Source organism: Sphaeramia orbicularis, chromosome 21 (assembly GCF_902148855.1).
Source record: "Sphaeramia orbicularis chromosome 21, fSphaOr1.1, whole genome shotgun sequence".
Classification (NCBI taxonomy): Eukaryota; Metazoa; Chordata; class Actinopteri; order Kurtiformes; family Apogonidae; genus Sphaeramia; species Sphaeramia orbicularis.
In genome coordinates this window covers 31006720-31078808 of record NC_043977.1, presented here as the reverse complement: position 1 = coordinate 31078808, position 72089 = coordinate 31006720, and the positions used below count along the sequence as shown (strand labels likewise).

General features: G+C 36.8%; 2 protein-coding genes and 1 long non-coding RNA gene across 7 annotated transcripts in view; all 3 read right to left on the bottom strand.

The window, feature by feature from the left end:
* Positions 1-14758: 14758 nt before the first annotated feature.
* Positions 14759-49385, bottom strand: impg2a (interphotoreceptor matrix proteoglycan 2a). The gene is made up of 23 exons (XM_030124298.1): positions 49074-49385; positions 48753-48983; positions 45384-45550; positions 45250-45275; positions 45119-45151; positions 43852-43898; positions 43465-43523; positions 42033-42188; positions 41168-41226; positions 41055-41075; positions 36777-36970; positions 35171-35214; positions 35002-35016; positions 33432-33609; positions 31595-32481; positions 29309-29596; positions 28421-28640; positions 25786-25996; positions 23459-23647; positions 21201-21402; positions 19861-19940; positions 17977-18043; positions 14759-15807 (listed from the first exon to the last, which is right to left on the bottom strand). Exons 1-22 carry the CDS (start codon positions 49150-49152, stop codon positions 18001-18003), a joined length of 3429 nt encoding a protein of 1142 aa, XP_029980158.1. The 5' UTR covers positions 49153-49385; the 3' UTR covers positions 14759-15807; positions 17977-18000.
* Positions 49386-51536: 2151 nt separating this feature from the next.
* Positions 51537-69047, bottom strand: LOC115412102 (uncharacterized). 5 transcript variants are annotated; one of them, XM_030124401.1, is made up of 24 exons: positions 68906-69047; positions 67327-67406; positions 66444-66509; positions 66224-66342; positions 62128-62367; positions 61359-61477; positions 60972-61087; positions 60569-60836; positions 59963-60075; positions 58358-58498; positions 58229-58262; positions 56832-57056; positions 55713-56051; positions 55342-55673; positions 55104-55231; positions 54751-54867; positions 54543-54659; positions 54362-54457; positions 54073-54275; positions 53898-53944; positions 53600-53643; positions 53344-53412; positions 53111-53261; positions 51537-53006 (listed from the first exon to the last, which is right to left on the bottom strand). In XM_030124401.1, the coding sequence occupies exons 2-24, from the start codon at positions 67381-67383 to the stop codon at positions 52869-52871; spliced, it is 3279 nt and encodes a 1092-aa protein (XP_029980261.1). In that variant the 5' UTR covers positions 67384-67406; positions 68906-69047; the 3' UTR covers positions 51537-52868. The 5 variants fall into 5 exon arrangements, with proteins under 5 accessions (XP_029980261.1, XP_029980259.1, XP_029980260.1 ...); XM_030124399.1 differs by having other exon boundaries at positions 55342-56051; XM_030124400.1 differs by lacking the exon at positions 68906-69047 and adding an exon at positions 68718-68847 and having other exon boundaries at positions 55342-56051.
* Positions 69048-71987: 2940 nt separating this feature from the next.
* Positions 71988-72089, bottom strand: part of LOC115412104 (uncharacterized) — a 3553-nt gene continuing 3451 nt past the window's right edge. The window contains exon 3 of the long non-coding RNA XR_003934293.1: positions 71988-72089. This exon is cut by the window's right edge and continues 320 nt beyond it. This is a non-coding gene — a long non-coding RNA (uncharacterized LOC115412104).

Here is a 72089-nt window from a genome sequence, read left to right as displayed (position 1 = left end):
CCACCCCCGATCACCACCAAAATTTAATCATTTCTTCCTTATCCCATTTCCAACAAACCCTGAAAATTTCATCCAAATCTGTCCATAACTTTTTGAGTTATGTTGCACACTAACGAACAGACAAACAAACAAACAAACAAACAAACAGACAAACAAACAAACAAACCCTGGCAAAAACATAACCTCCTTGGCGGAGGTAAACATACATATTACTAAGAAACAAAGCAATAAAAAAAAATTAAATACAATAAAGACAATCCACATCTCATACTTGGTTAAAAGCCAAAGAGAAAAAATAGCTCATATCCACTATATAACGAAGACTACAAACATGTCGGAGTAACTGTATTCTATTTACTTTGTTTAAGATTTTATATTTGGTAAAAACAGGAAAAACTGACCATTGTAAATTAAATAGTCTCAGTAGTGCACTGACATATTTACTCATGTCTTCATCATCTACTTACTTCTACAACTCTTAAGATTGTTAAATTAATCGACTCCAATCAAAGGTCAGTGTACGTTCAGACATGATATGAGGCTTTCCTCTGATCACTTTGTCGGCCTCTGTGCTCGAGCCAGATCTTTTCTCCAAAATACCAAAGAGCTCATCAAGTCTGGTCACAGATGTGGTTAGATGTCACCCTGCCAGTGGGACTCGAACAAAGGGCGTAAAGGGCAAGGCTACAAAATCCTTTAATATTTATAAGCCAGTGAAAACAGTAAAACTAAAGAGGTCCAGTAAAACGAAGACGGTAAAATAAGATACGCATTTAGAGGCAAGAGAGAAAACATGGAGAATGAAAAGAAAAATATGGACGGCAAGATTCTTTAAAAGGGACGGCATGATTGAAGGTGATTTAAGACATCCTCTCCTGTTGAGCTCAGAATGTTATTGGTCGGTAAACCACAGTTTCCTCCACACAGCTCCATGTCTCTAAAACATTATCACTGTGGGCCACAGATATGAGAAGAAAGACATCAACGACAGGGCCAAGCTAAACAAACTGATAGATTGAAGCACAGCAGGGCTGATAGTGGGTTTATCCAGTCATAACTCAGCTGTTTCACGGAATCATAGGATCATATCTAGCATTCAGCATTTTATACACTCAGTAATATTCTACAGTAATCTAATAGTTTCTATGCAACTGTAAATTTAGTAAGACCATCTGCATTCAGATTTTCTTTTTTTTTTTACACCAAAAGGTACAAAATGTTACAAAATGTGTTAATTTTATGTTTGTTTGTTTTTTAATATGTATGTGTTTTGTTTTGTTGTTGTTTTTTTAAAATGTATATGTTTTGTATTTTGTATTTAACTGAAATAAACATTCACTCATTCATTCATTCAAAGGCTTCATAATGAAACAGTTAAGTCAGTTTAGCAATGTGATCTTTTCATTTTCATGTGCTGTTTGACAGCTTTTTTATGGATGGATTTTACGACTGCTTTAAGGCTCAAAAGAGGACCATGTCCCAAAGGAAAGGAAAAGTGTATGATGTAACAGAGAGAACTCCATAGGATGCACAGCATATGTTAACACTAGGGATTACCCAGTGGTTCACTGCTGTCAGCTGGATAAAGTTGACTGGATATTTATAAATGGTAGAACTTCATTTTTGGTCAAATTTATTCTGATGCACAGGAATCCAGGTACAAAATGGGAAGAGTTTTCAAGATGTGCCTCCATGATGTATTCAAAGAAAATCCATCATCTAGGTTTTAAGTTTCAGCAGAGAAAACACTCATTTTTAGATACAAAAAGCAATGAAAACTTTCCTGTTGTCCATACTTGGTAATAGGATTTTATATAATGCAAATTAATTCTCCCAGTTCAAACAAAAGGAAAGTGTTGTCTGATGGCGTTTATACTTGAAATATATACATACAGCTCTGGAAAAAAATAACCACTGCAAAATTATCACTTTCTCTGATTTTACCATTTATAGGTATGTGTTTGAGTAAAATTAATTTTGTTTTATTCTCTAAACTACAGAAAACATTCATCCCAAATTCCAAATAAACATATTATTATTTAGAGCATGCATTTGCAGAACACGACAAGTGGTCAAATTAACAAAAAGATGCACTGTTTTCTGGCCTCAAGAAAACAAGTTCATATCCATTTCTTAACAACACAATGTTAATGTTATAACTTGGGAAAAGTTCAGACATCAGTATTTGGTGGAATAACAATGATTTTCAATGACAGCTTTCACATGTCTTGGCTCTCCACCATTGCTGTTGGATGACTTGATGCCGCTCCTGGCATGGAAATTCAAGAAGCTCAGTGATGTTTGATGGTTTGTGACCATCCATTTTTCTCTTGATTATATTCCAGAAGTTTTCAAAGTGGGTTCAGGTCTGGAGATTGGACTGGCCATGCAGGGTCTTCTTCTGGCGGTCCGTCATCCACACCTTTATTGACCTAGCTGAGGCCAGGAGCATTGTCCTGATAGAAAAACCAGTCCTCAGAGTTTGGAAACATTGTCAGAGCAGAAGTCAAATAGTTTTCAATAGATATTTTTTGATTCCAATTACTTTTGCGGGACTAATTGCACTGTTTTTATCACCCAGAAAGAGAGAGAGAGAGAGAGAGAGAGAGACCTTAGTTGTAAAAGAACGAAGACAGACATAACATGAAAGATGCAGCAAGACAAAAGAAATATAAACAACACCACAAAAAAAATATTTAAACAGTTGAAGAGCTGGTAAATACGTAGATCTATGGCAACATGACATTTGCAACTTTGAATCTGAAAAAAAAAAAAACTTAGTTTCTCTTTTGGGTCCTGAGTTTAGAAAGTTTGGGAAACACACTTAAACTACATTAGGTTTTTTATGTTTCATATATTTTAGTAGTTACTTTCTCAGTGGACATGTGTGTCTCTGGTGGTGAATGTGCTGTCATGTAGTGATATTCTAACTTTCTTTCAGCCAACCAAGTGAAAATGGTTAGCAGGAAGGGAAATCCAAATGTACCGAATCCAAAAGAGCTGTAAAATTAATAATGGTTGGCAGAGATAGAAATATTAAGAGGCAAAACAAGAAACCGTTCTCACCACTAGAAATGACAGACGAAAAATATGATGAGAAACGAGAAATTACATACAGACATCAAAGCTGCTTGACTGAGAGCGTCCAACAAGTAGCATAACTTAGACCTGCTTAGACTAAAGGAAGTAATGTTGAAACATATAAAATGAATGTTATGAAAAGCAACAGACGGTTTATTTAAATGCATTATTGTAGATTTAACTCAAAGGGCTGTGGTTTGGTTAAACATTTAGATCTTTCAGCTCCTCTCTGAGTTTCAGACAGCGATTGGGCCTCACTCTCACACTGTCTATGTCAGTCGTCCTTTTCCACTAAATAAACTTCAATCCACATGCTGCCTTGATGCTCTTGCCAGCAGGTCAGCAGTCACAAATACATGTGTGTGGGGTTAAGATGGAAAGTAGGAGCTGCAGCCAATCCCGAACACCAATTTTGACATTATTTGGGGACAAAAGAAGGGGCTACTTGAAATAGTTTTCCACAAACTGTCTAAGTCAATAGTCTGAAATGCGGGTCAACATGGTGAACATAGCCAGCCGTGCAGCAGCCCCAGTTTGGCGTGGATCATTTTAGTCACTTTGACTGATGTCACACTGACAGTGCACAGCAAGAAATCATTAGTGCTTACTTAAAGGCGACCAGAGCTTTCATAGCTTTGATCTGAATTTATTCAGTTGGCTTTAGTCTGTAACATAACCCTCATTAACAATCCAAATGAGACAGACTACTGTGCAGCCAAAAAGACTCCCAAACGATCGCTGTGTCAAGGAGCAAAAGCTGTGAAATATTCATTTTATTAACAGCAAGACATCAATTAATCACAAGTAGTAAAAGGAGGGTCTTTTTTCCTACATTTCTGAACATTTCAGCCTCTAAAAGCCGACTAATGACATCAGTTTGTGAGCTCAGAGGGTACGGTTGAGCAGATTCTTCCTAATTCAAAGACATACCGTCCAGTCCTACTCTGCAAGATGAGGTGTTAATGGGCCAGAGGAGGTTTCCCTGCAACATCTTTTCCCAATGAGGGGTTGTTTGTTCCCACCCGCCCATGCTGACAGGCAGTCTGGAACAAGACAACTGAGATCATGTTTTTCACACTTCTGATAAACCAGCTCCAGTGTTGCTATAAATAATGTCATGGCGCAAGTCCTCCATATTAGAGTGTAGGAACATGACTGGAAAAGTGATAAAGAAAAAACGTACTAATTGCATTTTTCTGTGTCAGTGGGGACAAATGCCTCATCAGGCCTCAAAGGGTTTCTGCAGAGACCATCCCAGCTTATTACTGTGAGTCAAGTGTTTGTACAACACAACAACAATCACCAAAACACAGGGATAACCAGTGCCAAACATCCCACTGATACATGCTGATAAATAGCCAAATGGTTAGTGTTTCTGCCAAAGAACCTGGTCTGAATCTTCTCTTGATTAAATCAGAATGAGGATAATGGCTGCTTTTGACTTAAATCATCATTCTGCGGTAAGGACACATAAGTCTAATCCTAAAACACGCCTTCCTGTTTTGCATTTTGCAGTATCAATCAGTTCGATAAAGAAGGAACATCATAACAAGAAATACATATCACGTTTGTCGCTGCTTGAAAAATAATTACCTTTTTCTGACTGAACCTCATTCACCAAAAGGGGAAAAAAATCTCTTTTCATTTCAGTGCTATAGGGCCTTAAGTGTTTCCCCTGCTCACTATTGTGTATCACCGCTAATCGCATTACAATTTTTACACAGACACGCACACACTGGGAAAGCTGCTCATCCTCAAACATCTGTGTGGTATAAATCACCGTCACAGAGGTTACCTCACAACCACCAGACCTCGCAGTGACAGAGAGAGAAGCCCTTAGCAGCGACCGCCAAGCAAGAGAAAGGAATTTAACCATCACAAAGTGCAATTCATCATTTTTAATTGCCAAAACACTGAAATTATGCTTCTTATGGGATTTTGGAGGATGAGAAGTAGAAGCAGGTTGAAAAATGGGGTAATGCACCGGCATGGTGAAATCAACACCCTATTATGTTAAATGTATCTCCAGAAGTCAGTATCAGAGTAGATGTGACCGCGTCTGCCTGAGGTATTATTTTAACCCTTTCATGCATGAATTATGATCACCTAAATCCATTTTGTTGTCCTGAATGTTTTTATTCCTCTTTAGGCATAAAAAAAAAAAAACAATGTGATTGAATTTTTTTATTGATCTATTTTTCATGGAGTTACAAAAATATCCACTCAGCTGGACAACATGCATTTAATTTTTGAAGCAAAGAAACATGTATATACTGACATACTGTGTGAAAACCATGAAATAAAATCATTTTTAATTCTGCGAATCTGATGTTTCGTCACATTTTAACATACTATAATACAAGTTATTACTCACTCAGATAATATGCACAAAAAAAAAAATTGTTTTAAAAGAAAATTTAAATTACAGTCTAATAACAATTAGCAGGTGATTTACACTGAAATACGTTACTGCGGATCAGGTTTATCAAGAACAGGAACAGTAATGGTATGAATTGTAATGTATGGGGTGTTGCATAAGTGTCCACTATGTTGGTTGATATGCAAGTAAACAACAAAATCCATGAGAACAGCTGTAGAATAGCTGTCCACTGTGGTGACCACTATGCATGAACGGGTTAATAATATGAACTGTATGAAAATAGTCCATATAATCTTCTATGCACAGTAAAATACTCCAGAAGTGCGACAGAATTATGTTCTGAGTGGTCACACTGTTGTGAGAGGAAAGTCTGTGTGGGCTCAGATATTATTACATTATCATCTTTCTTCTAAAGCAGTTGTAGTATTTCACTCAACAGAAGCAGAAGTAGAAGACACATTCAGACCCATTAAATAAGTGAGGAAATGCACCACTACAAATAAAAGTTCTATGTCCACATCCTTATCACCAAATCCATTATAATGTTTTCTTGGAAATGTTCCTGACTCTGATACAACTTGAGGAAGTCAATCTGATGCTACTAATGTTGGCAACTAAAGCTCTGAAGATAAAAGAGGATGGAGAAAAGCCTCCGTACTGTCTCATGTTTTAGGAAAATAGGACTTTAGTAAGACTAGGATACTTTATCGAAAAATTTAATGTAATAATTATAGAATTATTATTATTATTTTGTACAGAAATGGAAGAAGCCTTTGGAAACTCTGGGAGTGAAATGCATTTTGGACTCAAGTGGATCGTATTAAATGTGATTACGTGACTTAACTGAGAGAATAAATCCATGTAATCAAACATTATTTTGTTTTTACTACTAAGTACTGTGCTCTACTTTGTTTATTATGGACCATTTTTGTATAAACTTGTAAAAATGTAATAATGAAATGAAAATAATTCTGATAAAAACATGTAGGGGAGAAAAAGCAGTCAATTAGTCTCTGTCGGTCTTTTATTATTACATGTGATGTTTTTGGATCCATTTTACTGCAGCACTGATGCATGTGTTGCATTTTACTGCTGTAACGTTCACACATCCCTGTGTGATTAGATGGACTTTATGTTGGATCTCTGCTGTGGATCACTTGTTGACATTTGCAGGCTAAAGTTGGAAGTTAACAGCTAATGTTGCCACCGTAGAGGAGCAGAAAGGAGTAAACATAAACAGATAACACATTTAGGAATAGATGGCTGACTCTGTGGTACATTCAGACCGCTAAATCTGAATCTAAATCTGTTAAAAATGGATTTTTACCTTCTGTGCCTCAAAGGCGGAGTTAATTTCAAGTACATTCCTTTCAGGTAGTTTCACGGATTCAGCTTTGTTACAACACACTTTCAAGTTAATGTAAGAGGGTTTTTAAAGTGTTTATTTAGCTTTAGAAGTTATTTTTTTCTCAACCAGAAAAGAAACACTAATTATTCAGTTCATCACAAACATTAGACACACACATATTTATAGTTTTCAATGGTCAGGAACAGGATGAAATGTAATCTGAATAGTAAATAAATCTGTTCGACAAATGTAATGGAGTAAAAATGCAATATGCACATGTAGAGAAGAAGTAAGGTGCAAAAATGAAAGTGTTTGAAGGTTTAAGACAGAGGTCAGGCTTTAACCTCTGTACACCAGACCGGTGATGCAGTGCAGAAGGGCATGACTGTAGGTTTATTGGTTATGTAAAGGTAAAGAATATCATACATCAGACGCAGCATTGCCTCTGTTTGGAAAGTTGTGGGGAAGACCATTTCACACAAGATTTTATGATCAGATGTGTACTTTGGCTGAAGCACGTTGACTCCTGAAATCACATGCATGACTGTCTTGAATAAACTTCAGAAAATTACATTTTAAAAAGTTCAGTGAAAAAGGTAAAATTGCAAAAATAGCATCTAGTTATTAAGCAACTTAATCCTATTTGCAGAGTACACCACTCAATCAAATGCACGTGTGTGTTCCTATTTAGTGAAGGCTGTGACTATAATGTACTTTATATTACAAACAAGTGGCGCCAGGCACAACAAACCCCACCCCTCACACATATTTCACCCATTATAAGTAAATGGGAAGATTTCAAAAATTCATAAAAAATTTGAACTTTGACCTACTGTTCCCAAAGTGTCATGAGATCCATTCTGGGTCACTGGCACTCTATAAAGACAATTTGATATGAATTGAACCAATAGTTTTGCTGCTACAGACATGTGAAATTTCACCCATTATAAGTAAATGGGGGATTTTTTTTTTTTTAAATTCATAAAAAAATTTAAACGTTGACCTGCTTTTCTGAAAATGTAATGAGATCTATTCTGGGTCACTGGGAAATTATAAGCCAAATTTGGTGTGAATTCATCCAATAGTTTTGCTGTTACATACATGTGAAATTTCACTCATTATAAGTAAATGGGGGGAAAAAAAGAATTTAAAAATTCACAAAAAATGTTAACTTTGACCTACTTTTTCTAAAATGTAATGAGATCTATTCTGGGTCACTGGCAATCTATAAACCGCATTTCATATGACCAACCAATAGTTTTGCTACTAGAGTGTTAACAAACAAACCCAACCAAAAACAATAACCCTTGCTTCCCCTTTGGGGGGGCGGGGTAAAAAATACATACATACATACATACATGCATACATGCATACATGCATACATGCATACATACAGACATACAGACAGACAGACAGACAGACGTATATACATACATACATACATACATGCATACATACATACATACATATATACAAACAGACAGACAGACAGACATACATACATATATACAAACAGACAGACAGACAGACATACATACATACATACATACATGCATGCATGCATGCATGCATACATACATACATACATGCATGCATGCATACATACATACATACATACATATATACAAACAGACAGACAGACAGACAGACAGACATACATACATACATATATACAAACAGACAGACACACATACATACATACATACATACATACATACATACATACATGCATGCATGCATGCATACATACATACATACATACATGCATGCATGCATACATACATACATACATACATACATATATATATATATATACAAACAGACAGACAGACAGACAGACATACATACATACATACATATATACATATATACATATATACAGACATACAGACATAACTGAGTGAAGTATACTAAGAAAGTTAGCATGCATAAAAATACTTCATTTTTGAGTATGTTGTTTATAACCACTTGTGTACTGTTTTACACTGCACAGAGGAACAAGAGAACCAACCACAGCTGCAAAAAAAAGGAATTCTGGATGGTGTTGGTTTTAACAGCTTACAGCAAAAGTCTTGATTTTTTTTATTATTATAGCTAAAAACTTTGCTTAGAGGCAGACTTGATCTTGAGGCCTGGTCCATCAGGGCAGTAAGACTGGGAAATGTTAATGATAACTTGCACACTTCTATCTGCCAGTGAACTCTTGATCACCCATTACAAGCACAACAGTCCTGGTGAGGCACGTGAGCCCAAAAGAGAGCAGTAATCCAGCCACGTGCTTTCTGATTCTTACTCTGAATTTTACTCCTATTCGCTCTCCTCTACCGCGCTTTTCCCTCTGATATGTACTTCCAGAAAGCATACTGGAGACATTAATTGGTCGGCATGAGGCTGAGAAAGAAAACACATTACTGTCTTAAGATAAAAAAAAAAAGAAGTCATGAGACAAAAGACGGCGAGAAAGAATGTTGAAAGCTGAGCTGACTGTAATCATATCAGTATGAGATGTCCACAGGAAGTCACATCGCATATTTACACAGTATTAAATGAAAGTACGGTTTTTCAGTTAGTGGGTGCTGATTGTTTTCCACAGTGATGGGAAACTCTTCTTCACACTGCTCAGATACTGCAGATAACCGTCATGGTTTGTGTCTAGTGTTTCACAGCCATGCATGGTGAGGGCCAGGGTTGAACTTCCTGATCACTCTGTCATTTATCTGCTCATAAATCACACTTTTATAAGACACTTAACAAGAGTCTGCACAGATGAGAGAGAATGGCTTACAGACTTTATTGAGATGTCAGCTAACACCTCTACAGACTTATCAGTATAATTACATGCTGTTTCTGCATTTACTCACTATATCCTGAAAGTCATTATCTGTAAGATGTTGTGTCTGTCCAAACAGTGGGCAGGCCAGGTAATCACTTATTCATTCAGCTTATCTAAGTGTGCACCACCAGAAACATTACAAGGTTTACTCATATATTTACATACACTTTACATGGAGCTAAATGGTTCTAATGCTTCCCATGTACTGAAGTACCTGTCCGTTTTATATTAAATCCCAAAAACTGAATTTTATTGAGCTGATAAAGAGGCATCCATTTATAATGGACACAGACAGATAGATTGCCCCCTTGTGGCTGCACAAGAAAACCATCACACCTATTCCCCTCTTTTCTGTTCCCTCATAAACATCCTGTATCTCAGTTTGGAACTGAAACACACAGATGACCTGCAATTTTTACCTCCGAAAGGACACACGAGGGGTATAAATATACATATTTTTTGGGAGGGGTTATTTGTTTGTTTCTTTGTTTCTTTGCGCGTTAACACTCTAGCAGCAAAATTATCATTGAATTCATATCAAATTGGGTCTATAGATTGCCATTGACCCAGAATAGATCTGATTACATGTTGGGAAAAGTAGGTCAAAGTTATTTTTTTTAATGAATTTTTAAACTCTTTTTTTTCTCCATTTACTTATAATAGGTGAAATTTCACATGTCTGTAGCAGTAAAACTATCGGATGAATTCATACCAAACTGTGTTTATAGATTGCCAGTTACTCAGAATAAATGTAGATACATTTTGGGGAAAATACTTCAAAGTTCAAATTTTGTATAAATTTTTTTAAATCTTTTTTTTCTCCCATTTACTGATAATGGGCGAAATTTTAAGTGTCTATAAAAACATCAATTTTGTTTCAATTTCCTTCAAACTGGGCATATATATAGAGGCAGTTGATATGCTGACATCAACACATGCATAGACATGATGACATCAGCAGGATCGATGCCAAAATAAACTACAAGGGGTGGAGTTCTTTGTACCTGGCACCACTAGTCTACTCTATTTCGGTCAAACCACAAGAATGAATAATGGAACTCCACTGACATGCAGGTTAATAACAGGCTCAGTATTTTCTCTTGGTTGAAAAAAATATATAAATAGCTCAATATCAGCTGTATATTTTGTGGTTCTAAACAAGGAAAAACAGGATTAGTGTTTAGAATCAAAATAAAAGGGATGTAAAATTGTGGAATATGATCGTGGAAACTGTATCATTAACTGAGGATTATCGATGCAGATGTAAAATATGTGGACGTCAACGTTCTGTGACTGTTAATGTATAAAAGCTGAAGACGCCACCCAGATACATCCCTCTTTTATTAGTATTAAACACAGAGAAACACAAAGGGAGTCTGTATTCTGTTGAATCCGTTTTTCATCATCCAGTGTACTTTCCAGAGCCTGGCTCCACAGGGATTGCGTTGCCACAAATTATGTGGCAAGCAATTTGGCATGCAGCCTGTGGAAGTCTAAAACTGGAGGCAGATGCTCTTCTCAGTTGGAGAAACATCAGCCCACCTGGTCAGGAACATACTTCACTGTGGGACACCTCACCCGTTCCTCATTCTTCTGGCCAAATTGTCCTCCAGCATGAAAACATTACATGTCAGTCTGTCAGTATGCAGTAATAATTTCCTTTCCAAATTGGTGTTTTTCATTTTTCACCCACTGCCCTGAACTATAGTGACACTTTTCATAATAGGTAGAATATCCAAGCTGGGTCAGTGAAAAACACTTGTTGCTTTTGCCTGCAGTGATAAAAGAAGTATTCACAGCATTTACTGCACTTGAGTAATACTCAACTATAAGGAAAAGGTCTGGATTTAAAACCTTACTGACAATAAAAGTATGTATTATCAGTAAAATGTATGTGAAGTGTGAAAAACAGAAGGCCCTCGTAGTGTTTTACTATTATACGATGTTGTTTCATTCATATTCCTGCTGCATTAAGGTGTATTTTCCATTTTACTGTTGTACATGTTTAAGTCCAAACTCATTTTAACTACTTCCTTTACTGCTATGTGGGTTGTTCATATTCTGCAAGGTTATCACTTGCGTGAAATATCATTGCACCATGAATCTCCAAAAAGTGAACTTTTCATGAGTTCAGAAAAACAGCCCTATTTCATGATTTTTCCAGTTTGCTTTCACAACCCAAAAAGGAACACTTTATCTTCCAGTTTATTACAAACATTCAAATGAGACTTAAAAACTTGTAGATGTGGCAGGAAGAAAATGAAAAATGTCTGACAAAAGTACAACATTTGGCTCTCAGATGAAGTGCAGTAGAAGTATAAAGGTGCATAAAATGGAAATACTCCAATGAAGTACCTCATATTTGTAATTGCCACCACTCACCCTCATCATAAACTTCTAACAGTAACAATAAGACGCAAAGAAAACACAGCCTCGTGCCTTATTACTATGGTGATTTTGATAAACTAAGATAAAATGAAATTAAATGACGCATTCACTGGCCACCAATACAACTGGTGACCTCACCAAACCACACCAAATATGATACAAATTCTTTGGAACTAAGAAAACCTGTGTGAAAAACATAAGAAAAGAGCAGCTGGATCCAATTTTTTTCACACTCCAGTTTCGTCCTGTTTCACCATCACAGTGTTTACACGCCGCCTCCTGCTTGTTCACAGGCGTTTAACTACGCAGCCAAATCCTAGCACATGCAAAACGTGTGACGCAGGCTGATTACTGTTGCACGCTCTTTTAGAAACTGTCATGGACACAGACGAGTCTAATCCATACCTGCTGAGACTAATCTGCTCTTTGGATTATCCCGGAGCGGCCTAACACCTGGTCCAGCATAGTTGAAGATGCCAATATATCAGTCATTCAAAGAAAAAGACCTGAAGTTTCATATAAAACATTTTATTTTTGTACATGTTACAATTTGTCATTTACACAGCTGCATGATATTGTCAGTATAAAAAGGAAATGAGCATAATTGAAACATGAGACACATGTGATTTACATCCTACAATGCACCGCTTAATAATATCTTCACTGTTACGTACATGACAGATCACAGCATGGGATGATTGGCTGTTTGTTCAGCTGGCAGATGGAAGATAACAGCGGTATGCAGACACTAAAACACATGCATAGAAAATATGAAAGCACAGATTGCAAAAGGCATGACACTGTCGTCAGAGCCTGTTGCACCAGTGTTGCCTGTGGTGTAGATGTCTGAAGGATAAGAAGCGTGTGTTGTAAACAAGAGGCTATGACATGACCTGTGCGTCCGACTCTGACAACAAATGAAAGTCTACAGGTTGTAATCGGCTGCAGCTGTGAACGTCCACTCAAGGGACAGGAAGGGTCGAACACAAGATGTAGACGGATGGACATATGGGTGCGCTTCTATGAAACGGGTCCCTAAAAACAGGACTAAGGGCTAAAAATTCAAACAAGATGTAGACTAATGTTATGAAGCAAGTTTGGAAGCACTTTGGGTCTATTTTAAAAATAAATATTTGCTGAGATAAAAGAGAAACTATTTTTCAGATAGAACACATTTTTATATTATTTTACATTATATTTAATACAAAAATCTGTATGTAACATGGTCAAAAGGAACCGAAAATTACGTGCTACTAATTTTTTTATATATCTTTTTATTCTCTCACAGGTACATTTTGGGAATTCAACTACACTGAACAAAAATATAAATGCCACACTTTTGTTTTTGCTCCCATTTTTCATGAGCTGAACTCAAAGATCTAAAACTTTTTCTACGAACACAAAAGGCCTATTTCTCTCAAATATTGTTCATAAATTTGTTTAACTCTGTGTTAGTGAGCACTTCTCCTTTGTCCTTTGCTGAGATAATCCATCCACCTCACAGGTGTGGCATATCAAGATGCTGATTAGACAGCAGGATTATTGCACAGGTGTGCCTTAGGCTGGCCACAATAAAAGGCCACTCTAAAACGTGCAGTTCTACTGTATTGGGTGGTCCAGGGGGGTCAGAAAACCAGTCAGTATTTGGTGTGACCACCATTTTCCTCACGCAGTCTTCTTCATGAATTCTCTGAAACAGCTTTGGAGATGGCTTATGGTAGAGAAATGAACATTCAATTCACAGGCAAAAGCTCTGGTGGAGATTCCTGAAGTCAGCATGCCAATTTCATATTCCCTCAAAACTTGTGACATCTGTGGTATTGTGCTGTGTGATAAAACTGCACATTTTAGAGTGGCTTTTTATTGTGGCCAGCCTAAGGCACACCTGTGCAAAAATCCTGCTGTCTAATCAGCATCTTGATAGGCCACACCTGTGAGGGGAATGGATTATCTCAGCAAAGGAGAAGTGTTCACTAACACAAATTTAAACAGATTTGTGAACAATATTTGAGAGAAATAAACCTTATGTGCATACAGAAAAAGTTTTAGATCTTTGAGTTCAGCTCATGAAAAATGGGAGCAAAAACAAAAGTGTGGCATTTATATTTTTGTTCAGTGTAATTATGCAAGGCAAACTGTTTCACAAAAATAACAGCTGTTGCAAAATCATTCGCAATTTATATGCATTTAACTGGGCAGGTTCTGCATGTAATGCAAGTGGACACGATGGGTTACATACAAAACCTGGAATGAGACTGAGATTCATGAAAAACCTGCATGTCTGGATTAGAAAAACCACTAGGATCATCAAATTTAACATAGTGTCTTTATATATAGCACTATATAAGACCATTTCAAGCCATGTTTTTAAGATAAAATGAAATGACACCTAGGTAGCTTTTCCATGTCCCAATTTCGGTCGTATCTTTGGCCCAAATATTTGATAAAAAATTCATTAATTTTTGGATGGCTCAGAGCAAGAGTATATTTTTTTTGCATTTATCTGAGGTCATCATTAGGTATGTCCTGGGGGGAAATATGTCTAAATTTCTCTTTTATTAGTGGGTCTAAAAGCTGGCAAAATGCCAGGTACCAAAATGTACCCAGTTTCATAGAAGCACCTGTGGGAAAACTAAAGAAAACACTGGAAATGAGTCTGTCAGAAGGTTTCAGGTAGAGGAGCAGCGTCATGGCCAACCTGTAGTCAGAGGGAAGACATTTTTTCTACAAGTCCTGGTAACATAAAGGGTTTTTGCGACGGCAGACACAGTCTTTCCAAAGAGCACATGTTGTTTATCAGCGTCCTTTGTCTACTTTTCCTGTTCTTTCAGTTTTCAGTATTACATATGGCATCTGAACGCAGACTTTTTGATCAAATCCATGAGCTGCATGCCCTAAAGTATTTTTCCACTGGAATGTGTTTTCACTTATTTCTAAATCCCAGAGCTATAGAGGGTTCATGCTCTCCGCCTTTCTGCCATTGCCGCTTTTTTCACTCATTTGAGGCTACTAACATTTACAAATGTCCAATCAATTGAGCTCTTAAAAAGCAGAAATTGCCTGCTAATAGAAAACCAGCTGAAATTATCCTCTACTCACAGTCCAGATCGTGGAAGGCTGCATTCGTGAACCATATAACTCATACACTATGGCTATATTTGGCCACTTTAACGTACATTAGTACTCTAAAATACACAGCTGATGCATTGGTATCACTTTTACTTGTAAAATCATAACAGATCACTACATTTCAAAGATAGCACCATTGACTACAAGAAGCAGCCTCCACCAAAACCCTATAAGTACATTTGGAAAATATATAACTATAAAACACACTAACAGGTAACACTTAATACATTATGTACACATACACACAGTTTTATGTTCTTCCCTTTCAGACAGGACATATTTAGCATGTAGAAACAGATCCGTTATCTGACTAAACTAAACATAGTATTGTGATTGTGTCTGTTATCATTTCAAGTAATAGGATGCGGGCCAGTTTTTCCCCAAAAAAAGGGAAACGTCCAGTAGGTGAGCAGCAAACGTTTCCTTTTGATGTCCGAGCCAGCTCACCCCGTTACATGAAGGCACAGAGGAAGGAGGGAGAACAGTCGACACATCTGCCCACACAGGCAGGGACACATGCACACACAGAAACTGTCTTTGAGGAGATAAACAACTGCAGGAACAAAGAATGACCATCTTAAAGCGACCAGTCCAGGCTCTGAGTGCTGAGGCGAACAGAAAGAGAGTCTTGACAGTGATGATGGGTTTCTGTGCAACAAACAGAAGTGTCAGTGTTCAGACTTCAACTTTTACACTGTAAAAATCTAAATCTTACCAAGTGTATTTTTTTCATTTCTGGTCAAAATATCTCATCACACTTAAAATAAGACATAATCACCTAAAGAAGAACTTTTCAGTGAGATATAAGAACTTATTTTTAGGCAATAGATCTTGAAAATCTTTTTGCAAGAAATCTTACCAAGATAATTTTCACTTGTTCCATTGGCAGAATGTTTTGCTTAATTCAAGATTTTTTTTTTTGTTGCTTAATTCAAGATTTTTAATTTTTTTTTTTTTGCTTCATTTAAGCAAAAAAATCTGCCAATGGAACAAGTGAAAATTATCTTAAGTTTTCTTGAAATAAGATTTTCAAGATCTATTGTCTAAAAATCAGTTCTTATCTCTCACTGAAAAGTTAGTCTTTAGGTGATTATGTCTTATTATAAGTGTGATGAGATATTTTGACTTGAAATGAGAAAAATACACTTGGTAAGATTTTGATTTTTGCAGTGTGTTAACCCATAAAGACCCAAACAGCCACCGGTAATCAAAAGCATCTAATGTAAAATGTTTAATACCTGTTGATCCATTAATCCTATCAATGCATGTAAATAATTAAGGTAAAATGCAGTTTCTAAGCTTTAAATCATCATCAGATATGACCCATTTGGACGTTCAGAGGCTCTGTAGTGAACATGGAAACACCGTCATCTTCTACAACATTGATTCACCAGTAAAACCCATGGACTTTTATCAATGACAGTGAATGGAGACACTTGGTTTATTGATATCTTTGTTCAGTTTTTTCAGTTTCCTCTGTTTCTGATATAATAACCCTCAATTTTAATCTGTGCTTTTATGAACATCAACATGATCAGCAAATTAAATATAGGGAAATACCAGATTTTCACTAAAAAAATACAAAATACAGAGGATAATCCTACTATAATGGATGTTTCTGAGTCCAGCACGTGTTTGTCCGACGCATGTGTGTCCAACTGATGTCCCGATGTTGCAGCACGGGAGGACGTACGGGTGCAATGCTGCTATTGCCCCACGGGAGGGCGCTATCGTACACTGGCACCACAGGTACAGTGCCGCTAGTTACTTTTTCTCCATTTTTTTTCTGTTTTGATACAATAACCTTTGACTTTACTCTAAGCTTTTATGAACATCTATATGATCAGTCAATTAAACATAGGAAAGTAGATGATTTCACCAGAAAAAATGCAAATTACAGAGGATAATATTGTAATAAATCACTTAGGAAAGGCTAAATAGAAAAAAAAAAAAAAGAATTTAGGAGCTGCCACAAAAGTAGCACTGGGTCTTTATGGGTTAAAAACACAACTCAAGTAGAACCATTATTTTATCATATTGTATTTACACTTTGGCAAGATGATCTCTGATCTCTTTAACTTCATGGATATGTTATATTGTACCTTAAGGGTGAAATCAGCTGTAATCCTATGGGCCTAAGCCTAAATTTATTAGTAATACTAGGTACAGTACAGTGGAGTGGATAACCTTTAACGCTCTTTCATTAAACACCGTTCCAATGCACCGGTTCACATGAAATTTGACCAGACATTGGTATTAGCTCCAGAAATTCACACAGATAAAGAAATCATAACATTACAATCCATAAATCCTTTCAACAGGACAACAATCCAAAACACACTGCAAAGGAGACTTTCAATTGGATCCAGAGGAAGAAAAGAAAGATGTTGGCATGAAGATTTAAAGGCAGTCCATTTAGAAAAATGCACTGAAATCCCACCTGAGCGCCATGAGCGATGACTTTCTTCACACAGGAAGCATCTTGAAGCTGCCAAGTCTTCTCCGATAGGTATTAAATGGATTTCAAGGTGTTTAATACTTCTGTGTCATTCCACTTTATTAAATGTCACTTTATTTATGGATTGTAATGTTATCGTCTCTTCTTGTGAGTGTGAATTTCTGGAGTTGGAATTACTTTCATAAAAATGCAGACGTGTCTCAGCCAGATGTTATAAACTTCTAAATGTCAAAATGAATTGTTATTATTTCATTTAAGGACTCAGTAACAACTGCAGTAACCGGTGTTTCCACCCCATCCCACTGGGTTGTTATTAAAACTAAGAACCTTGAAAACACCCTTAAAAAATGAACAAATACCTTGTTGTGTATGGGAGGGTTGTTTCATGTCTGCACAGAGGAGCTTTCCCTGCGGGTATCCAGGACCCTGCAGCACACATAAAACACATTAACATTAGTTATTTTGTTTGATATACAAATAAGCAACCACAACTTGGCAATGGCTATTTCCTGACTCCCCCACAACAGAGGAACGGATAGATACAGTTAATGAAATATGCATGGCGGAAAAAATTACATTTTCACTCTGCTTACAAATGAGCAGAGTTACCGGGTCAGGTTTCTTATGTTCGATTAACAAATGAATAAATCCTTGGCTGTTATGCATTGGGATTTTTTTTATGACCCTTTTTTAATGGTCAAACAAAAGTTTTCTAAGAAAAGGGCTTCCTCAGATAGTACGAAAGGAGGACAAAAAGAACTGTAGTAAAAAGAAATCAGTCATTAGTGTTTAAAAAAATACAACAGCCAGAAACAAGTCTAAGGCAATCTGATAAAAACATAAATAAATAAATCCTGTTTTATTACATATAGGAAGACTATACTCTGTATTACTGTTGTTATTTGTGATCCACATTTGTGAAAATCTTGCCCATTATAGGTTTAAACAAAAAATTTGGCTGATAATCAAGGCTGATACTGATTTATCATGTTTTAGTTGTTATTTTTCCCCTTTTTGTGGAACAAAAAAACCCTAAATATTCATCTTAATTAAATAACTGAACTGTTTTCTAAAGTCATCCTTTCATCTGTGAATGACGACAAATTTAATTGATGACAACAACCATGAACATAAAATAAGATCATATGTGGAGATAATGTCAATCAACAAGGCAAATATTTGGTTAGTATATCTGTACATCCTGATATAGAATAGCATAGAATAGAATAGAATAGAATAGAATAGAATAGAATAGAATAGAATAGAATAGAATAGATCTTTATTGGCAATGTCACGGGAACAATGAAACTCAGTTTAGCAGCTCTGTTCTGTTTAGCTGCAAAAACACTTGTGCAAAAAAAAAAAAAAAAAAAATTATAAAAATATCACACAAAATATCACATAAATACTGAAAAATGTAGGCGTGTGCAAAAAGCTACAGGGTAAAATATTAAATATACATATGCTACTAAAGTACTACTAAAACTACTGAAACGTAAAAAAGCTAACTCTATGCTACAAATTAGGAAATATGTACAACTAATAAGGATATATACAGCCAATATATGATGTAAGATTAGGAAAACAAGGGGCATGTGCGGAGACTATTGCACTGAGGTAGAGTGAATACTATTTGTGTCTTTATTAATTTGATTTTCTCATTAGATAACTTACTGGATTGTCTGATCAGCATATTAATATACTGTATATCTCTATTGTTGCACACTTGACAGACTGTGGTTAATAAAAATGGATGCATATTTCTTAAAAGAATAAAAGGACCTTGAGTCCTTGGTTGCAGATTTCTAACACTTTCTGTAATTGTATGTTTTTATTGGTTTGCGATTGTTGAAATATCTTTAAAGCGCCTTTATCAAGCACCCAGAAGTTGTGATTTACGGCCACTTTAAAACAATCAGTGTCGTTCTGTATTGACACTCTGCAGATGCCAGACTGTTGGCAGAAACAGGGTGTCTGTGTTTGTAGCGGCTTCTGTCTCACTGTATCAGCTCTAGGTCTGGCTGGTGAACATTTAGGAATGATAAATGTGTTCCCAGACTAGTTTGGAGCGGCTTAAACTAAAGCTCCTGACCAGCATACTTTTTTTTTTTTTTTTGCTCCTCCCCTTCTTTTTTTTTGTTTTTTATCTTAGTCTGACTCTCCTTTTTCAACCTGTCTCAGTTTGTTTGGTACAAGCTCATGCATTTATCTGATCACTATCTACAGGACAAAATAACACTCACGCTTGATGCTGCCGTACAAAGTCTGCAAACTGCCGGTCCTTAGCGTACAGTTCAATGATGCGTATCCTGTCTTGGATTTCCTGCAGAAGCACATGATGTCAGTCAGGAGGGAACATTACATCAGGAGCAGATATCCAAAAAAAAGACATTTCAGTACAATGATTCACACAGGTTGGCAAAAGAGACAACTTTAAGAGTTCACAATTCATTCCTAACTCCTAATGAGGTAAATTTAAGATGCAGTATCATTCATGCCGACACAGAGGTGGAACTGCATGGATTTGTGAGGAAAATAGAGTAAGTAAATGTGGATAGCTCAGTAATCTACTCTGATCACTGCAAAAATCTAAGTCATACCAAGTGTATTTTTTTTCATTTCTTGTCAAAATATCTCATCACACTTAAAATAAGACATGATCACCGAAAGAGTAAGTTTTCAGTGAGATATAAGAACTTATTTTTAGACAATAGATCTTGAAAATCTTATTTCAAGAAATCTTACCAAGATAATTTTCACTTGTCGGCTTGTTTGCTTGAATTAAGCAAAAAACAACTTGAATTAAGCAAAAAAAAAAAAAAAAAAAAAAAACTGCCATTGGAACAAGTGAAAATTATCTTGGTAAGATTTCTTGAAACAGGACTTTCAAGATCTATTGTCTAAAAATAAGTTCTTATATCTCATTTATAAGTAACTCTTTAGGTGTTTGTCTTTTTTTAAGTGTGATGAGATATTTTGACTAGAAATGAAAAAAATACACTTGGTAAGATTTAGATTTTTGCAGTGATATTGTTGAATTAATATGAAATGAAAGTAGTTTAATTATCATTGATATGCATGGCCCTATAACACATACACACTGCAAAAACAGCCCCACTAAAAAGAAACCAAATATTCTTAAATGTAACCAGACTGTTTGTATTATGCAAAAAAAACGTATGCAAATTTAACTTGGCTAGATTTCATAAAATTAGAATAAAAGTCCAGCCACTGAAACATTTTACCAAAAACAAAGTAGAATAAGGCCCAATTTAATCAACTTCCATTTATTACAAGCAGTGAAATCATAATATTCCTAAAATGAGAACTTGTTCAATTGGTTTCAGATTAAAACAAGGAAAACAATATTGTTCTCTGCTGGCATGTTATGTAAACCATTATTTCAGCTTGTTAGTGGTTAAATCTAGCTCAATATTAGATATATTTTTGATGAAATTAGATTAGTTTGCTAATGAAAAAAATGCATGACAAGATTGGCCCTATTTTTTTGAGATACATTTCCCAAAATAAACCTGTTATCACTTTCTTGAAATTCCCTTTTTGCCATGCACACTCCACATACCTCCTTGGTTAGTTCACTGTTCTCGTAGATGTGTCGTATCTCCTCACTGCTGAAGTCAGTGGAGGCCTCTGCGCTGGCGCTGCTGTACACAGGGGCTTCTGGGTAACGGCGGTAGTAGTGGCTGTACCCTGTGGTGGCCTCGCTCTCATACATAGGGTTATACTTGGTCGCCCTCTCCAAAGATGGAAGACTCTCTGCTCGCCTGTAGAGGACAAATAGGAGTAGAAAAGTGATGTGCAGAAGCAGAGCCGTAGAAATCAGAAAAGCCTCTGAGCTGCAGTAAATAAAACTCATTCATTCAGAGCATGTCAGCACTGATTAACCCTGTGGTAATTCCTTTTGTTGTTACGCCAACGTCAGACTCCAGACGATGAGAAAGTCTATTGTGTTAGGTGTTTAAGAGTTTTTGGAAACAGGTCAGCACCACATCAGATTAGATAATTGGCAGAAGTCGGAGGAGTCTTTCCCTGCTGGCTACTTGGGAAGCACTGCCAGATGGAGGGAGAGAAACTTTATATGTGTTGAAAATAGAAAGAAAATGTGAAGAAATGAGGAGCAGAACATACAGGGACAAGAAGAAGAAGAGTGGCCGTCCTGAAGTATGAGGAATGGTGCATCAGATGAGGGTGCTACCATCAGATTTATAGACGTCTTCAGTCTCCATGAGAAAATAATCAGGCTTAACTTTATGCATCTGATCTAAAATCTAAACCTGATTATGTGGAATAGAGAAAGTCTAAATACACTTTCAAGTGTTTCTGTTCACCATCGAACAAACAGGAGAGTTTTGTTTTTGTGCAGTAACCGTGTTCAAAAAAAAAAAAAAGTTGTTACTTAATGTAATACAATTCATTTATTAAGCAGATCATTGTGGATTATACTGTATTTCTTTTGTAGATTTTAAACGCATAACTCAATGTGTCTTGTGTTATTTATTTTATCCACATTTTTCTTGACTGACATACTTTCTTTGACTCCATTTGGTGTCTGGTATTTTGGTAGAAATATGTGTGTAGTAAGCACACTACTGTTTCAGTCACCATTTTTATTTTAACTACAAGTGTAAAATCAAAATGTAACACCTGTTTGCAAAAGTATGACTACTACACAGCATGTGGTAAGTGCCAGCCTGGGAAACAGACGCATCTGCCAGAGCAAATGTTCATTTGCACATCAGTCTGGCACTGCTCCCATTCAATGTGATTTCCTCTGAGTTTAGATTGGGTAGAGGCGATCACCACCATTTAAGTGATAAGAGACAGATGTGGTTTGATGACAGTCTTCCACCTGTGGCTTCTGACTGTCCTGCATTATCTATAGGTGGGTGCTTCTATGAAACTAGGTTTATTTTGGTACCTGGCACTTTTCCAGCTTTTTAGACCAAATAATAAAAGAGAAATTTAATTTAAACATGTTTCAACCTATTATGTACCTAATGATGACCTCAGGTGAATACAAAAAAATATATACTCTTGCTCTGAGCCATCCCAAAATTAATGAATTTTTGATGAAATATCGGGGCTAAAATAGGACCAAAACTGGGACGGGAAAAGCTACCTAGGTGTCAGTACATGTGATCTGGAACACATTGCTTGAGATGGTCTTATATACCACTATAAAGACACTGTGTTAAATTTGAGGATCCTAGTGGTTTTTCTAATCCAGACATGTGGGTTGTTCATGAATTGGCGGTCTCATTCCAGGTCTCACGAGTAAACCATCATGTCCACTGGTGTTACATGCGGAACCTGCCCATTTAAACACAAAAAAATCGTGAGTGATTTTGCAACAACGCTCATTTTTTGTGAAACACTCTGCCTTGCATAACTGGTTCGAGTCCCAAAATGTACCTGTGAGAGACTAAAAAGATATTCGAAAAAAAAAGTAGTGTGTAATTTTCGTGTCCTTTTTATCATGTTACATGTATTAAAACAACATAAAAATGTGTTTTATGGGAAAAATCGTTTAAATATTCATTTTTAAGTCTATATCTGGTTTGAATTTTTAGTCCCCACATCCTGTTTTTAGGGACCAGTTTCATAGAAGCACCCAGGTCTATCTGGTTCCATCTGGACATTTCAGATCATAAATTAACTGAAAGGGCTCAGACTAATTCTTAAATGAAAATTAGTCAGGGTATATGCATTTTTTTGTACACAAATACAGCATATGAATTGGTATGAACTACCTATGAGTCAGTACTCTCCATCTCATCATAATCCACTATCCTTACATTCCATCTGAGGGGTATTTCTCACCGTATAGGATCCTCTGACTCGTCCTTGTCATACTGATCCCGTAACGTCCTGGCCAAGAAGAAAATAACCCCAGAGGCCACCAGTAGGAAACCAGCGACGGAGGCTATCGCTATGCCGACCACCAGAGGCTCAGATACATACTCCTCACAGTGTTCCCCTCGGTACCACCAGTTCTCTCCAACCCGACACCTGGGACAAGGAAGTTTTTCATAATTTCATGATTTAATCCTTTCATAGAGCTAGTCCAAGAACGAAAAACAAAACAAAGGCAGATGTATTCAATATTCAAAAACAACATGTCTTGAACCCCTTACTGTTCTTTTGTTTTTTTAATTAAATGATAGGGTTGAGTGAATCTTCACTGACAATTTGTTCATATTACTCATGGCATGTTTACAGTTATGAAGTTCAGTGTCTGCTATTAAATCATTCATATCTTGCCTTGTTTGTTTCCTGTCTCCATGGAACATAGTGATCCTTTTCATTGGAAAGGGTGAATTAAACAATCAAGCAGTGTTTGGAGCTGCCTGCATTTTTTTTTATTAAATATATGAAAACAGTTAGCACTCATCCTGGCACACTGTCTCTTCATCATGTATCTGCTCATAATCATTCAGGATCATTTGCACCCATTAAAACAGCCTGAGCAAAGGTAGAGGACACCTCATCTCGCACATAGGAACAAATTCCCCTGTAAGTAACTTTGGAAAAAAGCGTCTGCCAAATGCATAAATGTAAATGTAAATATAAATGTAAATGTAAATGTAAATGTAAATGTAAATGTAAATGTAAATGTAAATGTAAATGCTTGCGGGTCCGATCAAGCGGTAACACATGGACACATTTGGTGTTCAACAGTCTCTGTCATGTAATCAGAGTAATTTATATACATGTATTATACATATTTGAGTAAGTATTTATAAGCATTTTAACATTATGTGTAACAAAATTTGGGGAGATAAAATTTTTAGGTGAAAAATGTCAAATTACTGCTCAGTAAAATTTGGACTTGAAACAGACATCAATTTTTTTAAGCTTTACACAAACATTCAAAACAATCAGTTCTCGACAGAAATTAAAATCAGATATGACCAAACCTTTTAGATATTATGTTCAACTATGCTGAAAATAAATCTTGGAGTAAAATATTGAAAAGTCTATGCTTTATTGACATGAGAATGTGGTAACACGTGGACAGGTTGCCATAGCAACACATGGACGACTCTTTACTATTGTATGCATCACCAAAAATGTGTTAAAAGATCATTACTTTGTGAAAGTTTCACTCAAATATCTGAATTATAAGTAACTTGAAAATTTTAAATTGGTATTTTTGTGGTAACACATGGACAGGGCCTTTTAAGCAACTCACAAATATCAATAATATTCACATAAGAATCAAAATCTAATACTTGAAACTTAACAATCATCTATATAATCAGCAGAATGAAAGCATTTTCAAATTTTTTAGTTATAATTTTTAGCATCAAATTCAAGCTATGGCTATGGTGTAAAAAATACAATCAATAAAATCAGCTATAACTTCTTTTTTTTCTATATTTGGTATTTTAAAACGGATAACAGTTCCATAAAATAGAGATCTTAAGCAAAAAAAAAAATGAGCCCACTTGATAAATGATGTGTGCAAATTTACTTTTTCATGTTCTTCACTTTCACTTGATCAGACCCTTGTGCATGTAAACATCAGAATGATGGATATGGAGTAAGATAGTGTTTCAAATCACAACAGAAAATGAAAGTCTGCAGAAGTTGAGTAAGTTTGACTTAAGCACCACATGAAGTAGAAAACTACACATACCTTTGTAAAAACGTACCCCCTGGAAGTAACTTTCAATAGTAATACAACCTAAATAATTCTCAAAATTGCACATGATGTTGGTTAGGACTCAACCGGTAGGACATTGAATGCCACATGGACAAAAGTACATAGATATAGTAAACAGGTACAGTATATGTTTGCCGAATGTTGACATGTAGATATTGTTGATCTACAACATAAATTAATTGGGATATTTATAGCCAACTTTGATGTAAAATTAAATAAATAGTCAAATTAAAGCCTCTTGTAAGTAAAAAGAAAACTTTGGTTCGAATTTTTCAAGTGTGTTATTGTGAAGTAGTGTTCTGGAATGGATCCTCACAAAACTGGAAGTGGTTCCTCAAAATGTCAAAGCGTCTTTGAACACAACCCTGAACCTGAATTCTTAATAGGCTGCTACTTTGGTGCGTGAGTGGTACAAAAGTGCGACATAAACCCAGTCTGTTCACTATTTACATGGAAACTTACACACATCATCTCCACCCACCTGCAGATGGCACCCTGGCCGGGGATGATGTCACACTTCCCATCGTTGAGGCAAAAGTCAGTCTCCAGCTCACAGATGCTTTGACACGGCAGTCCGTCTACACTGAAGTAACCGGCATTACAGACACACTCCGCCTCCCCCGTCCACTTGTTCACCTTACACTCCGCATACTCATTACACGCCTGGAACTTACAGGGATCCGCCTGGTCACCTGGAAATCAACAAGTCAGGAAAGGTGCATAGAGGAAACTGTCAGTGTAAGTATCTTTAAAAGGAGAGACATTTGGCTTTTTTTATTGGAATTCTGCATTTTAAAACATTTCCCTGTGGTCTACATAAGCTGTAAATGCTATGCTTGGGTCTGAATTTTTCATTAATTCAACTCCACAGGTCCATCTTCAACCCTATTTCTGAGTAGTGACACCAGAAAGGTCATTTTGAACACTGGCCCTTTAAATGCAAATGAGCCACTTCATGCCCCACCCCCTCCAGGTTGTTAACTATACTGCCAGGTCCTGTTCAACCATGTGTGTTCATTAATACAACCAACAACTGAACTTTTTAGGTAATCAGCTCCAAGTTTGGACATATTTTCAGCAGGGACTACAACCAATGCCGCTGACAAACAACTATGGCGTATTTGGAGAAATGTTCATCAGAAGTCTTGACCTTATATGCCCAAATGTAACAAATTAGGCAAGAATTTAAAAGGGTTGCATAGAAATCTACTTGATTTTTGCTGGAATGAATATAAAGATTGCTTTGCAGTTTCTGGAGGGTTCAAATTCAAACTTTTGGAACTATTAGGGTCCAAATACACAAATAAAGGTACCAAAGACTAATAAAAGTGGGTTAAGTAAAATATGACCCCTTTAATGCCATTGTTTGGGGTTTTTAAGAGTTGTATTAAACAGGGGATATTAACTATTTCAAAATGGAAAGAAACTGCATCACTGTTTCTTTTTTTCTTTGCTATAGATACGAACCAATACAGTTATGACCAAAATCAACCCTAATGCATTCTGGGATTCAGCACTGTGCAGGGAGCGTGATTCAACAACAATTTTTTAATATGAAAATTTTTTTTTTTTTTTCAGAAATAATATTAATCACCTCACTGTTCAGTTTTTTCCCCATGAAACCTTCGAGAATACACACACAATTTCCCCAGTTTCTCATGCAATATCAGCCCTAATGCATGCTGGGATACAGTATTATACCCAGGGAGTGATTCAGACAGATTATGACAGCTCAGTTATTATTATAAACACAAGTATAATTCAGTGACATTACTGGCTGATTGCTGTCTGACTGATGTTCTCTCAAAATAGATTAAGGTTTGATTCCACAAGAGGAAATAAATAGATTTGTACAAAATACTGCATGTCCTGTTGGATCCATAACGGACATGTACTGTAAGAAATGAAAGCCATACAACATACAGTGACAGCTGCACACACAGTAATCAGTCAGTGAAAGTGTGGTTAGTGATGTTAACTTGAAAGCTGTCCAGGGAAGCTCTGATTATCTGATCCCAACTGATGTGACCTCAGCGTTCACCCCATGAGACCACGTAGAGTCACGGTACATATTTAACACCTGCTTTCCCAGGCTCTTTCCCACAGAAACACCAGACTGACTCAACATACTGCACTTATTTTACAAAACAATGCAATCATAAGCTTAAGACACTGTCCTATATGTGTATATCCACAGTTGTGGAAATAATTATTAGACCACCCCTTGTTTTTTTCAACTTCTTGTTCATTTTAATGCCTGGTACAACTAAAGGTACATTTGTTTGGACAAATATAATGATAACAACAAAAATAGCTCGTAAGAGTTTAATTTCAGAGCTGATATCTAGACATTTTCTATGTTTTCTTGATAATAACTAAAATCACTTCAGTTCTTACATCAGTAGTTGTGGCATTGTACTGACAAAAACAGTGCTTTTAGGCATTCCATGTTTTCTTTTCTGTCTGTTTTAGTCACATGATACACACAAGAGATAGTACTTCATTGCATAACCATTGTTTTTGATGACTTTTGATGGTCTAATAATTTTTTTCTGCGACTGTATATCTATATCTATACCGTGCAATAATCTTCGGTCCTACAATAACAATGCAAAATTTATTCAATATTTATCCAAAATCAATGCACTATTTGTATTTACACCTGGTTCATAGATATACATACTGTTATTATAGGAAATACATACTGTTAATAGAGACACATGCTGTTTCAGAGATATACAGACTGTTATTCATGGTAATACATACTGTTAATACTGTTCATAGACACACATATTGTTAATACTGTAACGCTAATAAACTCTATTCTTATGTTACTTTGTTAAATTGTGCATTTTTTGTATTATATTTTCTTTTCTTATTTTTTAGTTTTTGTAATTTTATATTCGCTCTATTTTTATTTTTGTAGCACTGGTATTTGTAAATAGACTGCACTGACTGGAATGGCACTCCTAATTTCATTGTACACACAATGACAATAAAGTCTGTTCTATTCTATTCTATTCTATTCTATTCTATTCTATTCTATTCTATCTGACACAACCTTCAGACTCTACAAGTGTTGTGATTTTTGCCGTGATCACACACCGAGCACCTACCTGACTCAACATCCAGTGAGTACTTATCAATAGCCAGGTTCATGGTCTGGTAGGCTGTGTTACAGAAATCCTCCAGGATCAGATAAACTGTGGAGGTGACTCCACGGGGCACAGGTTTGCCAAATTTCATTCGACTGTTGACGACGATGCTTCCGTTTCTGAAGTTCAGGATCTCCAGGTTCTCAAAGTTACTCAGGTTGGACTGCAGGTACGGTACAAGCTGGAGAAAAATAATTGTAATATTACTAATAGTATATAAACATTATAAATAGAGCAGGGGTTCCCAAAGTGGGGTACGTGTACTCCCAGGGGTACTTGAAATTACTGGGGAAAAATACATTAAATACATCATCATGTACCGAATACAAAATAAATAATGAGAATTAATCCTGAAACATAAAACATAATAAACATATTGATATAATAGTTTTATTGTCAATCATCTTGTTTAAGCTTTGGTAACTTTTTAAGAACACTTCTATTTTATATTATTCAAAATGAGTTTATTTGAGTAGCTAAGTAATTATTTTTTGCTGATGAAAGGTTCATTTATTGATGAATGACCAATTTATTTATTTTTCATATCAATGAAAGAGGGCACTTTTCAGTTTAGATTTTGCAGACAAAATTTACTTTTAAAAAATTGTTATTATATTACAGTTAAATATATGTGGCTTGTTTACAAAGTTTTGACACCTTTGGCACAGGTACAAATTTTGCTTAATTTTTTTCAATCAAAAATGCTGAAGTGAGAGTTGGGGGTACTTGGCTTAAAAAAAAGTATATTTCGGTGGTACTCCACTGTAAAAAGTTTGAGAACCACTGAAATAGAGTCATTTCACATAATGAATTTCATACAAGATGAGCATAATGATGGGTAATATTTACCAGTTCAAGGAAACGCTGCTCCAAAGCCTTGTATTCTGGGGAGCTTTTGTTGAACAGATCATCTGAGAAGATCATGTTAGTGACCCTCAGGCTGAAGAACACCATGAGGGCTCGACCCGGGTTCACGGGCATCGCGATACTGGCCTGATCTGTGCCATGTGACACACCGAATGGAAATCCAGTGCTGCCCTCTTCTGTGTGGTTAATAAGACCATAGCCATAATGAATCACATCATAGCCCTGGTCTCCAATAGTGGCCTCATCCAAGTCCTCACTGGTGGTCTGGATCTGGGGGATAAAAAAAAAAAAAAAGCTCTGCACTGAGATAATAAATAACAAATACAGTTACGTCTTATTTTTATGGATGCATCTTCAGTGTAAAGGTGTAAGAAAATATCCATGCAGTTGAATATGTTTTGTGTTACTGTATCAATTATAAAGAATACAAAATTATATTGTAACTAATAGTTTACAGGTAATGACTGTGGAAGAACTTTTTTTTTTTTACTAATGAAGGAAAATGCACTTTCTTTTTGCTGAATTTACACAAAAATGCAATGTTGAACTGCAATTAACAAAATGCTACTGGTTACTTTGTAGAAAAAGTTTGATTTCTTTACTCGGATTTTGTGCTTATGGTGTTGTATTCTCTATATATTGTGACAGTTTTCTTAAAATCAGGGTTTTCCCTTGTTTTGGGAAAGATGTAGGTACAATGATGGCTTCTCTATGGTTGTATTTGACTGAAAATGATGCTTTTTGCCATATCTTAGACCTAGAGTATTATAATAATTGAAAATAACCCACAGAAATACAAAACAAATATGGTGAAGTAACTGATGGAGTGAACTCAGGCCACAAATCCACTTCTACAAATCATTTCCAGAAAAAATACCGTCTAGTCTGCAATCATTAACCTCCATGGTAATAGAGAAATCTGATCTGAGTTGTGTGATTCTTCAGTTTGAGTGATGTGCAGAAACACCTAATGGTAGAGAATAGTAGGGAAAACACAGTCTAGAATAATATTTAACCCATAAAGACCCAGTGCTACTTTGTAACTTTTCTTAACTGATTTATCACTACTTATACTAATGTGATGCTCTGTATTTTGCATTTTTAAGTATAAATCAGGTATTTTCCTATATTTAATGTACTGATCATGTAGATGTCCATAAAAGCTCAGATTAAAGTTGAGGGTTATCATATCAAAAACAAAGAAAACTAAAGGAAACAGGACTTTTTTAAATAAAATCTCTCATTAACTGAACATAAACCAAGTGTGTCCATCTACTGTCATTGATCCAACTCCATGGGTTTTGCTGGTGAATCAGTGTTGTAGAAGATGACGGTGTTTCCACGGTAACTACAGAGCCTCTGAATGTCCAAATGGGCCATATCTGATGACCATGAAAAGATGACAAACTATATTTTACACCAATTATTTACATGTATTGATAGGATTAATGGATCAGAAGATATTAACGCACAGACCCAACCATACACTGGCGACCAAAATCAGTTACTGATATATAAAGTTAGATACCCGTTGATCCATTAATTCTATCAATGCGTGTAAATAATTGGTGTAAAATACAGTTTGTCATCTTTTCATGGTCATCAGATATGACCCATTTGGATGTTCAGAGGCTCTGTGGTTACCATGGAAACACTGTCATTTTCTACAACATTGATTCACCAGTAAAACCCATGAAGTTGCACCAATGACAGTGGATGGAGACAATTTTTTTTTAAGTTCAGTTAATGATATATTTCACTGAAGTAGTAACTTTTTCTTCAGTTTTCTCAGTTTTTGATATAATAACTCACAACTTTAATTCAAGCTTTTATGGACATCTACATGATCAGGAAATTAAATACAGGAAAATACCTGATTTATACTTAAGATTGCAAAACATTGAGCACAATATTAGAATAAAAGATGATAAATCACTTAAGAAAAGTTGAAAATAGAGAAAAACTCATTTAGGAACCGCCACAAAAGTAGTAATGGGTCTTTATGGGTTAAACATTTTACATCAGTAGATGATTTTGGTCTCCAATGGCTGTTTGGGTCTTTATGGGTTAAGAAAATTGCATTATGGTATCACAATACATAATATACTGACTCATGAGCCTGTATCTTGATATCAAATCAGCAGATTCTTGCTAAAATGCAAACCTACATACATAGTTATAAAAAAAGGAACAAAAAGTCTGGTTCCTTTACGGCTTTAAAACCTACACCCATGTTCCAGTGCTGAGTGTTTTATCCTTTTAATTTACCTCCACCACTGCAGGGATAATTATGTCAGGCTGCCCATCAGATACAGGGTTAACATCAGAGATACGGGTGAAAGGCGACTCCTTTTCTGGAGACAGAGAAGTTGTTTGGATAGGATTAGATGCATCTGGCACTGGTGATTCTGGTTCCTCCACATTGACCAGTATAATCTCATCCTCTGTTAGATCCTCTGTCGAGATCAGAGGAGCCTCGGGGATTTCCACAGCTACAACTACAGGCTCCTGGTTCTTCTCTTGTTCCTCCATCCCCGTCGTTTCCTTGGCACCTGCCTCTTCGAGTGAAGGTCCCTCAGGATTCATCAGCACCACATTGATGCCTGTGTTTTCCTCAGGCTGTTCAAGATTTGTATCTTCTGCAGGTAGAACATCCGTGAGGTTGAGATCTTCACCAACAGAAGGCTGATCTGGTTCTTCTGCCTCCGGCTCTGATGTTTCACTTTCTAAGTCAACCACCTCAGGAGATGGAATGAGGGAAACCAAACCTCCTCCTTGTTCTTCTTCTTCTGTGGTTTCAGGTGTAAGTGTTGATAAGTCTAGCTCCTCTGACTGAACCACCTCATCCAGATGTTCTTCTCCCACCACCTCAACCTCCCCTGCTTCCGTTACAAAGACAGCATCTGCTGTTATTAATCCATCTTCAGAAACAGCCCCCTCAGGTATTTCTTCTACTATGGATGGCTGGAGTAGGTCCTCAACATTGTCTGTGCCTAATCCAGAGGCCTCTCCACTCTCCACCGGTGGTTCGGGCAGTGAGATGACCTCTGGCAGCTCAGGGGAGGGAAGTTCAGACGGGAGCTCCTGTGGTGGGGGGGGTTCTACAGCTGGAGTCTGCACAGTGTCCTCAAACAGCAGACCTTCCTCCTCGATGCCTGGAAAAACAAAGACGAGATGAAACCCGACATGTCTTGCGGTTTCCCCCTTTAAAAACTGGCTACGTCTAGAGCTCACAGAGAAAATACTATTTTAGATCCGCAATACGAGAACTAAAAACTTAATTAAGATTGTAGTATAATTTACTCTGTAACTTAAACTGTTACACAGGTTCTGAGTAGTCTGTAAATATTTTTCCTCCTGAGACCCAGCAATGCATTTTTGTCCTCTGTAGGAGACTAAAGTTTCACAGTTTTACTTTAAAAAATTACATACTTAAACCTTTAATCAGAATACTTTATTAATCTAAGGGGGAAATTATTGGGTGTTACAGTCGCTTCATTCAAGTTTAATAAAAGTAGCAAGAATGAAATTAATACAACTGAAAAAGAGAAATATGTAAATATATACATATAAAGCTCTAAATGTACAAACATATATATATATATATATATATATATATATATATCTGAATGTATATACCAAATATACATATTAAAACACTCTGGTAGACATAAAGTTAGAACAGCAATTCGTACAATATGCACTAGACAATATTTTATCAATATGATAATTAAAGAAATGTTACTATATCATTAAGGAAGCAAAAGTAATGTGTTATGTTGTATAAATGTGAGATGGGGGTGGGATTTAATAAATTTTCTTCTTCCCACTCCTTCATATCCTCCTGAGACCTAGCACTGCATTTTTGTCCTTTGTAGGGGACAACTGTTTGACAGTTTTACTTAAAAAAATGCTGTTCATTGCAAAGGACATTCCATTAAAAATGTAAATAAATAAATAGAAATAGCTTGAAATGTACCTGTTGCATTCTGAAGTTTCCAATCAAGACAACTGTTTAATGCAAAAAAGCTAAAACTTTCTCTCTCATGGGTCTCAGGAGGTTAAGGGGGAAATCTCAATGTGAAGCTTCAGGATAAACTCTTACTGTCAGATTCAGAGGCTTCAGTGGTCAGAGGAGAATCAGGAGGAGCTACTTCACTCTCCTCCAGAACGATGATATCATTATCATTTTGTGTTGTTGCCACCGTGTTGACTTCTGATGTTTCAGGCAGCAAGTCCTCTTTGTTCACGTCCTCAGTCTCCCCTTCCAGAATCAAGATCTCCTGCATCACAAACAGGCTTTATTAGATTCAGTAGGTAAAGTATTCAGACCATGTACTCATATCACACTGTGAAAATACTCCACTACAAGTAAAGGTTCTGTATTATTATGCCATTCATATTGGATTAATATTACTGCTGCATTAACCCATAAAGACCCACTGCTATATTTGTGGCAATTCCCAAATGGATTTTTCTTTAGATTTAACTATTTTTAAAGTGATTTATCACCATTTATGATAATATTATTCTCTGTGTTTTGCATTTTTCAGTGTAACTCATGTATTTTCCTATATTTAATTCACTGATCATGTAGATGTTCATAAAAACTCAGAGGAAATTCAAAGGTTATTATATCAAAATAGAGAAAAACTGAAGAAAAAGTGACTTTTTCAACAAAATATATCATTAACTGAATGGAAAAACAAGTGTGTCCATCCTCTACAACTACAACATGGATTCACCAGTAAAACCCATGGAGTTGGATATATGACACTGGATTTATGTTCAATTAATGATAGATTTTGCTGAAAAGTCAATTTTTCTTCAGTTTTCTCTGTTCTTATATAATAACCTTTGAATTTACTCTGAGTTTTCATGAATATCTCAATCAAATATAGAAAATTAAATATAGAAAAATACATGATGTACAGTAAAACTTTCAAAATACAAAGGATAATATTATAATAAATGGCGATAAATTAAGAAAAGTAAAATAGAGAGAAAAATTCATTTGGGAACTGACAAAACTGTAGTACTGGGTCTTTATGGGTTAAAAAGAAAATTTAAAGCCTGATAAAAGTCATAACACACCATATTTTACATATTCTATTTTTTATCTACATTCTTAATGTTAAGTTTGCTATAAGCTAATAATATAAAAGTGATTTATGTTGTGGCAAACTCATAAGCCCTGTGCTTCGAATTGGATCAACATGAAAGTCTGAAAAACCAGAAGCTGATTCTAAAATGTTCCAAATCCAAACCAGCAAAGTGCTTTGGTGGCACAGTAGCTCCGTTCTCTTGCCTGTAAATCAATTACTGATGAAGAGTTTGTGAAACTCTCCCAATTCGTATAATGAGTCAAATTAATCACTTAGAGAGCTGAGCTAGAAAGAGAAGCCGCAGACACAGTTGGTGCAATTCTAACTCTGATTACCATCAAAGTACAGAGCCGACCACAAGACACCACAAATAAGAATGTGAAATGATGTAGACAGACTTAAGATGGTGTTAGTTGTCTGGATGAACTCATATGTGTGGTATCTCTTCTAGACTCGCTGCGGTGTGGTGTACTGTAACCCTTCCCCCAGAATAGCAGTGGATTATTATAGCAAGAGCCAAACTAATCCTCAAAGCTCCAGTTCATCCTCACTGGTGAGCTCATCCTCTACCTGCACTGCTGTGGTCTGGATAAGATCACGAGCCAGTTAACGGTTATCGCAACATCAGTCAAACTCCTGCCAACTTCCTTAAACAAAAGTGATCTATCAACTTTAAGGAATTCAAAGACGCTGGAGGGACTGTTGTCATGATAGTCATAATAGGTGACTTATTACTCACCGTGGCTCCGTCTGCAGCATTGACAGACTCAGGGACTTCAGACACTGTGGAACCAGAGGAGAAAACAAATATTAATACAAAGTGACACAAACGGCAAATGTGCCAAATAGTCTCAATAATGCTGTCTGATGCAGTCTACAGAATCCTTTTAACTTTTATTCCCTCAGCACTGACAGCCTTCATTCTGACAGTGTTACCTTGGGGGCTAAATTTCTACAAATCAGTGCTCAAGTCTGGAGCTGATATCAGCCGCTGTGGGCCAAGGCTATTACTGCATCACAGCAAAATAATAAAGCCAAGCTGTCCCTTTAAGTTCCCAGACGTATGCACTATGTCAGCCATATGAAAGTGTTTAGGCATCATTTCACATGTCGCAGCCTATAACCAGTATGAGCGTCACATGGTATCAATATCCAGAGCATTATTAGAGTTAATAAAAAACGAAGACTAAAACTAGCATGAAAAATTATTTAGTAACAAGAAATAAAAACAAATTGCTCCTTTTAGTATTCCCCCTTGATTAATTTCACTTTTTTGTTTACAGTCTGAGCTCCATCCGCAAACACCTGATTCCTGGAAGTTGGTGTGTAAATGTTTTAAATGATTGTATATGTTTGGGTTTTTTCTATGTTTGAAAATGCTTTTATTATTGTAAAACTGTAATGATGTGACTGTATCGCTGCCGCCTTGGCCAGGTCTCCCTTGAAAAAGACAAACCTGGTTAAATAAAGGTTAATAAAAAATTTAAAAAAAAAAAAAAACAAGTCAGGTCCTATCCTAGTAATACCTGGAAAAATGTAAAATAATTAAAACTAAGCTGAAACTCTCTCACTCTAAATGAAAGCTCCTGCACTAAATGAATAAAAAAAAATCTGACTTAAACACTAAGTCTACAATAAATTAAATAAAAATAAAATAAAAAATATTGACAAAACTCACTGGAGGAGGAGATGGCATAGACATTATCAAGTCTTTCGATTCAGATTTCTGGAAAAGTCTTACCCAAAAGTAAACAGCAGCTAACCTACTTAAAGTTGCTTTATCTAACAGATGCAGCTGACATGTGTCAAAATGTGTTACCCTAAAGACGAAGGTATCTGTAAAAAAGGTTATAGAAAATAAAAGTCTAAACTAATGCAAAAGAAAACTTGTGGGCTCTGATTTCCTTTCTGCTGACTTCTCTTTTGGACACCACTTAATGACAAGCCTTTAACTGTAGCACAGAATAAACACACACTTCTTATAACTGATGACTCTCTTATTTGTTCATTAAAAATGGCCCACTTTTCTACTGAAATTTCTTATAAATATATATCTCTGTCCTCTTTGACAGAGAGAGCCGACAAATAAGAAACAGATGAGACTATTAAAACCCTGGAATGTTTTTTCAAGTGGTGTAGCGTATGTTGTAATATCAATGCTGGGTCTAATGTGCCTCTATTTGATATGACATTTGGAGTTTGGCCCTGCGCTGCATGCACTACCTCTGCCAACGGGTTCCCAGTCACTTCACTGTGGTGCCAATTAAATAAAAAAAAAAAAAAACACTAGAAATGTGGCATGTGTGTTGTGTTACAGTCCAGGGCATGTCTTTCATAGTCATTACCGCTCTCTAACTCCAGGGCATCAATGGCATCGTTTTTGACCTCAGTGATGACCAATGTGGGCAGTTCCTTCACTTCACGGTAGGAGTTTTCCACACGGTTGGACTGCAGGGTCAGATAGTCCAGTTGTTCAGTGCTTACCCCCGTTCCATCCACCACAACTGTGACGGTGTAGTCGACCACCACACCATCCAACCTGGACACAAACATGCAAAATAATGACGTTCCATTCAACTCACAGACATAACAGCACTTTTTTTTTTACTCAAACTACTGCTGGTGTTGTAATACTGCACATTGCTTCCCCTAATCTCCTTACCCAAATGTCCTTGAAGTAGCCAGTAAACATTCTACACTCTGCTCAAGGGCACTTAAACAGAAGTTAAACCTTAAAGATCTAGAACTATTTTTGTCGAAGCTTCCAAATGAATCGAAGCCTTATCCCCATTTATTATGATATCCTATACATTTTGCATTTTTCAATGAAAATCATGTCTCTTCCTGTGTTTTATTAACTAATCATGTAGATGTTCATTTTAGCTCAAATGTTATTATATCAAAAGAGAGAAAACTGAAGAAAAAGTGACTTTTTCAGCTAAATATATCATGAGCTGATCATAAAACAAGCATCTACAACCACTGTCACTGATCCAACTCCATGGGTTTTACTGGTGAATCAGTGTTACAGAAGATGACGGTGTTTCCATGTTCACTACAAAGCCTCTGAATGTCCAAATGGATCACATCTGATGACTATGAGAAGATGACAAACTGTATTTTACCTGAATTATTTGCATATTGATAGGATTAGTGCAGGGGTGTCAAACTCATTTTAGTTCAGGGACCACATTCAGCTAAATTTGATCTGAAATGGGCTGGACCAGTAAAATAATAACATAATAATAAAGAAATTCTGTCAACTCCAAACTTTTCTCTTTGTTTTAGAGCAAATAAGTAAATTTACATTATGAACAGGTTTACATCTACAAACTCTCCTTCAAAAGATGAGAGTAACATTAACAAACTGAAAAAATAAGTGTAATTTTAACAATATTCTGGCTCAGTTTATCATTTACACATGTACGTTATAACTTACAGATCACAGTGGATCTACAAACCCACAAAACATTTAGTAACCAGCAGAATATTGTTAAAATTGTACAGGGTGACACAAAAAACAGGAACTTTTTAACAATCCAATAAAACCAAGAGTGATGGAAGAAAAATATTTTATTCATAGTAATTGAAACCTTAAAACATGCCATTTAAGAAACGATGGAATTTTCATTTTTTTAAAATTACAGGGTGACCCAAAAAAACGGGAATTTTTGAAGTGCGTATTGGCAGACATGAGCAAGTGGCAGCACTGCGAGACAGTGAAATTCAGGATGAAATTCACAGTATCCCAGCTGAGATGTTGCAGTGGTCAATGAGGAATCTCAACAGCAAATTTCAAGAATGCATTCGTACAGGAGGACGCCATCTACAGGAAGTAATTTTTAAAAAATGAAAATTCCATCATTGTTTCTTAAATGGCATGGTTTAAGGTTTCAATTACTATGAATAAAATATTTTTCTGCCATCACTCTTGGTTTTATTGGATTGTTAAAAAGTTCCCGTTTTTTTGTGTCACCCTGTACATACTTCTCTTAGGACATTTCAGGTTATTCACTTTTTTTTTTGCAAAATTATGCTTTGTTTTAGTGTAAATACATGAAAATATTTACATCTACAAAGAGAAACATTTGGAGTTGTCATTATTTATAAGTTATTATGATAGTATTTTACTGGTCCTGCCCACAAAAAGACTGAATTGGTCTGAATGTGGAACTTCAACTAAAATGATTGTTAATATCTTAGTGTAATTTTTGCTTTTCACAAATTCATCCCAAGGGCCGGACTGGGCCCTTTGGCGGGCCGGATTTGGCCCACGGGCCACATGTTTGACACCTGTGGATTAGTGGATCAATAGTTATGAAACATGTTAAATCAGTAGGTGTTTTTGGTCACTGGTGGATGTTCAGATGTTTGAGGGTTAAGAGAGAGGAGAGGCTTCATGTTGGGGAAACATCTTGTCACTATATTAATGCATAGTTTATACTGTACCTAACCTACAAACCTTTCACACCAGATTCTACATACATTTTAAATTGAAAAGTGAAAAATGTCTCCTGAACCTGACGAAAGCGCAGTCTTCAGAGAGGATGAAAATCACTTTGGCATTAGTTTGATTTAATGTCAAACCTGTTACAGGAGTTGTACTGAATTTACAGATGACTGATGACATGAGCGGTTTACTCCAGCTTGGAGCGCAGTGTAGACCAAAACGGCCGAGTCAGCAGAATGATCAATATCATCATAATAAACATGGAAACCTCACACAAAATTCCAGACCTCGGAAAAAGACATCTATCAGCTTTCATTTGACTACTGGGAGTCCTCCACTCTGACCTACTTTGTTGGGTTTCTGGCGGACAGCTGAGCACGTGCCGGCGTACAGTCGGCCACATTTAGAAGCACATCCAATTTTTCATTCTTTAGTTTAACATATAGAGCTCTGGTCCTGCTACGTCCAGCCATCAGCATTCAGCAGGAACGTGTACAATTACTCACAAATATTACTCTACAGGGTGGGGAAGCAAAATTTACAATGAACATTTAGTTGTTTTTTCTCAGCAGGCACTACGTCAATTGTTTTGAAACCAAACGTATATTGATGTCATAATCATACCTAACACTATTATCCATACCTTTTCAGAAACTTTTGCCCATATGAGTAATCAGGAAAGCAAATGTCAAAGAGTGTGTGATTTGCTGAATGCACTCATCACACCAAAGGAGATTTCAAAAATAGTTGGAGTGTCCATAAAGACTGTTTATAATGTAAAGAAGAGAATGACTATGAGCAAAACTACAACGAGAAAGTCTGGAAGATACTATTAAAGAAGAATGGGAGAAGTTGTCACCCGAATATTTGAGGAACACTTGCGCAAGTTTCAGGAAGCGTGTGAAGGCAGTTATTGAGAAAGAAGGAGGACACATAGAATAAAAACATTTTCTATTATGTAAATTTTCTTGTGGCAAATAAATTCTCATGACTTTCAATAAACTAATTGGTCATACACTGTCTTTCAATCCCTGCCTCAAAATATTGTAAATTTTGCTTCCCCACCCTGTATACTTCTCTAATTACTGAAAACCTTACTTCCAGTAGGCAACAATGAACAGTAGAAGTACATTTACACTCAAATATACATTAAATTTGGAAGCACTTGTTTTTTACTGCTACTTAAAGCATTCATTCTACCGTAATTCAGCGGGACATCATACATTTCAGTTCACTTTAATCATCTGACAGTTTCCGTGACCTGGACACATACTGTGATTGGCTCATAAAAGGATCACATTAAAACTAAATCCACCTCTACCACTTATAATATTAAACTGCTGCCTACACATTTATGCACAATGAATATTAATCCACAGCTAAAAAATAAATGTATCATTTAACACCGAAGGGCCTTCTGCTGCACTGTGCAGAAAAAAACATATGCATTTAATTTAAAAACATAACAAATTAATTGCTCATTTTCTTGTTATAAAATATTTTTACACTGGGCATGTCCCAGCAGTGGTTAAGGGTACTGACCATGAGCTATAACACCCACAATTCAACTCCCCTAGTTTCCTGTCTACACTGTATGGAGATGATATAACCTCTGATTCTTTATACACTTCTTTGTATTTGTTTTTGTTTTGTTTTTTTGGGTTTTATCCTGCTTTCCACCACTGATGAACTTGTCACTGATGTTTTGAGAGAAAAAAGAAGTAGGAGTGAAATAAATAGTGCTATTTTCTGTTAAGTAGAAGATCAGATTACTTCTTCCACTACTACAACAGCAGTCATTAATAATACCCGTTAACTTCTTTGCCTTTATTTTCCCATCCGACCCTTCTCCCACTGGACTGGTGAGGTCCTAAAGCCCAGATAATCGTCTCTATAGAAGCGGCACCTGCTTGGTCGCTAGGACCTAACATGATCCCACTTAACAGGTGAGTGACTGCACTAAGATCATTAACACATGTAACTAGTGACACACTGTAACACGTGACCTCACTCTGAGGTAAATAGTGTCCACACACAGTCACACAACACTGGGTTAAGGACTGGTTGAAAAGGATCTGTGGGCTTAAACATAGGGCAGGATTGAAGGTCAAAGAGGTTACAAGTTCAAGAAATAGTCAAAGTCAGACTGTCACAACCTCTACTCATGTCTCACCCTTGGGCATCCCTCTGAGACCTGCGTAAAACACACACAGAGTGGAATTAGATTAATGGAAGGTGGAGCGTGGGCCATATTGTGGGGAACAGTTGTGTCGTGCACAGACTGACCTGAAGTCCACCACAGACACACTCTTGAATCCAGGAAGTCCCTCCAGAGCATCTTCTATCTGCAAAGACAAACATTTCCTGGGCTTCAGATGCAGGAAACAATTGCAGTTACGATAAACTTTCTTAGCAAAATAAATAAATTCCAATGGGCCTTTTTGGTTAAAAGTACTTCAAAGTCTTTCAATCTTTTATTCTGTTTCCAAGATCATTTTCTTGTGGAGAAACTACTGCAGCTCAGTCATCGCTTTAATAAATCCTCTAGGCCTGGGTTTGACACAACAAAACAACAGTAAATAAGCAGTTCTGTAGCTCAATTATCAGATTTATTTAATCTATCAGAGGGTCAGGATACAAAAAGGTCCTGAGAGCATCTTGTTTCCTGACTTGTCCTCCATTCCCTCCTTCTCTACACTCATTTGCCATCTCTTCAGTCCTCATTTCTCATCCTGTCCAACTCTCCAGTATGTGTTGGCTTATATGTGACGGTATCCAGATCTTATATGTTCAGGAGAACCCAACAGAGAATAAAAATCAAAGCATTAGAAGCGCTTTTCGTTATGAACACACTGAGTAGCTGTGTGTACATGAGCATGGGCAGAGGTTTTTCTATTCCTACGGCACATCATTAAGCTGTTTTCAACACATCGTTATTTTACCCAAACCAAAAGTGGACCGAAACATCTTAACCCCTGTCTAACACTTTTTTTGTTTTACTACTGCTGCATTTCAAGTGCACATTATTAAAACTAAAAATGCATCCATCACAGACCATTAACTGGGCCGTGCAGTGGGTTGAAACAGCACTAAAGGGAAACACACAGGAATGACTGGGCCGTAGAAAGAGACAAACACAACAAACACAAACCTTTTCTACTAGCTGTCTGCTGAGAGTCTGGTACTTGAGGCTGGCGGGGTTGTTGAGGTCATCGCTGAACATCTCACCGGTCAGGAGGATGCTGAGCTCCACTATCTGCTCCAGTTCAAGTGGTGTGGGTGACTCGACAGCAATGTCATTGTCCAACTGGGTCATCATGAGAAAAGGCAGTCCATACATAGAAGTCAGTTTTATTTGTGAGGACAAATATGTCAGAATTTTATTTTGTAGTCTGCCTTCTGACAGATCCAAGTGAAGAAAAGGAGAAACATTTAACATGGATTATGCAGCAGAAAATTTCAGTTTGAAATCAAAAGTTAAGTGGATTGATACGGTTAAAGCTTTTGGGTTAATAAATTAGTTAATTTTTCATTATTATTGTGAGAGAGTCCATTTATAGCATTTACAACTGGTGCAAAACAAAGATTTAAAGAAAGAAAGAAAGAAAGAAAGAAAGAAAGAAAGAAAGAAAGAAAGAAAGAGTGCTTCCAAAATGCCCTTGAAATTAAATAAATTACATGGAAGTTGTCATAAATTAACCCATAAAGACCCAGTGCGACTTTTGTGGCAGTTCCCAAATGAATTTTTCTCTCTACTTAACCTCTCTCAAGCTATTTATTGAAATAATATCCTCTGTATTTTGCTTTTTTTTTTTCAATGAAAATCAGGTATTTTCCTATATTTAATTCACTGATCATGTAGATGTCCATAAAAGCTCAGATTAAAGTTGATTGTCATTATATCAAAAACAGAGAAAAATGAAAAAAGTGTGAATTTTTCAACAAAATATGTCATTAACTGAGCATAAACTAAGTGTCTCTATCCACTGTCATTGATCAAGCTCCATGGGTTTTACTAGTGAATCGATGTTGTAGAAGATGATGGTGTTTTCACATTCGGTACAGAACCTCTGAACGTCCAAATGGGTCGTATCTGATGACCATGAAAAGACAACAAACTGCATTTTACACCAGTTATTTACATGTACTGGTAAGATTAGTGGATCACCAGGTATTAAACAGTTCACATCAATAGATGGTTGGGGTTGACAGTGGATGTTTATGGGTTAAGGCCACGGGTGTGGCGTTTTTGTACAAGTGATATTTTGTTACTTTTTGTGGGCGTCATTTTTTAACGTGATGATTATTATATTGTTTCTTAGCCATTCATTCTAAATATGTAGGAAAATTAAACTGAATGTATGTTTAGTCTGTGTGTTTTTTCATTTTCACCTTAAAGATCTGACATATAAAGAACACAAGTCACCTTTAGCCTTATATTTGATTTGCTAGGTTTTAATAAAAGTATTGATACACCGTATGTGAACTCTAATACAGAGGGTGTAACAGGTGTTGTGTGTACACATATGAACACATAGAGGAATGAATGAGTTTGTGTGTTGTGTATGTTCTTGTGTACTCACTGAACTCTCCTCTGGTTCTGGGACAACAGCAGCTGCTCCTACAGGGACATCTCCTTTAGCTAAAGGTTCAGGTGAAAAAATGGGATTGTTGGTTTATTTCAAGTAGATGTGAGCTTAAACCTTTGGCAAGTGTTGTGATGTCTGCCTGCTGTCCTTGTAGATTAGGTGTTCCTATATCTCCATCCTTCAGCCAGAAACTAGCAACCAGGAACATTATGTGTCCAATACTATTTGTAAAATGCACCATCTGAAGTACTAAATTATGTCTTGACCCAGCAACAGAGATACTTCCACATGATAAAGTATTGAGGTATTGGGTGGTTATGTGAGTTATGTATGTTATCACATGACACTGCAGTTACCAGTGTTGTCATGGGTGACACTCACCTAACTCAGGAGCCACAGCAGGTTCCTCTGTGTCTGGAGACGGAGTGCTGTGAAGCAGGAAAAGATTTTTTCAACACTATCAATGCAACATAATCAGACATTTAGAATATTTAAAGCATACGAAGTCTAGAGGATGTAATACACCACAGGTAGAGATGCACATAGAATTTAAAGGATAAGGGGTTTTGTATAGTTCTGCAGAGAAAAACCGACGATTCTTTTTTTTTTTTTTAAGATGAGCCAAAGTCAATTACTGATGCTCAGGAACTATATCGTTGTGGTATAAGACAAAAAAGAACCATAGAGTTGCCATTAAGGTTCAGTGGGCGCCACAGTTAGTATTAACATTCCGTTAGAGCATTGAAAATATGCACAATTTGGTGAAAAAAGTCATAATAAGATAAGATAAGATAAGATAAGATAAGATAAGATAAGATAATCAGCAGCAAAGCACAAAAGCACACAAGAGCAAAAGGAAGTGCAATGTAAAAAATATAGACAAATCAATAAGGCTATATATACACTATTTACATGCTGATCATATCACAGGTTGGATAGGGATACGGTATTTCTGGAAAACATTGTAATTTGCAACTGCTATTTTGATTTGAGTCTACTTGGAAGCAAAATGCCCTGTTTAGTCATTATGAGATTAGTATTTTTGAGATAAGTATTTAATGAGATAAGTATTTTTTCAACTGAAAACCAAAAACAAATTAGCAAAAAAGAAAAAAAAAAAAGAAGTTTGCAATTTGCAGTTTTCATTTGGTATCTTTTGCTCAGACCCAAAATTTCACCATGCGATAGCAATTTTATTCATTTATTTTATATTTCTGCAATTTGCTCACCCTAAATCCTCATAAATCTGGACCTTCAAATTGCAGCATTTTACACTTGTATAACTGCATCTGCTGATATTACAACTACAGAAACAATTCAAGAAATTGAGCACAAATTGGAAGCAATGAATTTGTCCCTTAACAGCAAGAGTACGGTCCCTTTTGAGTTTTTAATAGTTCATACCCAACAAAAGTGCAAAGGAATAAGCTCTAAAAAAAATAGTACTTTTACATTTGCACATTTATGTTGGTTATCCTTTAAATCTAGTGGGGGCAGGGGGGGTGGGGGGTGCAAAAACACATGGAGCTTAGTATCTGCATCTTAATCACACAAATGAAAGAAAAGTATTCAAAAGGTTGAAGTTTTGAGGTCTTGTGGAGGAGCAGGGATATGAACAGGTAAGGTTGAAGAGTGTTGACAACCTTACCTGCACATATGTTGCCAGGACCTGGAGGGCTCACTACAGACAGTAGGAAGAATGACACATGATCAGAAACACACAATTAAACCTTCATATATGTTACAAAGGGGAACAGTGTGGAAAGTGCTTATTTTTACCTTTTCAAACCTGGCAGTGACATTCTCTGGAAAAAGAGGAAAATAAATATTATGAGCTACAGTTTCAGCAGTTTAAAGTGTACTTTACGAGTCATATATTCACTACATACCCTTAAACACTGGTTATGACCAACCTTTTTAATCAGAGCCTGATGTTCCTCTGATTGGCTGAAGTAGTTGCCAAAGTCTTGAGCCGAAAGTGTGCCTTCCTGGCATTTGCTCATCCAGCTTTGGTACTCCACTTGCTCTGGGAGGCGATCCCAGAAGATTTTGAAAGCCTCCCATATGGTCTCCTGGCAAACTAGTCAGAAAACAGAAAAGGATACTGCTCACTAATGGTAAACTCATATCTGTGGTAATGTGTTCTTTTTGCTCAGGGGATCACTTTAAAATGCCCTTCAATGTAAAAATAAATGAAACAAGTTTAATAGAAATCCAACGTCCAGATTTACATTGTCTGCTGTGATGTAACTCCTTTTTAATGAGTCAGCCTACTTGGCACGGAACCAGTCAGCGCACAGACGTATGTTTAAGTCGTCTTCACTAATCAACACTGTCTGCGAGTCCAGAGACCTCCAAGTCTATCTTACATAACAAATCTTAAAGGAGTGATATTTTGCTTTTTTTTTTTTTTGTAAAGAATTATGTATTTTAAAACATTTCCCTGTGGTCTACAGACAGGCTAAACAAGAGGCATGTTCTTCAGAGTTTGTAAGGTAATAGGACCTGGAGGGTACACCAGGTAACTCTGGAACTAATCCAGAGTCTGTGACCTGAAGAGTTCTCCAATCAGGACTTTAAAGGAGTGATATTTTTGCTTTTTTAAATAGAATTATGCATTTTAAAACATTTCCCTGTGGTCTACATATACTGTAAATACTATGTTTGGGTCTAAATCAGAGGTCACCAATCTTGGTCCTCGAGGACATCCTGCATGTTTTAGATATTTCCCTCTTCCAGCACACTTGACAGTCATTATCAGGCTTCTGCAGAGCTTGATGATAGGCTTACCATTTGAATCAGGTGTGTTGGAAGAGGGATACATCTAAAACATGCAGGATACCAGCCCTCAAGGACCAGGATTGGTGACCCCTGGTCTGAATTCTTCATTAATTCAACTCCACAGGTCCATCTTCAACCCTATATCTGAGTAATGACACCAGAAAGGTTGTTTTGAGCGCTGGCCCTTTAAATGCAAATGAGCCACGTCACACCCCAACACCTCCAGGTTGTTGACTGTGCTGCTCTGTCCTATTCAACCATGTGTGTTCATTAATACAACCAACAACTGAACATTTTGGGACATATTTTAGAAGTTTGGACATATTTTCAGTATGGACTACAACCACTGCTGCTGACAAACGATTATGTCGTACTCGGAGAAATGTTCGTCAGAAGTCTTGACCTTATATGTGCAAATGTCGTGATGTAACTAGTTATAAAACGTAACAAATTCAGCAGGTACTGAAACAGGTTGTAAAAATCCACTAAATTTTTGCCGGAATGAATATAAACATAGCTTAGCAGCACCTGGAGGGTTCAAATTCAAACTTTTGGAACTATTAGGGTCCAAATACACAAATAAATGAACCAAAGACTAATAAAAGTGGGTTTAGCAAAATATGACCCCTTTAACATTTCCCTTCTATACCATTCCACCCAGCCTGTCTCTGGCTCTGGCCTTGATCTCTGCCCATTCACTCAGTCACTCTCTGAACCTTTTTCCCTTGATGAAAAACACACATGCATTACAGCTCATTTTTCAGGCAGTAACCCATCCAAAGTTCTCTTCTTTGTCAAATATTTTGGCTCTGAACCTTTGTGATGCACTGCACCCCATCAGTGCTGTTTTAGAGAAGAGAGCATAAATTAACTAACTTCGCTGCATGTAGTACCGACAGACTGATTAATCTACTTGGTGTGTGTTTTACACACCATCAGTATCGACAAAAACTTGGCAGATGGCTTTTAAAATTACTGGCTTTGAGAGCAAATGGCTCAAAAACTAAAAATCACACCAAGAAAAACCATGATTTTTAAAGATTAACTTAATATTCAGTTCCAGATTAGTGATTCATTACTTTGAATTTGATGTTCAGTGATAGAAATTTATTGGTTTACTTAAATATTTATTACCTCGACTTTCAATTTTCCAATTTTTAATAATGTAAAAGCTTTAGGAGGGTCTTGATATCAGCTGATCAATCAGGTATCGGCTTTGGTCTGCTCCAAACTATCATTATTACATCATCCTCTGGTATGTAGCCTCACTGTGTGCAATATCAGTGTGCACATGTTGTTGAGATATTTCCATATCCATAAATGCAGAGTGTTGAAAATGACCCCCAGTTTACACAGACTTCTGGCTGAATTGGAACATTAAATATACAGTATTAACCCATAAAGACCCAAACACCCACCGTTGACCAAAAGCATCTACTGATCTAAACTGTGGATCAACTAACCCCATCAGTCCGTGTCAGTAACTGGTGTAAATACAGTTATTCATCTTTTCATGGTCATGACCCATTTGAACGTTCAGAAGCTCCGTAGTTACCATGGAAACACCTTCATCTTCTACAAAATTGATTCACCAGTAAAACATATGGAGTTTGATCAATGACAGTGGATGGACGCACTGGGTTTATGATCAATTAATGACAGATTTTACTGAAAAAGTTACTTTTTCTTCATTTTTTTTCTGTTTTGATAGAATAACCTTTGACTTTAGCTTTTATGAACATCTATATGATCAGTCAATTAAACATAGGAAAGTAGATGATTTCACCAGAAAAAAAAAATGCAAATTACAGAGGATAATGTTGTAATAAATCACTTAAGAAAGGTTAAATAGATAGAAAAAATTATTTGGGAACTGCCATAAAAGTCACACTGGGTCCTTATGGGTTAAACTTATAAAAAACCCCAAATGTGATAAGACTGTCAAACTATATAAATAATTTTTACAGAGAACTATTGTTAAAGAATCCCTTTGTATTTGTTTGTTTTTGTTTGTATGTTAAGATTGTTGTAAGTTCTTGTGGCCTTGTCGATTGTATGTTTTCTTTGTTGACTGTATTCTTTGAAATAAAGAAAAAAAAATGTTGTTGAGATATTTGATTCTGTTAGAACATGAAGTTAAAGAAATGCAGTTTTTGCATCTTGTAGCATTATTTTGGAGGCCATACTACAAGCTTTGTGGATAATGAGTGATCTAACCCTGTAAATGAGCACACACACCTCAAGTACATCATACTCAGCTTCACAGCAAATCTCTTAAGGGTCTAATTGTCACTAGTGTCCACACAGATGTCTAATGACCTGACCTAAGACAGCACCAGGAGATAAATGGGCCAGTGCTCCCTTTCTCTCTGACCTTGAAACAACTGCATTATCTATAAAATACGGAAACTGAATTTAGCGTAAGAAGAATGAAAGACAAGTTTTATCTCAGTATACAACATCTACATAGAGGATCCACTCTCAGTCAGGTCCAGTCGTACCTCTGAGATAGAAGTAGTTCAGATGGGTTGCAACAACTTGCTGAACAGTCTCCTGTGCACACAGTTTGACTCCACTTGGGAAAAGGACGTTCCGTTTCTGACGAGACAAAACTGCATGGCCTCCAGTCGTTACTTTAACATCAGATACATGAACAATGTGTGGAAATGCCACAGGCTTCTGGCTATGAGGCACATCGAGGTCACCCATAGAGGAACCTTCCAGTGTTGCATCTGTTATACAAGAAAAAAACGTCACATTTAGGAGTTAACAATGACTGTTCAACTGGATTCAATAGTCAAAAAAGCTGGTTTATGACATACCTGTATTTAGATCCAAAGAAATGACCACAGAAATTAATGCAACAGAGCAGAAAACACATTTCCAAGATACAATGCACATGTTAAATCCGTGTTTGTGCTTAAATCCGTAGAGTGGGAAAAGGGTCCAGCTGATACGTAGTTCCTCTCAAGTCATATAATGGCAATGTGAACAACGTCTTAAATGTTTGCATAGTTCAGAATACTCCAAAAAGTGAACAAAAACATAAACAGAAGTGACTTGAAGATACAATCACATGGTGTTTTCCTGCTTTCAGCTGAAGAGAGGTGTGTCCCATGGTGCTGAGAGGAGAGTGCCTGGTTCATGTAAGTAGGCAGATGGCTCCTGGGAGAGAGGGGGGATTTTTTAATGCTCTCTAATCCTGTTTACTTTAAGCCTTTTAAAGGAACTTGCCAAGAAGTTACTAGAGCAACACTGGAAAGGGATGGCATTCAGTGTGAACTAGCACCACTAATGCGATACAGCATCTTGTAGGTTAATAATTCTCATAGGAACTAGTTTGACTTTAGTGCAAGAACTACACAATATGATTGTTTGGTGATGCCATAATAACAGACAATGGGCTGCAGAGGTATTGGAGGTCAGATGTTTTTCTTCTTGAATTTCTTTCTTCCTTCAGCTTCAAACCTCAGAGCATCAGAACCTGAAATGCAGCTTCTTACTAACAGCCTATGCTATGTTTAAGAAATCCCAAAGACCACCCATCTCCCCCTCACATGTACACAAAACAACATGTGTCAGTTTGGTCCAGCAACTGACATGATGAGCTAAAGGGCATCCACTGAAATCCTCTCAGTATGTATATTCTGACATCAGTGAGAGTTACGGGCTTATCCTGAAAGTGACCTTTAACCCTAAACTCTTACTATGGGGTTTATCCTGTTTTTAGAAGGAAAGTCTACGTCCTCTATCTTTAAGGAGCTGTATTATATATGTAATAAAAAAGGAGTTAGTGTAACAGCTTAGAGAGATTATAAAGTGGTGGGAAAGTTCATTAATTAAAGAGATAATCAAAAGAACCGTAACATAATTAAATACACATTAACAAGTGGTGCCAGGCACAACAAACCCCACCCCTTGCACATACTATAGGTTATTTTGGCATCGATCCAGCTGTTGTCATCATGTCTATGCGTGTGTTGTCAGCATATGAATTGCCTCTATTTATGTGTCAAGTCTGAAGTATTTTGAAACAAAATTTTTTTTATAGACATTTGAAATGTTGCCCTTTATAAGTAAATGGGGGGAAAAAAGATTTTAAAAATTCCAAAAAAATTTCAACTTTGACCAACTTTTCCCAAAATGTAATGACATCAATTTGGTATGAATTCAACCAATAGTTTTGCTGCCTCAGACATTTGAAATTTTGCCCATTATGAAAAAAAAAAAAAAAAAAAATTTTAAATCCATAAAAAATTAACACTTTGACCTACGGTTCCCAAAATGTAATCAGAACTATTCTGGGTCACTGGCAATCTATAAAGCCAATTTGGTATGAATTCAACCAATAGATTTGCTGCTAGAGTGTTAACAAAGAAACAAACTGAACCAAAAACAATACCGGTTGAACTCCCCTTGGGGGCGGGGGGGTGGGGTGGGTAATAATTACTCGTATTCAAGGACATTAATATAAATGTAAAATTGTTTTATAGGTAATAATCAAATAACAAATGGTCAGTTTTTAAAACAGCTTTACCCATTGAGCTACAAATCTGACTTAACAGTCTGCTTATATTTTACATGTTAAGCTAAGTACCTGGATAGTCATGTCTGATGTGCAGGCATTCTCAGGCCAATTTTGCAGTTTGTTTAAACAGTGAGAGTTTGGAAGCTGAGATCATGGACAGCCTGCGGAGAAGTAAGGTTGGCTACTTGGCCTCGGCCTTCCTCTGCAAATTCACTCAGCATGTGTGCACCCCTGGATGAGGCATTTGAGTGATTATATATGATGCATTTCTTAGCTTCTGATATTTCCATTTCAAATGCTATAAAAGTAGTGGACTGGGTTTGCACACAAAAGAACAAACAGAATGTTTTGAAAAGCAAGTGGCTGCAGCTCATTGCCATGTAGAGTTAGAAGGGGATTGTTCAGACTGTGAGGGGATCTGACAGACTGAGAGAGTAAATACACATAAGCCATGCATGTAACACTTTAAACGGCTTATATGGGCAAGCGTTGAAATGTTCAAACATTTATAGATGTAGTCTTTATGGGAAACAAAAACAAAGATGGATTTGCACAATAAAAGAGAAATATAAAAAAGAAAGGTAAGAGCTAAAAGGAAATACCTAAAAGAATAAAACCAATACAGAATCGAGAAAGAAAAGATCAGGCTCAGGACCAGTGCTGGATGTTATCCCATTAGTGTTTGTTACACACAACTGAATCTCAATTTGTGATTCAGATGCAAAAGTAAGAAACATTACATGAACAACAGAAGATGTAATACTTAGTCTACATGTTTTAATACACACTTGAAACCAAAGATATTTTGGAATCAGTTTCTGTACATTCATACAACACAGTTTCTAAAAAAACATGGCATCAAAGATGTCATAAAACGTGACAAGAGTGATATACAGCTGAACTAAAACTAACAGACTATAAAGAGGGATCTCTGTTATCAGACATTTCGGCAACAGTGGTGAAATAAAATGAGATATCGTTTCAGGTCTTATCTCTTAGCTCACATTATGCATGCTAAAGTACGTGCACCCCTGGACATTCTGCAAGTTTTTCATGACAAGAATTCAATTTTTTAATCAAACATGATGCCAAAAGTAAGTATTAATGGTTTAAAAAAAGGCAGGTAAAAAAAAAATTTAAAAAAATCTCCTGTTGATAGGTAAGAGTGCCATATATTACCAACAACTTTCATAAACTATGATAAAACACTGATGCATTTTCTAACACTGATATAGGACATTATTGATGCAAAATGACATCATGAGCTCCACAGACTGTTTAACATCCATATTTGGTCTGCTTCTGTTTCTTGAGGCAAAGATCATTTTAGAAACCATCTTAGTACCCCAGTTGAATCTAGGACTGGCTGCAAAATACAGAGGGAAGCAGTGTCATCTGAACAAACTGCCAAGAATCCTCACTAGCCATCCGACTGATCACAATAACTGAGTGAGGCACTTGAATGCTCATTAATCAGGTTATTTTCTTTTTCTTTTTTTAAAAAGAAATTTGGCGTAATCGCATTGGACATGAGATTCCATCAGTTTAACGAAACCCTATGCATCTGTTCCTGTTTTAACCAATATCTGATGTAAATCTCAAGTAGTTAAAACCAGAATCTGTGAAATATAAATTTGGCATTAAAGGACAAGACAGTACATGTCTAAAAAATGTTTGCAAAGTAAAAAAATCTAACACTGAAATAACTTCATAAAACAAAATGCTTTATGATTTGCTTGTTGGGCTCAAAATAATTTAATAAAAAATGCTTCTTTTTTTTTTTTTCAAATATCTTGTAGTATGAAGATAATCAGTAAAAGCTGGGGTGTATAAACATTCGATATAATTGACTTTCTAGATGTACAGCTACCTGTTGACTTTAAATGAACTACTGATGCCTTTTTTTATTCACTTACAGGATCCACAGACAGTTTACATAGTTTCTTCAAATTAAAGCAAGAAATAGCAAAACCTAAATTTAAGGAAATATTTTCAGTTCACACTGAAATGTCCGTCACTCATTATGAGCAGTGGTTTATTAATAGTAACAGGAATGTGATGCATTGAACAGCAGAGTAGGCTCTGGTATCTATCTTTTATTGTCCAGGTTTTGATGTCGATAAAGTTTGAGCACCAGATCTCTGATCTCATCTCGTTTCCTTCGCACCTGCTGACGGGGGAACCAACGTTTTAGTTGTAAAGGGAGGTCAAAGTGAACAACAGGGTCCTGAAAACAGAAAAATAAATAAATTATTTCCCATTACTCTGTACATGTATTAAAAAACATGTCTTCCTATTTAAGCTCTAAAATGAGACACAGGGGACATCTACCTTCAAAAAACTCTCAACATATTGCAGCAGGTAAAGTCCACAATCACTGTTGTTGTCCTGAAGGGGAACTTGACAGTGTGAGCTTTTCATCTGATCTGGACCAAAGTCCTTCGAGGAGCCACGACGGGTCTCCCACTCTGACAACAAGTAGCTGAAAAAAAAAAAGTATCACATTACACACATTTCCCAGCGTCTGCATGCATTTTGAGACAGAAGGAAATTGTACTACTTACTCTCGCAAAAGTTTGAAGACACGCTCATGAAGAGAACGTTTGAGGGAGTCCATAACAAGAATACATGGCCTATGGAGACATGGTGTATCAGTCAGTCAATGCACAAATCCAGGATATGCATTTATTTTGCATATCACCATGCATGATGGACCAACAACATGAAAGTCTTAAGGAAAAAAAAACAGAACCAGCTCTCAGTGCTGCAGCAGACTGGAGCAACTCAGAACCTGGTATCTGTGTGTGCTTGTGTAATCACCTTTTGCAAATAGTCTTCCTCGGGCAGGTTTGCTCAGTACAATTCTACAAAAAAAAGACAATTTTTTTTATATATATATATATAGTATTTATCACAGACAAAAAGCACAAAGTGCTTTGAGCACATGAAAATACAGCATTAAAAACTTAAACTAAAAGTAAAACTAAGTTTTTTAAGTTAAAAGTGAATGCACATCACTGGAATTAAAGGTACTGTTAAAAAAACAAAAAAACATCTTAAACACAAATACATAATGTAGATTGTAATTTAAATATGTGGATAAGTCTTTTTCTCTTACCACTGGACCAGGTAATGTGTCTTTGGTACACTGTTCTTGAGAATTTTCTAAAATAAATGAGAAAAACCATTGAAATCTTCTTTCCACTGATAAAATCACAATATAAAATGTAATCCTTTCTTTAATTCTTTTCTACACACAATTCTCACATCAGAACAGAATTTAACACACATACCCCTTTCTGGATTTTCACTGGAGTTTGATCCAAGCAATGCTTCAGTGTTATTATTTGGACTTTTATATCCCTGAGCCTCATCTTGATGCTGTAACTCTCCTGACCCACTGTGGTTCTTCACAGATTGAGAATCTGGAGTCCAGATCTCTTGTTTTGGCTCGTTTAGTCCAGGGAAGCAAATGACGACTAAATACCAATGAGCCCTAAACAGAGGAATGGATCATGTGATGTGTGAAACAGCATACCAGAAAACCTATAAACAATAAATCACTGTATGTTATTGACTTACTCCTGATTGACAGGCACAAACAGAAAATCTTTGTTAAAGATGTCCACATGTCGTGTCCATGTTTTAACCCGCTGATGCCGCCTCTGCCTCTGACAGCTGGAGGCACACAAAAACAAAAACATGGACATTTGCAAAACCGTCAAAAAACCTGACATTCACATAAAAACCTGCAGAAACCTACGAGTCGCTGGTGCTGCCTTCACTGGCGTTGTCCCTGCGAGTCAGCTGTTTGTAGAAAAAGCTGCTGAAGATGTGGGAGCGCTCAGCCACAGCCTCAGAGGCATTCTGGAGGAGGTATCTGGTCCAAGACATGAACAAGCTTAGTTTAAAAGTTTGCTCACCACAGAGAAACCATCAGTGATGCTTTTTGTTTATAAATGTAGTCTTACTTTAGATAAAAATCAATGATAACATCATTGAGATACTGCCCACTGTCAAGGCACTGCAGGTCCTCCATTGTGACAGTAATTCCTCCTTTGAGTGGTGGAGGAGGAAACTGGATTAACCTAAGTAGAAGTAGAGAAGAGATGGTAGGTCATGTAGTATTCCCAGTAAAAAATCACACATGTAGTAATAACTGTTGGTGCACGGGGTTATAATAGAACCTTCCAACAAATGTTTTAAAGGCTTGCATTAGATTATTATTATTAAAAGACAACTGCTGTGGATGCATGGAACCCCTTGTAGAATCCACCTGCCATCCCCTGTTGGATCAGTAGCAGAGCGCATGGAGGTTACTTGCCTTTGAGGCAGCCCCTGATGTTTATATTTAACCCAGCTGGAGTCTGATTCGCACAAGGACACAGAGTAGGATCCTTTGAGTCTACGATGGCATAGTGTATATACAGGATCGAGGTCTGATCTGCTTTTCTGTTGAAGAAGCAATTCATACGGATGTCAAATCCATGTAACATTGGAGCATGTCATACAGTATGTATAATTTAATCATTCACTGGTGATGGTTCCTGTAGTCCACTCACCTCAGACGGGTGTTCGTGGTCTTGTTGCTTCTGATTCACTTCTGGTTGGATTTGCAGCTTTGTTTCATGCTCTAGCTTTCCTATTGAGTCTTGCTTTGGCTCAACCTCTGATTGAATGGGTGCAGGGGTGTCTGTCTCCAGTTGTGGACAATCCAGGTCTGTCTCCAATTGTGGACAGTCCAGTTCTGTCTCCAGCTGTGAACAGTCCAGTTCTGTCTCCAGTTGTGAACAGTCCAGGTCAGTCTCCAGTTGTGGACAGTCCAGGTCTGTTTCTAGTTGTAGACAGTCCAAGTCTGTCTCCAGTTGTGAACAATCCAGGTCTGTCTCCAGTTTACAGTCCAGGTCTGTCTCCAGGTCTGTCTCCAGCTGTGGACAGTCCAGGTCTGTCTCCAGTTGACAGTCCAGGTCGGTCTCCAGTTGTGGACAGTCCAGGTCTGTCTCAAGTCCAAGGACTGTGCCCTCCTGGCCAAGAAGCTTAAGCAGGTGTGGATCCAGTCCAGTTCTTCTAATCAGCTCCACACTGTCATCCAGTGACAGAACTGGACCAGTGAAGTCCAAACCACTAAAACTATATTCAGTATTGTCCATTATTGAATTCTCATTTGCAAGACTGTTGAGACAGTCAATGTCCAGGAGGGAGCGCAACAAAGCCCCCATCATTCCCTCCACATTATCCTTCAGAGTGAGCAGGACAAAGGGGCTGGGTTTTTCTAAAAAACAAAAAACGTAACTACAATGTAAGACAAAGATGAACATCAAAGAGAATGTGATACAATATTTAATATTCAAGTCTTTGTCATCTTCCTCAGACAATTATGAATGCATTGTAAACAGACCCCTATATTGGACTTTGGTGAAGCACCGAATGAGAATACAGAGCAAAATTTGGACAATAGCAGATGTTTGTTGGTGGCTTTATGTTTTTCTAATTTCCAATGCTACTCTTTTCCTAATTTCAGTATTTCGTTGCACAAAGTTCAAACAGGTTTCATGTCTGTTATTTATTAACATTAGATGCAAGTAAAATTAACAAAAACTATTTTTCAACCAATTACTTCCACTAGGACGGGTTTATTTTTATGAAGAGGAGATGCCACATTAGCTGGATGTGTGCTAAGTTTGCATTAGTTAATATTGGTTTTGATTGATTAATACACATTTGATTAATACACATTTTTTACTAAAGTTAATGGGACTTCAGAGACCTGTAAGTTTTTTCTTTTACAGCCTGAACCCACAGAAACCCAACGCAAAGTCTGAAATATAGAGATACAATCTGCAATAACAAAAATTGAGACACTTGACAGACCTGACAATGGCTACATGCCAATTATGTATTGATATTGCCCAATTTGTTTTACTGTGGCTTTACTGGGAAAGTCTTGTTTTCCAGCTATGCTTTCTACAGCTTTTCACAAAAGATGAGGCAAAAATTTTATAGTAAATACGAGACAAGCCTCCACCGACCCCAAGTACTGAACATGTCTCACCAGTGTTTTTGTTTCCATCTTCCTTAGCGCCCAGTGTGCTGAGGTCACACTGTAGAGCAGTCGCAGCAGTTTCTGACACATATAACAGGACAATAGCAGGCGGTGGCTTCTTGTTGCCCTTACAGAAAAATCCCCGGTCTTCCAGTTCGTCATGGTCCCATATACTGTACTTCTTCAGCTCTTTGCGCTCCATGCTTAATATCACCTCCACCTGTTTACTAATGTCTGGGGACAAGAGGAGGATGTGTTTGAGATTATTACTAATGTTACATCCCCATCTTTCACCTACCTTGACAGGGATACATATAGAGTGGTTGTAATTCTCTGATCCCATATTTTGGGAGACATGTTAATAGACAGACAAGATTTAATATTCACAAAGACAGTACTATCTCACGCATAGGCAAGATCAGATCTAATAGGATAACCGCACTAGTTCTCTGTAGTGGAGATTTCACAAGCTCAAAGGTGAAAGTGCACTAGAGCCTCGTAGGTCTAATCTCTCACACACACATACTTTTTTAGTATCTGAAATAGAACAGTAAGCTGAACGAGAACAGTGTGCAGACAGACCAAAACTGTTGGGGGGAGAGTTTATACACTCAAGATCAAAGGTCACAGGCAGGGCACACTCATCTTCCCTCAGACAGGCTAAACAAGAGGCATGTTCTTTTGAGTTTGTAAGATAATAGGACCTGGAGAGTACACCAGGTAACTCTGGAACTAGTCCAGAAAGTCTGTGACCTGAAGAGTTCTCCCATCAGGACTTTAAAGGAGTGATATTTTGCTTTTTTAAATGGAATTATCCATTTTAAAGCATTTCCCTGTGGACTACATAAACTGTAAATGTTATGCTTGGATCTGAATTCTTCATTAATTCAACTCCACAGGTCCATCTTGAACCCTATTTCTGAGTAATGACACCAGAAAGGTCATTTTCAGCACTGACCCCTTTAAATGCACATGAGCCACTTCAGGCCTCACCCCCTCCAGGTTGTTGGGTGTGCTGCTCTGTCCTGTTCAACCAACAACTGAACATTGTAGGTAATCAGCTCGAAGTTTGGACATATTTTCAGTATGGACTACAACCACTGCTGCTGAAAAACAATCATCTCGTACTCTGAGAAATGTTTGTCGTAAATCTTGACCTCATATGTGGAAATGTCATGACGTAACTAGTTATAAACGTAAAAAATTAAGCAGGAATTAAAACGGGTTGTAGAAATCCACTCGATTTTTGCCAAAATGAATATAAAGATAGCTTTGCAGCACCTGGAGGGTTCAAATTCAAACTTTTGGAACTATTAGGGTCCAAATACACAAATAAATGTACCAAAGACTAATAAAAGTGGGTTCAGCAAAATATGACCCCTTTAAATAACCAGTTATACACATACCTTTTAATGGCATGATGATTTTTGTATCTGTAACCTGTGAAAGGACAAAAAAAGACAAGTCTGAATGGTATCAATACCGAATATGATGCCACGAGCACAATCAGCTCTGTTTAGGCGCATTTGTATTACCAAGAGGTCTCCATTGGCCTTTCCCTGGTACCGTCCACAGTACAAGGTGGTGAAGGCCAACCCCAGACAAGTGTTGTCCACAGTGGTGATTGGTGAAAGTGCTACTGTCCCAGAATGTTCATCTACAACTACATGCAACACCTGTAACACATGTAAAATACAGTATTACTTAAGAGTGGTAAAATAAAATAAAAAATAAACATAGGATTTTCAAATGATTCCCCCATTGGACAAATGGTAAGAGATCTGCTAAAAGATTATGTCAAATGTTAACACAACTGCAAAACTATCATCAGTGTCTTGGTCCCAGAAAAATACAGCTGTCACACAGAGGAAGCTGTACAGTGCTGTAATAAAACCAACCTCTTATTATGACAAAGCAAAAGAATGCATGGCCTTTTTTGGTGATTTATCTTTATCCTCTGTCTTTTATAGCTTATGCATGTAATCTTGAAAGTTAAAGAATCTTTAAAAGACTCAAATCTGCTGGGTTAAAACAAGTGGCATCTGTTCCAGGTCTGAAATTAATGCTTACCAAGCACCACGTGTGATTTTCCACTGGGTGAGTAAATCTCAAAACACTGTCAACCACAGCAGCAGGTAAATGTATGTTTCAAAATAGTCATGATGTTAAAAAAAAAACTAAGAGTCTCTAGAAGAGTCATTTTTGATGGACTGGGTTTTGTCACAATCTATTATTACCATCATTTTTTATTGACTTTTAAATGATAATGAATCATATTTTATCATTAAAATAAGACGCATTGAAATAGAGAACAAATGTTAAAATTACGCATTTAAAAGGACATGGACGGAAAAAAAGAAACAAACATGAACATGCAATTTTGCAGAACTACGTTTTTGCCTCAGACATGTAACTTTTTATGGCTGTGGTGATTTTTTTCTGAACACCAAACCTGCATTCTTTTGCCCAACTGGAGAACAGAATTAGCACCATTGGGTAGATTTCTCCAGAGAGGTGATCAGAAGTTGGCAAGACTCCACAAGATTACCCAAGTACTCATTTCACTGGGAAGAAATCCCACTGCATATACAACAGTGCAGCTGCAGCCACTATCGAATGATCCTGCTCAATGAAAAATGGCACAATACGAGAACCTGGTCCATTGAAAAGTGACCACGAGGTCCTGCTAGTTACACGCAGCAGTGCAACGACACAGCCACCACGTAGAGCTGAGCTGTTGCCTGGGAGTCGTCATGGTTACAGCCACTTCAGTCTGTAGTGCTTTGCACTCACAGAGGGAATGCAGACTTACTGACACTGGATAAATTACTTGAAGTCAGGCTACACCACGCTCAATGCTCTGATCTGTCAAAATGAGGGTCAGCCTTCAGATCTTTCCATCATAGTTTATAGTTTCATAGAAAATATTCAGTGAATGCAACCGCCTGCTCTACAGAGGTTTAAAGTCATTTACAGTTGTGGTGCTTCTGTCCTGTTTGCTGTATCAGACTTTGACACACAAACATATAAAAGGACAGAGACGTGATGGTTGATACAAGTGCAATACAAAAACTCTAAAGTCCATAAAGTAAACATGTCTATATTTTCCTCATTTTCTTCAATGATACATTCAACTCTACCTGCATGTCCTCTATGCCCTTGGCTTCCAGCTGTGGGGTCACAGCTTCATCTGGGGGCTTCTTCTGTGTCACTGTGCCTTCACCGCCCTCCTCATCATCACTGGAGAGCACAACTGAAATATACATAGAAAGGATCCATGAACCCAGAATGAAATTTACTTGGAATCTATGCTAAAGTACATTCCTCAACAATAAGGACATCCACATACACAGGTAAAATTAAACTGACAAAATGACAAACAGCATCAGAAACACATCCATGAGGCAGGGAAAACAATCAACACATATAACTCTTTTTTTCACCTGAATTCGTTTACTTTGCTACTTAGGAGCATGAAAGCCTTTTTGATTAAGGATGCATTAAAACAGCTCAGACAAAGGAACCAGATGGTGAGTACTAAATCAAATGGTTTCTAGAGTTCTATTCATTTATGATTACAGCACACACACAAAGAGTGTTCAACTTATGTCCGTCTGTCTTTAACTGACTAAAATAAAAGGTTTATCAATATAATAATGCTGCCAGGTTTTGATGATTATCTGGTTATTGATTACTAAGTTCTGAGGGGATAGTTTTAATTGCATTACCCTTGCTAGACAACATACTTGCTGCATTTAAGTCTCCAGAACTGGGGCTTGTAACTGGGATCAGGGCTCCTCCATTGTTCTCATCATCTCCTACTGTGAACTGCACAATGCCACGGCCCAGGTTCTCCAAATCCCTGTCTTCTGCACTTTCCTCCACGCAAATTTGTGTAGGAGCTGGTCCTCCGTCTTTGTTGTTTGTCCCAGAGAGGCGCAGCACACTCTCACGTCGACGTTTTGGGGAGTGTGTTTCCGTGCTTTGGGTCTCTGCATCTTTCACTTTCCTCTTCTGTTGATACAAAAAACACATACAAAAGCTCCTTTATTTTGGGGGTCTTTCACCTTCTCTCAACATTCTCAGGAAGAAAAAAGAGAAACTTGAGGAACTCATCTGAACCCTGTAAATTAAATGTAAAGTACGTACCAAACTGTGTTCCAAGTCATTTTCTGGATCCGTCCATTTGTCGTTGATTTTATTTGGGGTGAATTTACAGTGTCCTGTATCCTTAGGATGTTCCCACCTCAATGACAGTCCACAATCTGAAACATACAAAAGGAGGTCAACTTATAATGAAGCTGTAGAACAACACAACTCCAATTTTGTTTTTCTGTTGACAAAATAATTGTACTTAAAATTAAGTCAAACTTACAGAGCTTTGTGCTTTGATATTTACTCATGAGCAAAAAGTACAAAACAACGTCATATTTCTTAAGCTTATAATCAAATCTGGGTGAAATAGTTAAGCAAGGTCCGGTTATCACTTAAGATTTACAGAAACACCTTTATATACTTTTCTTCATGTGTACCCACCTATAACTTCAGCAACCTTATAGTCTTCTTTCTGGTCCTTGCCTATTTTCACTTCTTGAACATCTCCGTTTTCATCTTTGTCCTCTTTGTCATCATCATTCTTTAACTTTAGTCTGGACCTGGACACATGTCAGAAAACACTATTGTACATTTTGTTTTCCAGCAAGGCAGTGCAAAACTAAATTTGCAGGATATTTTTTGTCATAGAGTCCCTACTTGAAAACAAATATTCGAGACAGAGAGCATAAAATCAAATGCAGAAACACTTATTTGACCCAGAATCTCAAGTTGTGAAATCCTTCTGTGTGGTATTGTTCCGAAATAAAATCACCAGCAGTTTTGTCGCTGGAAAATGCAGAGAGCCAAATATTCATCAGGCCAAGCCACTCTAAAATTTCTCAGTTTAAAACAAATAAGCCAACTTCAGTTTTCATGTATGAAGGGTCCATTGTCTGAACCATTATTCACACTCAGGTCCTTATTTTCTGCAACTGTAAATGGGAAACCTTCTGAGGTGTTAAGTCACACCGTGGGACCCAGAACTATCATATTCTAAACAGTGCTATTAAAACAAGGTCTGTAAAATGTAAAAGACATTTTTGGAAAAACACTGGAGCAGCTTTCACCAAAACAAATGGCCGATCATGATCGTACCCCTTATTAACTCATTACTACATCCCTGTGATATTTCAGCTTTCACAAATGTAGAAGCATTCTTTATGTCAAATGGCGCACACTCAGCTCATTTGTCGCCACAGTGTTTTCATACCGGACGGATGTGGGGGTGGTGGTCTGCTTCCGTTTTGGGGTGACAGTCTTGCTCTTCTCGTCCTTGGCCTCCCTGAGAGTCTTCTCTCTGTAGATCGGGGTCTGCTCTCTGCACCGACGCCGCTCCCTGCTGGACACTAGCTCTTTATTTTGGAAGTTAAAGGCCGCTTTTTTCTGTTCCATGAAAGCTCTGCCCAGCTCTGTCTTCAGCACATCTGTCAGAACTAAATAAGGCTTCCTCCTGCAGGAAAAAACAGAGCAAGAATTATTAACAGTCTTTGTAGATTTCCTCTGCAATATTAAAGGTATAGCTCATAGCACCTATTAAACTGCAGATCTGATGTCATGTACACCAGCTGATCCACAGGGAGGGGCACACAAGTCAACTGGTGCAGATAAGGAGTGTGTGTTGTCGTAGTGATAAACTGAGCCTTGAGTCACACAGTTTATGACGGAGGTTTAAGCAACTTACACAAATATGCAAAATCCCACACACAAACAAGAAGCATATTCAAAAATTTTCAAACATAAGGGGATGGTGTGTCCATATTTGCTGTTTGGAAGAAACCACGACATTATGGTGCAACAGGTTAAGACAAAAAGTCAAGACTAATGAAAATATTACAAACAAGTAAAATACCTCCAGAATAAAAGTAGTGAAACTTTACTAAGTGTGAGTCACTAACAAAGAAAAATTGAGAAGAAAATCCTGGTTGTATGTAGTTTCCAAAATACAGTTTTGGGTCAAAATGTGCAATTCTTTGAATTAATGAGAGAATGGGTTTGTCTCAGAGCTAACAGATCTACTTCAAAACACAGTCTGCACATGATAATACTTTCCCTTTACAGGTTCTTTCTAGATGAAGAGTTACAAATCAATTATATAAATGTACATAAACCAATATATGTTAGGGATGCAAATTATCGATTAATTCATTAATCGTTAGTTGGTTGCCCTTATCGATCGATTAACGATTAATTGATAAGCGGCGATTTTCCTGAGAACCTGAATTTCTTTTTCAATGCGGTCTATAAGAATAAAAGCTAAATATTGTTCATATACTTCATGCAAAAAACATGTCATATTCCTTAATGATTGATTTATTGAACCATTGGATACAGTCAGTGTGGAATTCATTTGTTGATGTGGCGGTGTGTAATGGGGGGATGCATGCGCGTGCGTTTCGCCGGTGGGTGGTTGGGTGCACGTGCATGCATTTTGTCGGGGGGGTACTCGCATGCGCGCAGTACAGCCGGGGGATGTGTGCGTGTTGGTTGGTAACTGCGCACATGCGTGCGTCCCTTTCCATCCTACTTCTAATACTATAGGGGTACGGTGCAGTCCGTGCCCCCACAGAAGTGAAAGTGGATCTTTTTGCTCATTTATCTTTTCCCTACCTCCTGAAGCTTCGCAAATGCTCAACATACCTGTGTCCCGAATCAGGAGCCTGGAGGATGTTTTTAACTTCTGTCTCACTGACTGTGGACTAGACAAACCTCCAGGGAAAACGTTCTGATACCGACCCCGCATTTGTGCGTGTATTTATTCGGGGGTGCACCACTCCCACAAAAAGACGGGCCGGTCTCTTTGTGGCTCCACCATGTCCATAAAGACATTCTAACTCATCAACACCATGATCCGGTTCAATGACCAGCTATCCCAGCCGCGGTGCCGCAGCGCGGACAAACCAGCAGCCTTTGGACAGGTGTGGACGGGTGGAAAAGGGCAATTAACCGACAATTAATAATTTAATCGAGCAAATTCTTATCGACAATTAATCGTTAGTCGATTAATTGTTTACATCCCTAATATATGTGTAATAACACTTTATCAAATACATTGAAAACATCAGCACCAGCACTGTTTTGTCATTTGTTATCCAGTTCATCTCATAAAAGTATGTAAGATTTAGCTCATTTAATCTCTTTCTAAAAAACTGTAGACGAAGCGGAATAATGGGGTAATAAATAAAAAGTCATGTTAACACATTACACCTTTAAAGCCTTAACAAATCACCTAATAATCATTTTTAATAACGCACCAAAAATTAATGATATTAATTAATAATACCATATTATACCATGTCTTTCAAATACATAATGACATAATGATTAAAATTCTCTAACTCTGAACTTGCAATATTATTACATAAGGGCACTTAAACTAAAATTCACAAAACAAATACACCTTGCAAGTAATCTAAACCTCCTAATATTCGGTGTTTTAAATATACATTGACACTGCCCTCTGCAGGTTAATATCCACACTATAGCAAATAAATTCAACAGAATTTATTCTATTGGCTGATCTTGTGGAGGGTGACAAAAAGTGGCAGCTTTCATCACCACTGTACTAATCTCACATAGACACATGTATTTCCTCACTTGGTTTGTGACGCTATTGCCCTAGAGCAAAAGCTCTGTGGGTGGTTTGAGTTGTTCTTTAAGCAAATCACATTCACTGTGGATGGTACAGAACATAGAACGCAGCAAGAGTGCATTTGCAAACTATTGTCAGGAGAAAGATGTTTTTGTTTGGTTGAACAAGGGCACAAGAAAAAGCATGACATGGCATTAAATTGACTAAATCCCCACAACAGAATATGGCACATAAAAAGATCAGATGTACATCTTTGTCCAAATGGCCATTTTCATTGTGTAGTCGCAGCTTGGAAGATGTCATTTTTTTAAGTAGTGAAGGGGATTTTCAAAACCGTAACCATAACACACAGACAGTAATGTAGCTATAGACAGCAGGGCATGACAAGGATAGGCACGAGTCTATCCATTCAAATAAATGTGTGAAATACTGTATTAATCCTTCCTCTTCATAAGGAGTAGATATTTAAAAGCACCACCTGCATGAAGCATTAAATGATCCATATCAAATGACTTCAATTTTGTTAGTAAGCAGAGGGGTTTTTTTTTCCAATGCCAATGCAATGATGAAAGCTAATATTATGGACTGTTTTTTAAGCCCTGATGTGTGAATAAAGGACAGATAAAAGTGGTGAGTGTTATTTTGGACAATATAGTTACATTATTACTGTTGATCAGAGGACCATTGATATGATCGGATGTTAGTTATTACTATTCTTCATTAAGGCAATCATAGTATTTCATAGCTTACTGAAAAATCCAATGTGTGTGTTTTTATTTTTGTGTATGATTGGGCATGTCTCAGAGCCCTCCCACCCTTGACCAGTTTATAACATTTACATTTTTACTTTCAATGTTTTTTTCTATGTTTTCTAAAGACATTGTTTTAATTTCATTTGTCAACAGCAGTCTGGAATTTAGTTACACTTTAACCCATTAAGACCCAAAGATCCATCGCTGACCAAAAGCATCTACTGATCTAAAATGTCTAATACCTGTTGATCCACAAATCTTATCAATACATGTAAATAATTGGTGTAAAATGCAATTTGTCATCTTTTCATGATCATCAAATGTGACCCATTTGGATGTTCAGAGGATCTATAGTGAATGTGAAACCACCGTCATCTTCTACAACATGGATTCACCAGTAAAACCCATGGAGTTTGATAAATAATAGTGGATAGAGACACTTGATTTGTCTTCAGGTATTGATATATTTGATTGGAAAAAGTCACTTTTTCTGCAGTTTTCTCTGTTTTTGATATAACCCTCAACTTTAATCTGAGCTTTTATGAACATCTACATGATCAGTGAATTTAATACAGGAAAATACCTTATTTATACTAATAAAACACAAAATACTGAGGATACTATTATAAATAAATGGTGATAAATCACTTAAGAAAGGTTAGATAAAGAGAAAATTTAATTTTGGGACTGACAAAAGTAGCGCTAGGTCTTTATCGGTTAAGCAAACTGCTGTGGAATCAATGAAAATTCAAAGGGGCACTGTTGACCTACATCTAGAAGAAGAGCCCCACCTTGTGAATGTTTAACAAACTGCAATTAACTGCACATCTAAACAGATAAAAGAAAGAACAAACAATAACAGAAAAGACAGCCCTCAGTATGAACTACACAAGGTACTTGTTGGTTTGAGAGAATGGTTACAACAAGGACCAGGTACATATTTGAGAAAGTCCGGTCCCGCATACCTGGCTAGCCCCATCTTGACCAAAGCTGCGTGGTTGTGATCAAACATCATGGATCCATTTCTAGGTTGGGAGTCACGGTGACGTCTGGGTTTGGATCCAGCAAATGCAGTCCAAGATACCTGATAAAAAAATGTAAATTAAAAAAATATTTATTCTGAACTATACATTATAGAACAACATGTGTTATGTTATTCAAAACAGACCAGAATTATTAGTATACCTGTCTTTCTAACTTCCCACACTCTGGTGAAAGATATGATGTGGGGATTCTGAGTGGGTTTTCCATCTAAAATTCACAGGTTGGTTAGTAGCCGTAAGTTAGACATAACTACTAAAGGCTTGTAAATGCAAACCAAGCATTAATTAAAAGCCAATGACTAGTATGTAGCTGGTATTAAATCTTTATGCACATGGTGGCTCATGTATTAAGTTTATCATTAGTTTGGTTGTGGGTTTAACCCAAAGTTAGTCAGTTTATAGCAACCTGTAAATATCTGATCAGTTAGTTGGTTGAATAATAGCTTAGTCTGTTTTTAACCAAAAACCGCAAAACAGTCCCAAATACAGACTGAGCTCATGAAATCGCGCTGTATGTCAAGCCAATTCTTATGGCATTTGGTGTGCTATATATACGCATTTTCATCTTTTCTCGTGTTATTCAACACCATTTGATTACGTGTAAATTTATGCCAAGCTCTCCAGTTTACATATCCATAACCACTAATGCTAATGCGTACAGATAACATGACATTTAAAAGTGGCGTGTATATTTACGCACTTCATGATAACACGTTGCCAAATAAGACAAGTGGTTATACGTAATTTACTTTAGGGTGGAAGAAATGAAAAGAAACAAACATTTTTTTATGCTAAATGCTTAACTACTCATCAGAAATGTATTCAGCAGATTGTATAATGGTTTGGTGAGGTCTTACTTGTTTTAGCCTTGGAATCTGTGAATGACTGAGTGCAACACACAATAGCACAATTGAAGCAGCTTTCACAATGCAAAATGATGCTGACTTCTCTATGCACACATGAGCTGACAAACACCTAGCCCTCACTGATATCCACTTCTATAACCTGGAGAATGACAAACATACCAAATTATCCTTATCAACAGTAAATGGTATAGTTAAGGCTTTTCTTCTGTCCATCATGGTCCACAGTCTGGTAAGGCACACTGCAAGAAACACATGTACATGAATTACATACAGATTGACAAAACAAGTAAAAGCTCAAACAAACTAATAAATATAACACATAAATAGTTTCAGTATACTTAACAAAAACACTTTTCCAGGCAATAAACTAATGAGTAACTGAACAGGTGACTGGTCCAATCAGATTCAGCTAAAAAAACAAACAAACAGACAAAAACAGAATCTGATTCTGTAGTAAACACTGCTGTTCTATGAACAATTTACAGTTTTAATAGCAGCATTTGCAGAAGTGTCGATGTGGAATATTTTTTTAAAAAGACGAGTAATTTCAAATAAAATCACAATAAATCTATTCAAACAGACAGGCTGCATGAATATTTGAGAGCAATAAAGGAAGAATTGCGAGATCACGTTAAGATTTAAAACTCAAGCTACACAATAAAGAGAGAATAAATTATTTCAAGTTTTAAACAATAATTTAAGTCTACAACCGAAATTTGCCTAACTATGCAAATATTTGTAAATATCTATGATTACTTTTACATACATCCAAATTCTTATGCCCTCCAAGTTCCTCAATCATGTGTCTCATTCCGTGTTTAACAGCTCAAGAAAGACATGATCAGACACCTCACATCTTTTAACAACCAGAATCTGAAAACAAAAGGTCTGCCTCATGGGTTCACTGTCCAATCCTGATCCTGTACAGACACAACACATTCATTTGTGCTTTCTCTAACGGTTTAGCTCCAGAGCCCCTGAACAGATAAAGATAAGAGATGGAGGGGACTAGGATAGTGAATGACAACTTAAAATATGGACAGAGGATTATGAACATTTCAGTATAATAAAAGACTGACTAATAGCAATAACAGCTGTAGTTATTTCAGCTAACTGTACAGTGTACTTTGTTATATTTTCCTGCACTTGTACGACTTACAGTATTTTGGTTTCATAATAATGAAAAGTGCATATTTCGATTACACGTGCATGTATTTGTTTGGCAAAACAAGGGGAAAATGTGTAAAAAGTAGCTATAGCTGTGCACTCTTTGTGCAATTCAGTTTTCATTCTGTCCATTTTCAACTGCACTGCCCTTACACAAACTGAAGATCTTTTAAATACGGACACTGTGGAGACATCCTAAAAGATTGAATTACTTTAATTATTTCTTATATCGCAGATGAATCCCGGAAGACAATTAAAAACACAACAAACCTTGCACAAGCTAACAAGTGACCCACAAAGCCCGGTTAGCATGAAGCACAAATGTTTGTATTGCATGAAAAACACGTGACATTCATCCTATTTCAACAAAGCAGTGCAATTACCTCACTTTTCGAGTACATCACTGCAGCATAGTGTAGTTCATTTAGGGGTTAATTTCCTCCAAAAGTCTGGACACAATCAAAAGTGAAAAACCTGTTCTGCTAGCGCTAGCCGCTGAAATTAGCAACATTCAAGCTAACTAGCTACCTTATCTATGATTGTAGCTAAATGTAGGAGAACTCAAGCTTACCCTAAGCCGGATTTTCCGTTTCTAGCAACTATGAAGTTAAGAAAAATGTCGATAACTAATTTCCCCCAGATATTTATATCAGTAGTTCATTAAAATCTGAAATGCACACATTTTGCTTGGCTCGACTGTGCTTCTTCTTCGTATTCTTCTCGGAGTGTTTGAAGTGCACCAGCGCCACCTACTGGACTGATTACGGAGAAGGAAAAATATCGTTTATTACCGTTGATAGAACCCTCTTTCTTACTACACGTTTTACATGTTCAGCCTGGTGGTTTGTCCAGTATGACTAGTTCATAGAATACGTATTTCTGTTTCTGGACACTTAATAATCTGTATGTCTTCCTTTGGGCTCATTTCACTGTCATCTACATGTTTCTGAAAGCTGTAAGCATGTCCTCCTGCTTAACTGTTAGGCCTGATTTATTTATTTATTTATTTATTCATTCATTTATTTATTTAAGAAAGAAAGAAAGAAAGAAAGAAAGAAAGAAAGAAAGAAAGAAAGAAAGAAAGAAAGAAAGAAAGAGGGCAGATTGCTTCCAAAATGCCCTCAGAATTAGATGAATTACATGGATGTTGTCATATATTAACCCATAAAGACCCAGTGCGACTTTTGTGGCAGATCCCAAATGATTTTTTTCTATTTAACCTCTCTCAAGCTATTTTATTATAATATTATCCTCTGTATTTTGCACTTTTTCAATGAAAATCAGATATTTTCCTATATTTAATTCTCTGATCATGTAGATGTCCATAAAAGCTCAGATTAAAGATGATTGTCATTATATCAAAAGCAGACAAAAATGATGAAAACGTGAATGTTAACTGTTAGGTATGATTTATTTTAAAAAGAAAGAAAGAAAGAAAGAAAGTAAGAAAGAAAGAAAGAAAGAAAGAAAGAAAGAAAGAAAGAAAGACACCCGAAGATCAGAAACAGTTGGAACTGTAATCAAAATTGAACCTGAAAACAGTGATTAGTTATCTTTGAAAACAATGCACAGAACATTATTGGACATTTTACCTAAAAGCAAACTGATTTCAGGTTGATCTACACTTAATTCAAAGTTGTCGTTTCATTTCATATCAAATATATCAAATACTTTCAAGGACTCAAGACATCAACTGTCACATCACAAGGGATGCGATGACACAGGGTCGTTCTGTTGAGGCACACACTAAACCTGCCTCTTCCTCAGTCTTTTTTAATGTAGGCCTTATCTTTTTTATTGTGTGTGTAGGGGGTTACCAGACAATAACAATAAAACTTCTATTATGTGTGTGCAGAATATGGTTTTGAACTGCCTTGTTGAAATATGCATGGACATCCTTGGAGAAGTCAACTGATGCAGATGCAGAACTGATCCAGCTATCAAAAAATGATCCAAATATTATTGGGGTTAATTAAATTCATCTGTGTGTAATTTCCAGCATTAACAGTACCATTATTAAAGTGGAAGTGACCTTTGGAAAGGACTCTGACACAACCCCAGACCATGGAAGATGCTTCCTCCATGCTGCTGTCATCTGGACTTGTCGCTAGAACTGTCTGGGTGTTTGTTTTCACTGATTTGTTTAAAAAAAAAAAAAAACAGATCTGGGTTCTGATTGGTCCGAACACAACTGACAACTCCAGAGACACATCCTGAGCCCATGTGGTTCTATCAGCTACAGATCAATGACAGTTCCATTTGACAGATCTGACATTACAGATGTTTGGTTTAGGCTTGCATCTTACACACACTCAGATTTGTTGAAAATTTAATTCTATTCACCTCTGTGGAGGGTGAAATATTCAATCCCTTCCTATCTGTCTTTGAGGAACATTGTTTTAAAACCCTTCATTAATTTTGTAGCACATTTCCTGATAAACTGCTGATCTATATCATTGCCGCTAAAGGATTAAACCTTTTCCGTCTCCTGCTTTTGTACCAAAACATGATTACAATCGCTCACATAATTTAATCATAACTCAATACAAGCCCTAAATTGCTCCTGTCATATCTTACAGAATATGTTGCAGGCCTGAATGACCTGAACTGACTTTAGGGTTAGAAACCATTCCTGACATTCCACCAAATAACACAAAATTTCAATGTTTGCATTACTTTATACATTCACAAATCCACACACCATTGCAGCATGTTTTGTTTTGTTTTTTTTTTAATGCATTTATTGATATAACAGCAGAAACATCAGGCCTGCTCAGCCCCTGGTAGAGAGGTTGGTGAGTCGGCCGTCAAACACTGCAGTATATAAATACAGGCCTTTCTCCCACAGCTTTGTTCAACTGCTCAAACACACACATCCATTATTACACAGCCTGGCCAAAAAAAAAAAAAAAAAAAAAGCAGTCCAACTCTGGACTACAGCACATATTCACAACAGCATTGTTAAACTTTTGCAATGCCATAATTGCATAAGGACTCTAATTTATGAAAAAAATGTAAGGCTGTATATCATTTGATTTGTATTTCTGTTGTTTTCACTTTAGATTATTATTTTAGTTATATCGTATTTTTAATTCTTTTTTTTTCTTCTTCTTCTTCCTGCGTATTGTTTATTTCTGGGGAGGTATTCACATAAGTCTTTTTTAGGTTCTATCCTCTCCTGCACAATGATGTTACTTGTTTGAATGTTGTTCGGGGGTTTTTTGTTTGTTTTTCTCTTGCTGTTTATAATGTGCAAAAAAAAAAAAAAAATTATTTCCATTAATTTATGGACACAAAACATTACTGAACCTAGACCTGACCAACTGAGGCAAACCCAGACCATAACACTACCCCCACAGACTTATTACTGTAGGCACTAGGCATGATGGGTAATGGGTAATCATTTCATCCACCTCTCTTCTCACGCTGATGCCTCCGTCGTTCTGGAACAGGATTAATCTGGACTCATCAGACCACATGACCTTTTTCCATTGAAACACAGTCTAATCCTTATGCTCTTTGTCTGTCTGATGGAGCTACTGACTGCATCAGTTAAGGTTAAATAACTCGATACCAGAAATATTAACCAGTACAGTAATTATCCAGTGGAAGGATTGGAAATATTTGCTTGGGTTAAATCCAGGTGTGAATTTTTTTTTTTCATGGCCAGGCTGTGAATACAATTATAGTATATCTTTTCTACTGTTAAAAAGGCCTGTATGTGTTTCATTAGGAGGTAGACACTGGTCGCCAAG

Bases quoted from the DNA above. Each gene is read 5' to 3' on its own strand.
- LOC115412102 (XM_030124399.1), bottom strand. From the start codon at position 67,383: ATGATGGACAGAAGAAAAGCCTTAACTATACCATTTACTGTTGATAAG. The intron at 57,057-58,228 runs GTATGTGTATAA...TCTTGTCCCCAG, and splicing joins AATCATCATGCCATTAAAAG to ACATTAGTAAACAGGTGGAG. The intron at 53,644-53,897 runs GTAAGAGAAAAA...TTTTTTTTGTAG, and splicing joins ACACATTACCTGGTCCAGTG to AATTGTACTGAGCAAACCTG.
- impg2a (XM_030124298.1), bottom strand. From the start codon at position 49,152: ATGTGCATTGTATCTTGGAAATGTGTTTTCTGCTCTGTTGCATTAATT. The intron at 21,403-23,458 runs GTGAGAAATACC...TGTCCTCTACAG, and splicing joins GAGTCAGAGGATCCTATACG to GCGAGCAGAGAGTCTTCCAT. The intron at 19,941-21,200 runs GTATGTGGAGTG...GTGCTTCTGCAG, and splicing joins ACAGTGAACTAACCAAGGAG to GAAATCCAAGACAGGATACG.